Source organism: Schistocerca serialis, chromosome 6 (genome assembly GCF_023864345.2).
Source record: "Schistocerca serialis cubense isolate TAMUIC-IGC-003099 chromosome 6, iqSchSeri2.2, whole genome shotgun sequence".
Lineage (NCBI taxonomy): Eukaryota > Metazoa > Arthropoda > Insecta > Orthoptera > Acrididae > Schistocerca > Schistocerca serialis.
The window spans coordinates 281657499-281729587 of NC_064643.1; positions in this window are offsets into that span (position 1 = coordinate 281657499).

Below are 72089 nucleotides of genomic sequence, written 5' to 3' on the forward strand. Positions count from 1 at the left end.
TCATTTCAATAACTATCCACAAAAATACAAACGCGGATATGTATTGCATAACCACTCTTACTTCATCCGTACGACACAGGTATACACGTGAAGCACTATGACGTCAGATGGCGGCTCTAGCTTAGTATGTCGGTACATCTCAAATACAGTCATCCCAATGGATCGCAATACTTGGTACCTAACTAGGGATTAGACGCCATGAAGTACCATGATGTTGCGAGCACAATCTTCACACACAGTAGTCATATGTGGAAACAATAGAGGATTTAAAGCAAGACGTTCGCTGACATGTTGACGTGACATGCTGTCGAAATATCGTTCGGAATTCGGACAACCGACAGAAGAGCCGATTATTCAACATGTCAACATATCTTCGGGAAGCACTAGGAATTAAGACGTTCACTGACTAATATGTAACTCTGATTCATACATTTTTTAGGTAGCTGGCAAACAGCTACAAACAAAGTGCGTCCGGCAGTAATTCAGTCATTGAAATGAAATCTAAGTGTACTGACAACGACACTAGGAACATGTGGTAACAGATGCAGAACTTACTCCAGAAGTAAGGGGACAGCCACCAGTTTCATGCTTTCAGAGCTGCTGGAAATGTGTCTGTCAGTGACAGAGTAAATGTTAATGCTTACGTGTGAAGAAAGAAATTTCTTAATTATTACACGTCAGCACCGTATTTAATTTGTGCGATAATAAGGCGGAAATAAGTTTTCCCAGTCTGAGCAGGGAAACCAAATTATGAGCAAGTCTTCTGCATTCACATTAACTGTTAATCAAGCAAATCTGCGTCAAAAATTTTGCCCTCGTAAATTGGGCCCTTTCATTTCTTTATACATACATCTGTAGCATACAATAGGAAATGGCTCTTTCAGAATGTAAATATAATTAAAAGGAGTGAAGCATGAAAGTAAAGAATTATTTCGGACGGAAAATAAATTTGACAAAGTTTAGACTTTTACGTGTAGTTAAATTCTAAAGTGTCTGATTACTGAACCTGCGAAAAAGAGAATTGCGGAGCAACCAATGCTAAACATATGGATGTCTAAAGAATGGGTTTACGGCCAATGAACTTTATATTCTACGCATTCAAAGCTGAAAAATTCAAATCGTATATTTTTGATTTATCTTGTTAAAATTCATGTAGTAGAATACCTATCAATAATTTTTAGAGTAGTCACAATCCAAGTTACTCTGCATTATGAACATGCGTATTTCACTGCTACATTAACATTTTTCATTCTACCTCCATCTCAAACCACTTTAAAATCTCTAATTTGACAAACATAGTTTGAAGTTGTCTATTATTTGATACTTCCATCGTTCTTTGACATTCTGTCCTTTCAGAGTTTCTTCTAAAATAGTCAATGACCGGTCGGTGTTAATTCGCGTTGACTGAGTTCTGTGCTAACTGTCGTGTGTTATACTAAGGGCTGAAATTTAAAACCGCCCTTCTTCAAGACTACAGAGGGCACTATATCGGTCTGGGTCAGTTGACATATACTTGCGTGATTATGATAACTTGCGTCTGCAACTCAGTCTAGTGAACGCACAATAGTATAGAAGCAAAAATAAAAAAATGAACCAAAAGAGTGCTTGTATCAGTAATATATTTTAATTTTGAAAGTTATTTTTCTTGCAAGTAATGGAAGAACTAAATCCTTTAAATTTCGATTACACTAAAAATCACACATTTCAAAGGGCTGTCACTTCGACGAATTACGATTACAAGCAACTTAAATTCGAACGATCACATATATGACGTTCTGGGTGAAGCCAATCAGAGACTTCGATTTATTGGCAGTACAGTTAGAAAATGCAACACGTCTACTGAAGAGACTACCTACACTATGCTTGTTGGTCGTCTGGTAGATTATTGCTGTGCCGTGTAGCATCATTACCTGATAGCATTGACGGAGGACATGGAAAACATTCAAAGGAAGGCAGTTCGTTTGGTATTATAGCGAAATGTGACAGAGAGTGTCACGGATACGAAAATAGAGTTTGGAGGGAAATCATTAAAACAAGTATGTATTTCGTTCCTGCGAAACTTTAATCACCAGATTTCTCCTCTGAATGTGAGAATGTTTTAATGTCACCAACCTACACAGGCAGAAATGACCGTAATAATAAAATATAGGGAACCAGAGCTCCAATGGAAGGAATTAAGTGTTAATTTTCCCCACGCAATGTTACAGAGTGGAACTGAGGAGAAATAGTCTGCAAGTTGTTCGAAGTACACTCTGCCAGGCGCTTAAGAGTGAATTGCAGAACAGTCATGTAGATATAGATGAAGACATGAAAAATAAGTATTTTACTTGCTTCCAAAGTATTCGGTTCTGACTGCCCATACGTATTCTAATTGCTACAGTAATTAATTTTTCGTATTGTATTCTATTACAGATCCGATGTAATTCTTCGAAATCACAACAACTCTCTTCTAGATCTAATAAAAATTCGGAGATTTGAATAAAACTGAACACTGTACAATCCGATGGTTCAATTCGCGGGAGAAAATTATCGTGCACTGAGAAAGGATATGAGTTATTGTGTACTTAAAGGCGCAAGATGCGAAATATGTCACACTCTTTTGACTGGATGCTAGCAGGCGAAGAATACCTCCTCAGTTTCTGTTAAAATAGAAAATTACTTACTAAGCAAAAGCAGCAGCAGTTTAGACATCGTGGTGTTTGCGTCTGGAAGGCGACTGTCACTGTACTGTTGACACGCAGATCTGCGGTCCGCGCTGCCTATCACCAAATATGTTTACATAGTGGACATCAGAGCGACGCATTATCTGTGTTCGATAAACTTTCGCTCTGACCGGTGATCCTCATTGAACCTGACATCTATATAAGATGCCCTTTCTGCACGACTGAAGCTTTTCTCCGAAGCTGGGGCGCTCTGACAAACAACTCGTTTAGAAATATAACGATCACGTCCATAGTATTCTGACAAAACACTTCCAAAAGCATTATCTCCATGTTCTTTTTCTTCTCTAAGGTCAATCGCGTCTTGCCAGCTTCGATCAATCTGACATCAAACAAGGGTAAGATATATGAGTTTACGTAATTTCTACTTCGGACTACAAAATTTTTAAGCGTCAGAATTTGTAGATGTGCCCTTCTGGGTACCAGCAATTTAACTGAAAAAAATGTAACTGTTGCGCAGTCTCTTAAAGAGAAGTTAATCAAAGAATGCTTGCGATATTTATCATTTCTGACTTAACTGGGAAGCAACAACGATTGCAAAAGCCCTCTGACGTTTCTGAAATGACCCTTCTTTTATCTCTAGAAGACTACTTCTACGTCTGATTGCAGCTAATGAAGAATTTTTGTTACATAGCCATAGTCGATCCTTCAGTGTTTTTAGCATTAACCTTAACTAGGAATCAGCCAGATATTATCCGGCCACTGATACAACACTAAAAAATAATTATATTTTTGCATAATATCGCATAATTATGAATAAACTGTATACAAATATGATTTTTTGTAAATTGAAAGTAACGGGATCTTTACAAACGCTTCTTAAACAGTCGGAGACACAGAAATAAGTTCTTCCTCGACTGACAGTATCCAAATCAGAATGCAACGGGCTGGAAGGTAGTAAGTTTAACGGTGTAAAGTTATGTATCTATGGAGATATTGGAGCAAGAGTCCTTTGGTGTAATGAATAGAGTTGTATTTTGAAAGTACTTCCAGTTCTCTTGAAGATAAAGACAATTCATGCGACCAATACTGCTTTGAATGACATTATGAAAATATTGGCGAGGTATCAAATAAACGATATCACCAAGATTATTTGAACAGTTTAGGTTTCACTAATTTACCCGGCGTTCAAAGTTGACAGAGCTTGCACTGAGCTAACAATCTTCGTTTTCAGCATTTCAGTCTTGGGTAATTGCTGCGTAATTAAGCATGGAAACATTTTCATGATGGTAAGGGAAGACTGTAAGACATTAGCAACGACTACTAACCTTGGAAACACAATGTAGATACTATTTCGGAAAAGAAAACCAAGTTAGTCAAAAGTTAAATAAGCGCTGAAAAATCTGCCGTTGAGATATCAGAAATATTCAAGCATATGGCTTCTTGCTAGAGATGAACCTTTCTTTCTGTTTGTTTGGATCATTAATGTCAGAAGCACTATGATCAGAAAATTGGAGGTAATCTACTTGTATCACTATTGATATAAGCCCTCCATATATGCTGCTGCTAATTGTATTTTTTGTGTAACTGTCCATGGTTTACATAGCACACCACGAAAACTTTGCATAAAAGCAACCGTGTGTGGACCCTTCTTTTTGGGTTCTAAAACTTGGAACAGGCGGAGCTTAACGGGTTTTCTTGAATTAGAACTGAGGACCAAGCATCCTTCACCCCCCATCTCGAGCTGCGGGTGGTTTACACAGCGGCTAACATTGTCATTTTCATCATGGTAAAACGTATTGGGCTGCGACGAAATAAGACGTTTATTTTTGACGCTGTTTACTGCAGCCAAAACCTCGCTGCCATTATTAAGCACGGCGGATAACTCCCGTTGCAGTGAGCGAACTGCATTACTGTAGTCCATGTGTAAGCACAGCCTTTAACTGATCCGATCCTGTTTTTATTCCTTCACTACCCTCACCGCGATCAGCTAAAATCCCTACTCTGAAATTGTATGCTACATTTCGTAATTCTTTCCTTATCGATTTGTTCGGCTATCGAATTCGTTATTAATTTTATTGCTTTGACAGTTTAGACACTCAGTAATTGGCTCGTGGTTATCATTTAGCCAGCTAACTAATTTACTATTCATTTGACTGCTCTGATTAGTTAACTGCTGCTGAATACTTCCTAATTTGGATTGAAGGTCGTTTAATAACTTAACATCGTATTTTAATTGTGTTACCGCTTCCGGTAAATCCTTCCATACGACTATTAGATCCATCATTTCGGTCGTAGCTGTTTCTAAGCTTGTGTTCAATCTAGCGAGGTCAGTAGACATTCCGTTGTATAAACGTTCGAAGTTCTCGTTCAACTCTACTCCTTGCTCAAATGAAAAACGCTCAAAAGTTTTCGCTCATTTCTGTTACACTCCTGGAAATTGAAATAAGAACACCGTGAATTCATTGTCCCAGGAAGGGGAAACTTTATTGACACATTCCTGGGGTCAGATACATCACATGATCACACTGACAGAACCACAGGCACATAGACACAGGCAACAGAGCATGCACAATGTCGGCACTAGTACAGTGTATATCCACCTTTCGCAGCAATGCAGGCTGCTATTCTCCCATGGAGACGATCGTAGAGATGCTGGATGTAGTCCTGTGGAACGGCTTGCCATGCCATTTCCACCTGGCGCCTCAGTTGGACCAGCGTTCGTGCTGGACGTGCAGACCGCGTGAGACGACGCTTCATCCAGTCCCAAACATGCTCAATGGGGGACAGATCCGGAGATCTTGCTGGCCAGGGTAGTTGACTTACACCTTCTAGAGCACGTTGGGTGGCACGGGATACATGCGGACGTGCATTGTCCTGTTGGAACAGCAAGTTCCCTTGCCGGTCTAGGAATGGTAGAACGATGGGTTCGATGACGGTTTGGATGTACCGTGCACTATTCAGTGTCCCCTCGACGATCACCAGTGGTGTACGGCCAGTGTAGGATATCGCTCCCCACACCATGATGCCGGGTGTTGGCCCTGTGTGCCTCGGTCGTATGCAGTCCTGATTGTGGCGCTCACCTGCACGGCGCCAAACACGCATACGACCATCATTGGCACCAAGGCAGAAGCGACTCTCATCGCTGAAGACGACACGTCTCCATTCGTCCCTCCATTCACGCCTGTCGCGACACCACTGGAGGCGGGCTGCACGATGTTGGGGCGTGAGCGGAAGACGGCCTAACGGTGTGCGGGACCGTAGCCCAGCTTCATGGGGACGGTTGCGAATGGTCCTCGCCGATACCCCAGGAGCAACAGTGTCCCTAATTTGCTGGGAAGTGGCGGTGCGGTCCTCTACGGCACTGCGTAGGATCCTACGGTCTTGGCGTGCATCCGTGCGTCGCTGCGGTCCGGTCCCAGGTCGACGGGCACGTGCACCTTCCGCCGACCACTGGCGACAACATAGATGTACTGTGGAGACCTCACGCCCCACGTGTTGAGCAATTCGGCGGTACGTCCACCCGGCCTCCCGCATGCCCACTATACGCCCTCGCTCAAAGTCCGTCAACTGCACATACGGTTCACGTCCACGCTGTCGCGGCATGCTACCACTGTTAAAGACTGCGATGGAGCTCCGTATGCCACGGCAAACTGGCTGACACTGACGGCGGCGGTGCACAAATGCTGCGCAGCTAGCGCCATTCGACGGCCAACACCACGGTTCCTGGTGTGTCCGCTGTGCCGTGCGTGTGATCATTGCTTGTACAGCCCTCTCGCAGTGTCAGGAGCAAGTATGGTGGGTCTGACACACCGGTGTCAATGTGTTCTTTTTTCCATTTCCAGGAGTGTATTTGTTCTTTCGCAAGGTGGACAAAATGGCTCTGAGCACTATGGGACCTAACATCTTAGGTCATCAGTTCCCTAGAACTTAGAACTACTTAAACCTAACTAACCTGAGGACATCACACAACACCCAGTCATCACGAGGCAGAGAAGGTGGACAACATTTTCAAGCCTTTATACCTATTGTTCATTTGAAGTTATTTTAATAATGATGCTAAACCTTTTTATAATTCAGCATAGGGACCTGATAAGCGGCACCGTAATTCCACTTTCTCGCTCCCGATCGAACTCGTCCTCTCTGTTGCTCGATCTAGAGTTGCTGCTCTCCGGCATCCAATTCCCAATTGCTTGTGTTCATTTCTTCTGAAACTGTTTGGATTTTCCCCACTTTTCCCATTTCCGTTGTTTATTCTTCCTCTGAGACCTATCACTAACTTCAAATAGTATTTATTCTGTTAGTAAAATTTTTAAAAAACTCAGTCTAACAATGAATCGACGTGATTTCATAGACTACAATGAATTCCGCGATCCTGTGGTACATAAAAGTAATCGATAATTTCTAATAAATAAAAATTACACTCACTTCGACGAAATTTGCTGTAAACGAAGGGTCACGTTCATCCACATTTAGCTTCCTAACAATGGAGCACCAAGATCTTAATTCGAACAGAGGACTCCTGACCTGAAAATTTGCGATCTGTAATCGCACGTATTTTGACTCATATATTGATAAATTTTTTGATTTCTAGGTAAAAATTATTTTTTCTTTTCTTCTGTTACTTATATTTATTCTTTTTTTTCTCTCATTCGTTAGTACGTACATGCGAAAGGGAATACATGACAAATTATAGAACATTTGCTTTTACAATCGTAATACAATCAAGATGTTTTCTTCTTTTTTAACAGTCCTATCTGAGATTTCTTTTTATAACACAGCTGCCTTCGATTTGAAGTACAACTTTGTTTCAGTTATCACATGTAACAACTGTAAATTTTCAAGTTATATAAGTCACTTACTGAATATTCTATTTCTGGCGGCACCATTATAAGAAGTAGTGGGGCGAAAAATGAAATTATCTCTTTTTCGTTTATCGTAATTAATTTGCATGACAGTCAAGAATGAATAACAATGCTATCACTTCCCTTTTCAAAAATTGTGAAAGTAGCTACAGCCCATACTTTGCTTGGAGAACGATTTGTTTTGCAGTTTCTTTATTTGACTGCAAACAGAAATAACGTTTTCCCCTCGGGAAACATTATCCAGGAAAATTAGCGGACTTCATGAAATAAACATGATTTCAGGTTCTAAAGCACGTAAAACTTTAATTTGAAACACACAGAGAATGGGGCTTAAAAAGATCATGATCTAAATTAAAAATCTCCATATTTTCATATTTGGCTTTTACTCACGTGAATCTGTATACACTTTTCATTGAAACGGTGTTTATATAACACAATATATATGTTGTGTTAGCAGAAGAGCCAACACCGTGTTACGAGTGGAGGCCGAAATGCACGAATTTTAGCTCACGTAGGCTGGCGTGAGGAGGGAAGAACTTTACTGGTTCAAATGGCTCTGAGCACTATGGGACTTAACATCTATGGTCATCAGTCCCCTGGAACTTAGAACTACTTAAACCTAACTAACCTAAGGACAGCACACAACACCCAGTCATCACATGGCAGAGAAAATCCCTGACCCCGCCGGGAATCGAACCCGGGAACCCGGGCGTGAAGAACTATACTGACGTGAGGTATGGAACATGACAAGGAATGAGAATTCAGAAAGCGGACGTAATTAGTTTGATACTTAACTTTAATCCATTAATGATGAACGTCGCTCTTGACGGTACATGATTCACAGTATTATCTGTTCAGAATACATTCTTGAAGATAGTAATTGTAGTAACTGAATACGGCGCCTTGCTAGGTCGTAGCAAATGACGTAGCTGAAGGCTATGCAAATCTGTCGTCTCTGCAAATGAGAGCGTAAGTAGTCAGTGAACCATCGCTAGCAAAGTCGGCTGTACAACTGGGGCGAGTGCTAGGGAGTCTCTCCAGACTAGACCTGCCTTGTGGCGGCTCTCGGTCTGCAATCACTGATAGTGGAGACACGCGGGTCCGACGTATACTAATGGACCGCGGCCGATTTAAAGGCTACCATCTGGCAAGTGTACTGTCTGGCGGTGACACCACAATATAGGCATACAACATTTTTTTTAGATTTTTTTAAGGTGAACCAGCTTTCGCGACAATTACAGTTAAAACACCACAGCAATCTCATATCGGCAGTGATAACAGAAACAATAACGTAAGAGAGAGAATGTGAACAGGAACTTAAGAGAACAGTAGAGCAGGATCAAGAGATTTTCCCGCACCAGTACATGGCTTCTTATAGTACTTTAACATTATTATCTTTGTGTGTATTTTATCTCGATAGTAGTTACAAAGTTCATGCATCACTGCATTACGTACATGCTGGTAAAAAATAAAATCAAATATGATTTCACTCAAGCGTACTAGACACTGTCACTTAATAAGTATTACACTTGATGTGAAGGACAAATTCTTTTAAGTCTGGCTGTGACGCCACAAAACTCCATATAAATTTGAGCTCTGTACGCACACCTGCATTTCAGAATGCATGTAGGTAACTGTTATGAGTTTTTCGTTACTAGATACATTATTGTTCGTTTAAATTGCACATCAGCTTATCATCATGACCACTGAATACAAGATCTACAAGATGCACTTTACATAATCGTCAGTTTTTGATTTTTATTCTTCCACGGTAGCGAAATATTCTTGGTGTGCTGGTGCCATCGAAAATTCCGCGCAATTTTGTTGCAGGATTGTATTTTTCAAATATTGCAAAATATATGCAGCACTTACATGTTTTGCACATCACTATATTGTACAAAGCGGCACACAAACACACACACACACACACACACACACCAAAAAGTATTTGCTGCATGTGAAGTTGGCACAAAGACTGCAGTCTTTGAAAATGAAGAGTCTGTAGCCAAACAAAAATCTTTGTTCATGCCTCGGTGGTGAGAGATTTTTGAATTAACCAGAGCCAGTTTCATCTTATCGACTGACTGACATTCATTTTTCCAGTGCAATGGTGTTTAGTAGTGGCACACTATTAAGTAGCTGATTGCAGTCTAACATGTTGTTTCACAAAATGGTAAAGGTACAGAGATTCAAGTTTGTATTGAGGCTAGCCGACAGTCGTTCATCCAGCACTCCGTTCGCGAGTAGAAGTAAAAGGAGGCAGAGAGAGAGGCACTGTGAACACGATTTACATTATCATCAGGATTACGATATTTAATGTCTTCTGTGGTCCACTACTCTTCCTCGGTGTCTCCTGCTGGTAGGTCGATATCTTAAAGCGCTTGAAAAGACCTGTACAATGATATAAATCTTTTTATTTTGTTCAAGTTCTTCGTAAAATAATCGGAGTAATATTCAAAAACTGTAGGGCAAGTTGGCCGGATTCGGCTATTACGTTGTTAACACGCTTATGCCAGGCTATGTCGTTTAGCCTTTCGACTGTTTACGTGTCTGCACTGCAGAGCTGGCAGGAAATGTGTCGTCTATCGGCAAGTCATTTCTATGCCAACGTTCTTTGCATTCAGACATGCTCAAATGGCTCCAAGCACTATGGGATTTAACATCTGAGGTCATCAGTCCCCTAGACATAGAACTACTAAAACCTAACCAAACTAAGGACGTCACACACATGCATGCCCGAGGCAGGATGCGAACCTGCGACCGTAGCAGCAGCGCGGTTGCGGACTGAAGCGCCTAGAACCGCTCGGCCACAACGGCCGGCTTCAGACATGTACACCAGCTAGAAGTTAAGACATATGAATGTATGTGTTAAACCTGGGATCTAAAAAGGACGGAGATGCTTCGACCAGCCGTAGCCCTAAGTGGTTCACAACCTCACAACAGTCCACAGCAGTCCAGCAACCCATCGCCGCCCCACACCGAACCCAGGGTTATTGTGCGGTTCGGCCCCCAGTGGACACCCGCCGGTGTGGCCGAGCGGTTCTAGGCGCTTCAGTCTGGAACCGCAAGACCGGTACGGCCGCAGGTTCGAATCCTGCCTCGGGTATAAATGTGTGTGGTGTCCTTAGGTTTAGATAGGTTTAAGTAGTTCTACGTTCTAGGGGACTTGATGACCTCAGCTGTTAAGTCCCATAGTGCTCAGAGCCATTTGAACCATTTTTATTCTACCTGTTCTTCTAGGAGACCTATCACTGGATAAGTAACAGTGTATGTAGTTCCAACAAGATGGCTGCCCAGCTCACTCTTCCCGAGTTCTAACGCAAATACTGAATGAAAATGTTTCCTGACCGTTAGTAAGGATGCAACGTCCTCGATTTGGCTCCTCTTGATTTTATTTCCATGGGGAGCACTAAAAGATGCAATCTATGCACAAATTATGCCAAATGATATGCGCTGCCGTATCATTACAATATGCAAAGGCGTATCATTGAATGAACTTTTATCTGTCCATCCATCTCTCGAACAGTGATTTCAAATATGGCTTACAGTCAATGGTAAACAATTTGAGCACATGCCTAAGTAAAGTGTAAATCTACGTTTCGTTCAAAAAACTTTTTTTTTTTTTTTTGGTGACACGTAGTCATTCACTGTGAATAAAATTTTAAGTTTATTTAAAGTTTATTCTGTGAAACAGAGTAAACAAGGAGATAGGAATTTACTACACTTTGAACAGCATAGTGAACGCATTATCGTAGCTAAGATAGACACGAAGCCCATGCCTACTACAGTAGTATAATTTTACATTGTGGTGTCACCACCACACACCACACATGCTAGGTGGTAGCTTACATCGGCCGCGGTCCATTTAGTACATGTCGGACCCGCGTGTCGCCACTGTGTGATCGCAGACCGAGCGCCACCACAAGGCAGGTCTCGAGATACGGAATAGCACTCGCCCCCGTTGTACGGACGACATTGCTAGCGACTATACTGACGAAGCCTTTCTCTCAATTGCCGTGAGACAGTTAGAATAGCCTTCAGCTAAGTCCATGGCTACGACCTAGCAAGGCGCCATTAGCCTTACACAGTTTGATAGTTATCGTATGAAATGTCTCATCAAGAACGATGTATACAACAAGGATTAAAAGTTAAGTAATAGCAGCTACGTACTTTTCTTTATAACATTAATAAGTATCCTGCTTCAGACCTCTATCTAGCCTACTTGAGATTAAGCGTGCCTTTTGGCTACTTCAGTGTGGCATAGCTGTCTTGTTACGCCACAACAGATGGCGACGAGGCAACGGAAAGGGTCTTGTTCTTTCTAATTGCTTACATTTACTTGTGTCATGGCTTCGCCAGATGTACTGTCCGAATTTTATCACTTGCAGAATCAGCAGACGCAGGCGTTATTGGATGCCCTTGGGCAGCTCGTCCAGGGTCAACGTGCACTGCAACACGATGCGGCAGCCGCCGCTTCACCGCTACCGCAGCCACAACTCACAGTTGCACCGCCTTTTAGAGCCTGCGACCCTGATCAGGAGACATGGACTGAGTGGTCACGCCAGTTTGGATTTCATCTCGCCGCCTACAGAATTCAAGGTAACGAGCGGCAGCCTCATTTATTGTCGTGTGTAGGGGTGCAAACGTACCGTGTGATAGTGAAATTATTTCCCCGATGCGACGTAGCAACTCTGTCCTACGAAGAAATTTTGTCAGCATTGGACGCCTATTTCAAAGAAACAGTTAATGTAGTTGCAAAAAGGTATACTTTCTTTCGTACAAAACGTACGGCCGGTCAAACTAATAGGGAGTCCGTTGCAACATTGCAAGGCCTTACAAGGGATTGTGCTTTTGAGTGTGAATGTGGACTCCCTTATTCAGATACAATGGTACGTGATGCAATAGCACAGAACGTTTCTGATGTTCGCATACGGGAACAGATTTTGAAACTAGTTAATCCCTCCCTTCAGCAAGTGATAGACATATTAGATAAACAAGACACGCTTGACTGTGCTCAGGACTCATTTGAAACTTCGCCAGCCATGTGTCACATTAACCGGCCCGCCGTGCGCGCTGCGCGGCCCGGTAAACTGCCCTCGCGCACGTCCACGCAGCTGCCGCCACGCTCTAAACCAGGTGTGCCGCGCCAGCACCCAAATGCAGTGAAATCATGCCCGCGGTGTGCAACTAGACATTCGCGTGAAAATTGCCCGTCATGCCAAGCTATTTGCTTTTTCTGTAATATGAAAGGATATGTTCGAAGTGTTTGCCAGAAAAAGCTCAGATCAGACAATCACAACCATTCCCGGCCCTTTGCATCGCGCCGGAATCAAACCAAGAATACTCAGGCTCGTGAACCTTCGCCCATGGACATTCATGTAGTTAATTCCTCCTCGTCCAGTGCCACTGTCTCTAAGAGTGACTGTGTTCGTCCCACAACAAGTGTGCCTCGACGTCGCCGGAAATTACGTCAAATAGCTAGTGATGCTGAACTTGTATCAGTTCAAATTGCACGAGACAGTCGCTCTTGTCGTCAGCAGGACAATAAACTTTTTGTAGATTTGGACTTTAATGGCAAGGTCATACCATTCCAGCTCGATACCGGAGCTGCAGTTTCATTGCTCAATCACGACACGTACAAACAACTGGGCAAACCTCCGTTGCGTGCCGCAAATGTTCAGTTAAAAAGTTATTCAGGACAGCAGATCCCTGTGTTAGGACAGTTCACTCTTCTTGCAACATACAAGGGACAAACAAAACTTGTGTCATTTTACGTTCTTCGTTCTTCTACTGCAGTGAACTTGTTTGGTTTCGATTTATTTCAGTTGTTTAACTTGTCTATTGTAAATCAGGTCCTATAAGTGAATCAGACTGTGCCTTCAGACAGTGTTTCTCGGCTATGTGAAGAATTTGCAGACATTTTTGCACCGGGCCTTGGTTGCGCTAAGAACTATGAAGCACATTTGGAACTGAAAGTAAACGCGCAACCGAAATTTTTCCGAGCGCGCAATGTTCCCCACGCATTGCGTGATGAGGTCGCAAGAACATTAAACGATTTAGAATCACGAGGTGTAATTGAACGTGTGCAAGCTTCTCTCTGGGCCTCACCCTTAGTAATTTTGCCAAAACCTTCCGGAAAACTGTGTGGACTTCAAGGCAACAGTGAATCCACAACTCGTGACTGCAACTTTTCCCTTACCACGCCCGGAAGATCTTTTTGATAAACTGTGCTCGGGTAAATACTTTTCGAAGTAGAACCTAGCAGATGCGTACTTGCAGATCCCAGTGGACGCCGAATCCCAGCGCGTCTTGGTGGTTAACACGCATCTTGGTTTGTACCAATTCAAAAGACTGCCATTCGGGTGTGCATCCGCCCCTGCATTGTTTCAGCAATATTTACAAACTATTTGTGCGTCGGTCCCTACTGCTGCGAACTATCTGGACGATATTGTGATCTCCGGAAAGACAGCCGACGAGCATTTAGCAAACCTACGAACATTATTTCAGGTTTTGCGACAAAATGGTCTTCGCTTGCGGAAGGACAAATGTGTGTTTTTTGCTCGTGACTTACCATACCTGGGACATGTCATCAATGCCCAAGGCATACATCCGAGTCCAGAGCACCTCCGTGCCATACAGGATTTACCTTCGCCACAGAATGTGAAGCAGCTACAGAGTGTGTTGGGTAAAGTTAACTATTATCATCGTTTTCTGCGCAATGCCTCTTCCATTTCAGCTCTGCTTCATCGCTTACGCCGTACAGGTGTTCCGTTCATCTGGACGACAGAATGCGAACGCGCCTTTCGCCAGTTGAAATCGGCGTTGCTTTCTAATACTTGCCTTACGCCATTCGATCCCCGGATACCCGTTTTGTTGATGGTCGATGCATCGGATTTCGGGATCGGTGCTGTGCTTGCGCACAAAGTTGGCTCGCATGATCGCCCTATTGCCTTTGCGTCCAAATTGCTCTCATCTGCTCAAAGAAATTATTCCCAGATAGAGAAAGAAGCTTTAGCTCTCGTGTTTGGTGTTACTAAGTTCCATGATTTCTTGTATGGTCGTCACTTTACCATCATCGCAGACCACAAACCTTTGACATCGCTTTTTCATCCGAACAAGCCTGTACCTCCACGTACAGCGCAGAAATTCATTCGCTGGTCTATTTTCCACTCGCAGTACCGCTACGATATCTTGTATCGGTCTACTACTAAGCACGGAAACGCCAATGCCTTGTCCCGTTTGCCTGTTGCTGAGGACAGAGCATTCGATTCTTCCGAACTTGCTTGCATGTTCATTGATTCGGAAACCGATGACGTGGTCGACTCGTTTCCGATTGATTTTCGTCGTGTAGCTACAGCCACAGCTGCTGACCCTGTCCTTGCTACCGTTTTGCGTTTTGTTGCTACGCAATGGCCTTTGTCAAAGTCTCGGATCAAGGATCCGCTGGTTCGCCGATTTTTTGCTCACAAGGATAGACTTTTTGTTCGACGTGGTGTTTTTTTGTTGCGTTCTGATAATGATCAGTCCAGAGTCGTGGTCCCACGTTCGTTACAGTCCTCTGTCTTACGGCTTCTTCACCAAGACCATTGGGGTATAGTGCGAACGAAACAACTTGCTCGTCAGCACTGTACTTGGTTCGGAATCGATGCTGCGATTACGAATATGTGCTCTTCTTGCATGGCGTGTGCCGAACACCAATCCGCACCGCCGCGGAAAGTCTTTGCATGGCCAAAAGCCACTTCCCCTTGGCAACGCTTGCACGTCGATTTTGCTGGTCCATTCTGGAACGCTCGATGGTTGGTTCTGGTAGATGCCTTCAGTAATTTTCCTTTTGTTGTCCGGATGTCTTCCACGACGTCCTCTGCCACCATCCACGCGTTGTCTGCTATCGTTTGCACTGAAGGTCTTCTGCAGACTATTGTTTCCGACAATGGCCCACAATTCATGTCCGCAGAATTTCAGACATTCTGCCAGGCCAATTGTATTCAACATCTGACATCCGCGCCGTTTTCGCCTCAGTCAAACGGTGCCGCTGAACGATTAGTCCGGACTTTCAAGTCACAGATGTTGAAGTTGAAAGAGTCGCATTCTCGGGAGGACGCGTTGTTGCCCTTTTTGTCATCGTATCGCTCTCAGCCCCGAGATGGTCGCTCGCCAGCTGAGTTGCTCCACGGTCGTCCTCATCGGACCTTGATGTCTTTGCTGCATCCGCCGCATCAGGTTCCTGTGCAGCGGCAGACTTCTGCTTTTGCTCCAGGCGACGTTGTATTTTATCGCAACTATCGAGGTTCACGGCGTTGGCTCGCAGGGCGCATTCTTCGCTGCCTCGGCCGCGCGATGTATTTGGTTTTGGGGGCCTCTGGTGAGGTGCGTCGGCATCTCAATCAGCTGCGCCTCTGTCGTCGCACGGGTTCTGCCGCTCCCTGTCTGCTTTCAGCGACGGTGCCGTCCGGTCAGCGCCCTGGGGACCCATCTACTGGCTCGCCTCATCCCCAGGTGTTACCGACGATGCCTTCCATTTTGCCCCATGGCGACGCGCCACCGCAGCTGCCGCCGCCGCCGCATGTTCTCCCGCCGGCGCCGCCCGCATTCGACGCTTCGCTGCAGCCGCCAAGCGCCTCCCTGGGTCACGCGCCGCCGATCGCTTCCCGTGACCAGTTGTCCTCCGCGATGGAACTCTTGCCCGCTCCGGACCACATGGCGTCTTCGCGCGTCGGGTACCCCGACGCAAAGGTGGTCGACCCTTCGGCCCCTCCTGTCTCTTTACGGGCGCATACACCGCATGTTGACGTGCACCCTGGACTAGGTTTTCAGGCGTTTCCTAGCTCCCCTCGGACCGAATGGCCGGGTGCGGGTGGCACAGCCTCGCCTGTTGTAGGCTCCCCACCTCATCACATACGTCAACATGGGGTCCTCCCCACGGCGGGCGGAAGCCTTATAACACGACCGTTCGCCGATTTGCGTGGGAGGAATGTGGTGTCACCGCCAGACACCACACTTGCTAGGTGGTAGCTTACATCGGCCGCGGACCATTTAGTACATGTCGGACCCGCGTGTCGCCACTGTGTGATCGCAGACCGAGCGCCACCACAAGGCAGGTCTCGAGATACGGAATAGCACTCGCCCCCGTTGTACGGACGACATTGCTAGCGACTATACTGACGAAGCCTTTCTCTCAATTGCCGAGAGACAGTTAGAATAGCCTTCAGCTAAGTCCATGGCTACGACCTAGCAAGGCGCCATTAGCCTTACATAGTTTGATAGTTATCGTATGAAATGTCTCATCAAGAACGATGTATACAACAAGGATTAAAAGTTAAGTAATAGCAGCTACGTACTTTTCTTTATAACATTAATACGTATCCTGTTTCAGACCTCTATCTAGCCTACTTGAGATTACGCGTGCCTTTTGGCAACTTCAGTGTGGCGTAGCTGTCTTGTTACGCCACAACATACATGCCAACTAGCTCCTAAGATTGTGAAATTGAAGAAATGTATGATGAGATAATAGCAATTATTCAGATAGTTAAAGCATATGAAAATTTAAATGTGATGGCAGACTGGAATTCGATAATAGGAAAACGCAGAGAAAGAAAAGCAGCGGATGAATATGGACTGGGGGAATGAATGAAAGGGGAAGCCACCTAGTGGAATTCTGCACACAGCGTAATTCAGTCATCACTAAAACTTGGTGCAAGAATCATAAAAGAATGTTGTGCTCGTGGAGACGACCTGGACACACCGGAATGTTTCACACTCATTATATAATGGTTGGACAGAGATTTAGGATTGGTTGCCGGCCGGGGTGGTCTAGCGGTTCTAGGCGCTCAGTCAGGAACCGCGCGACTGCTACCGTCGCAGGTTCGAATCCTGCCTCGGGCATGGATGTGTGTGATGTCCTTAGGTTAGTTAGGTTTAAGTAGTTCTAAGTTCTAGGGGACTGATGACCACAGATGTTAAGTCCCATAGTGCTCAGAGCCATTTGAACAATTTTTTTTAGGATTGGTTCAAATGGCTCTGAGCACTATTGGATTTCCAGTGCTAGATGTGGACTCTGACCACAATTTATTAGCTATGAACTGTAGATTAAGAGTGAAGAGAGTGGAGAGATACTGGAAATTAAGGAGATGGGACCTGGAAAAGTTAAGGGAACAATAGGTTGTTGAGAGTTTCAGAGGGTGCAATAAGCAATGGTTGACTAGAACAAGGGGAAAAGAAAGAGTGGAAGACGAATGGGTAGCTTTGAGAGATGAAATAGTGAAGGCAGCAGAAGATCAAATACAGTAGTTAAAGAGTCATGGCCAGGGGGGGGGGGGGGGGGGGACGATAATCCGTCACAACTACTGATAGCCTTGGGAGAGCCAGCCATGACAAAACTCTTCCATCTGCTGTACAAGATGTATGAGACAGGAGAAGTATCCTCGGACTTCAAAAGGAATGTAGTAATTCCAGTCCCAAAGAAAGCAGGTGTTGACAGGTGTGAAAATTGCCGAAATATCAGTTTAATAAGTTACGGCTGCAAACTACTGACATGAATTCTATACAGACGAATGGAAAAACTGTTAGAAGCCGACCTTGTGGAAGATCAGTAGTATCTACAGACGCTTTGCCCAGCAGCAGCTGTTTTATGAAGCACTTAGCGGCTCCTGTTAAAGAGAGGTCAGGCATTATTATTACTGTTATTATTATTATTTTAAATGTAAGGAAGTTAATAAATTAGTTTATTTTTTTCCGTGAATAGTCCGTAAAACAACCTTGGGGTGTAAGGAGATGTAGCTATTTGCTGTTTCATGTAGAAAGCGAGAGGTATCACGCCACTATTGTAAACGATGTGATGTAAGAATGTATGTGGCGCCTTGTTTCAAAATATACGACACAAAAATCTTTCTGAAATGTGCTGCTTTGTAATGTTATCTGCGGTTTCAGCCACTATCCCATCGGCTGCAGTTTCAAATACTCTCTCCGCCAGTTTCGCCGCAGCGTTCCCTACAGCCGCTACCAAGGTAAAAGGGCGCTGCCAGGAACGTCTACGGAGCTGCCAATGAGAAGCAAGCATCCCGTCTCCGGTGCTCCACCGGCTGGTATATTTAAAGTTTGCACTGGACCCATTTTTATGCGTTTGCCAGCCCAATGACATTAACAGATTTTCAGAGTGGCCAGGACTCAGTATCTTCTCAATAGACACTATATTGAAACGTTACAGATTTATAGATCTTCTGTCTCTGTCATATATTTCTACATTCAGATCTACAGCTAGAGACTGACGTCGCAAATACAGCAGCAATGGTATGTATTATTTCTACTATTTGCTATTACATGTAGAATAAATTATGCAATATTTCAATTCTCTGTTCATGAACAGCATTTGTTCTTCGCTTCTGTACTCGCTAAAGAACAACACATCGTGCAAAGGAAGACATAATATTATCTAATTTTAGGAGCTTCAGTAATAAAGGATCCTCAAAGTACACGTAACTTAAATAACTTATTAGTGGTAATAAATACAGAAGGGCCAATGAGAATAATGACGAAGCACAGCAGGTGCTCATCACCACAACGTGGCCAGCACGGCCGGAAATGCCGCGTGGAACATCCTGACCGCGTACGGACGAGCCTTGGACCTCTGATAAGCACACTGTTGTGGCGTACTGAGCAGTGACAGGGTCTATCGTTTCTTTAGTGGAGCGCCGCTTTACAGCTGAAAGGAAGCTCGTTGAAGTGGACAGCTTTATCGGTGATTCCCCTTTTCTAAATCTCCACGCTTTGTTTCTGTGTGTTGGGGCCATAAATGGCAATGTATTGTTTTTTTTTAATTTGATCTTTGTTTCTTTTCTTGTCTTGTCCCTTAGGAAATTTTTTTATGTACTATACATTTCTCTGCAGTTAATCGTCTTACCAATTGCGTCAGCATCTCTAATAATCCTGTTAAGGGGCCTCTATTATAAATACGAAACTTTGTGTGTGTAAGTATACGTGTTACTCCTTTACGCTAAAACGGCGAGACAGATTTGGAAGAAATTTTGACTGGAATTAGCTTATACACTGAAATAACATATAGGTTACATTTAATAGTGTAAGGCACCAGATGTTTATTGAATTGAAGAATATAACGCGAAGTGTGAAACAATAATTACCGAAACTTCCTGGCAGATTAAAACTACCTAACAAACTTTACAGAAGCTCTCCTATATCAGCGCACACTCCGCTGCAGGGTGAAAATCTCATTCCGGAAACAATAATTACTCTTCGAAAAACCTATTTACTCTTTGACTTTTGAAGTGTATCGTATTCGTGAAAATGCCTTTATTGCTTATATGTCCTACATAACACGATTCAACGTTATGAATACTTTTGCATCCCGCCTGGAAGGCGGCGTTTGTGTCTGCTCCTGTGATCTGCAAAATAGGCGGAATAAAGGAAGCCAGTAGGAGCAGGAGAGGTAAAGCACTTCGGTACTGCGTGTAAAATTAAAGATGTTTACTATAAGCAAAATCAAGTTAATAAATTGTTACATAACTTTACGATGATGAGCACGTAGGTGCGAAGCCGTATTCCCGTCGTAAGTAGTACAAAGTCCCAATAGCCAGCCTACACACTCTGCAGTTAAAGTAATGTTTCCAGGCCGTCTGCTCTTGATGAAATGGGGCAGAAAGTAGTGTGGCGCTCGTTGGGCTCCACGGCGTCGGCTAGATGGCGCTGTGGTTGGCGTAGTCCGTCCACTCTCGTAGTGACAACGTACGAGCGTGCACCTACGCTGTGGCATCGGAACTATCGGTACCACAAATATAATGATTACATAATCCTCAAAGTTGCATTTTATCCGCTAAGGGCCGGCCGTATCTAAGGCTTCTGAGACGCTTAAAGAGTCACAAGGACGGTGACATTTAAATGCTGTACGTCAGTAATACGTCTTGCCTTTACATGTAGAACGTGGTACGCTGTTCTTACTGACGCTGGATTTGACTGTGATATGCGATCGTATCCGCTAGTAAAGGGCAAACAAGTGAGGGCAGATGGTTTTTATGCACGTACAAATATTCAACAATTTGCACTGCATCTAACTATTTCTTCGTCGAGTTAATACGTTTGTTAGTCCTTCTCACTGAAGGGCTGCACGGGTTTGGTTGAACTCTGGAATGGAAACAGCATATATCTTAATTAACACACGGGCTACCGTTCATTACGAAAAAAATACCAGTGTTTCCTTTGGTTAGTCAAAGTCACTACTGTTCCCGTGGGGAGGATAACGTGACAAAAAAGTCGTCCATGAAAGTTAACTCTCAAGTGAATGCATTAAGTATAGCGGAGAGATTAGTTTTTAACTGTTTTGACAAATTAAATAAATACCTATATAAATTTAGGACATCAAGACTATTCCTGTAGGATAATATCATCAGTGGGCTCCGTGATATGTAACGAATGCTCATAACGATACTGCGCAGCGTCATGACGCACCAAGATAATGCTGTACAGTGGCACCAGGTTACTGTCACGGAGCTGAGAAGCCATGGCGTGCGTGCCATGATTATCATCGGTGGAGCCACCAGGAGAGAGGGTACTAATACCACGAAATCCTCCCATTCCAAAAAACTTGCCTGTTTAGTTCAAACGCTTGCCGTTACCATGAAAGTGGCCTTCTCGATCACTATAAGGGCAGATGTTAAAAGTGGCAAGTATTCATTTGGGGACACCACGTTTTTCGCATGGACAGCTCTACGTTGGCTGTCCGCTGGTATCGAGAGCCAGAAATCTCTACATATACGCAGAGAACAAGAGCTCTTCGAACGTTGTACGCAGAGAGGTACTACAGTAGACCTCTGGCTGTCCTGACACACCAAGACAATTATGATATTTTCTGTGCTAGACATGTCGCAAATGGTCGGGAAATTAGGTACTCCCTTTCCTGACTCACGTTTTCTAATTCGCTACTCGGTTGCGTAGGGACTTTTGCCCTAAGTAAACAAGTGTGTTGCGAGCGTCCTTTGCTCTGTCAGCTTCTCCCATTGCTCGCTTTCCGTTGTCGTGCAGTTTGCTGGGCCGCAAGTGGCTCGCACCTCAACACCTGTAAGAGGTAACTTTGCAAGGGCGCATTCTCTTGGATAGTGCGTTTCGGCATTATCATTTCTTTACAAATAACTGTTTAACCGCGAGGAACGCCGCGGGTCGCAGGTACCTGTTACAATAAATACACAATATTTGAACTTTTATACCTGTTCTAGCGCGTGGTTTCGATTCTAGTGAGTCTTTATCTGAATAACGCAAAAGCCGCAACAAACTAAAATCTTCAGAGCCTAAAACCTTAGGCCTGAGTGCATACAAGTCACAAAATTTTTAATGTTTCACCGCTCTTCTCTCGTCATCAGGTAAAATAGAGGACAGATCCCGACATTAATTTGCTCTTGCCCGCTCGTAACAAAATAAAATTCACTCAGTTAAGATGCGGCGCTCAATGATTAGCACGCCACAGGTCTCGCAGGAAGAAGGGGGGGGGGGGGGGGGGGGGGACTGCCACAGAGTAAAATGCTACGTGCTAGAGGCCAGTGCCTAATTTTGGAGGGGGGGGGGCGGGATCAGCGTCACTTCATCCCGACGAAGTGACCGGCATGAGGTACGCCACGGCCAAATAGTTCACTCCTCCTACAACTGTATGGATCTGTGACTCAACAACGAGATGACAGTCTGCATGGTAATGGCACACTGTGTAACGTCATGTTCACTGCAGGGCTCCTTAGAGGCTTTCTTTGGCTGCCCGTTTATTTCACCAAATCCATGTACTCTGATGAGCAGCAGAATGACACTTCCTACTCCTGCTGCTGTAGGTCTTACGGTTGGTCATGTATAAAACATTTTCTATGATCGGTACATGAGTTACGGTGATTTTAGGGAACTAAAGGTATCGGAGGAGTTGAGAAACTGACGGCCCTGAAGACGCCCCATCTCCGCCAGTGCCTTCAAGTTTGCATGGAGCTCTGCAGAAATTGTATTATACTGATGGGGTGGACGAATCCTGATCGAGGAAGGCTACTGAACTCCCAAGGGAATCCTCTTGTTGCCAGTCATCAGTGTACACAATTTTAAAAAGTACACTATTTTAAAACGTTAAAGAAAGAGATCGGAACATAAAGTCTGGATGGCAATCTTTCTTACAATTTGTAGCGTCAAAAATATCGTCCTCTGCAGGAGCCAAGGTGGAGACCTGCTCCAACGTTAGCATAAAACCTTAAAACCTGCCACACACATATCCAAAAGACGCGAACCCCATAAGGCCTCGTCGCTCAGCGTGGAGTATGAACTGGTCTTCCTATTGGTGGCCGAACGACACTGTGGTATGAGAGTTATCATGGCATGAACAGTGCTTTGTAGCACTGTCGCCCTATGAGGAGTCGTCGGGTAACTGGTTTCAGCGCAATGGCTTTGTATGGGGCTGTTTCGAACAGGGCTATACCGAGGGCTCATACGGAAGAAGACTTTACTTCAGCTGGCAGCCGTAAACACACGCTATGATCACTACGTCGTTTATAAAATGTCGTCTCGTCTAAGCAGTAAGATGAAGAAACGACTGCTACCCAGCAGATGTCTATCGGTGACGTGGTTTGTGTGGGGACAGTGCCCTTGGTGCACATAGCTGCCCCCTACATAGCTAGCTCATGTTCAACAATGGAGGTTTAGCTGCAACTTTGCTACGGTATTGTAGGTACTCAACTATCGGCTAGCAGGCGCTAAAGCAAATACGTCATTTGACTCAAAGTGTCCGATTTTTGTCGACTGATGAGATCGTTTGTGGAAGACTGCTTTAAAGTATTTAACAGAATAAGAAGTGCAATGTAAAACAGATCTCACAATTTCAAAACATTTCACCTGTCATTAATTTCCTGGCAGGAAACACTTTAAATGAAAGCTCTGTCTTATCTTGATAAATATGCATCTGATTTCGGTAACAAATATAGCAAAAATATTGATACAGCGAAGCTAGTTGAAGTGAAGCTGGTTTGGAGTTCCTGGTGAAAGAGCAGGTTAAGAGCGTTAAAACGGATTCCCATTGGGATATTTTGAAGGTTGAGTATGGGTTAAGATGTGTTTATCCAAACGTCGACATGGTATTGACAACGACTGTAATATTTTAGTTGAAAGTAGACTCCTTAACATTTTGTCATCAGGATACAACACAGCTGTTAATCACGGCTTCAGTGAGACAAAATCGTCTGCGAAACCTACTTAATGTCATCTTTGTTCGTCGAAGCAGAAAAGGATTCCCGGAGATTCTGATTTTTTAAACCTTTTCCCATTCCTTAAGTAATGTAAGATGATGGTGAAGATGTGTGGTGAAAGCTGTCTTGGCGAACACCTGTTTTAATTTCAAGGGGTCCCGAAATTTCCCACGAAAATTTACTTTGTACGTTGTGTCTGTCGGTGTTTGGTTAATGAAGCTCACTGCCTCTGAGTCTAGTTCCTGTTCTTCTGGGATATCAAACACGGACTATCCGCCCGGCGTATTTATGTCGAGGTCCGCTGAACCGGCCAGTCTGTGGATGGTTTTTAGGCGGTTTTTCTTCTGCCTCGGCGAATGCGGACTGGTTCCTCTTATTCCGCCTCAGTTACACTATGTCGGCGATTGCTGAGCAAACAAGTTCTCCACGTACACGTACACCACCATTATCTACCACGCAAACATAGGGGCTACACTCGTCTGATGTGAGACGTTCCCTGGGGGGGTCCACCGGGGGCCGAACCGCACAATAACCCTGGGTTCGGTGTGGGGCGGCGAAGGAGTGAAGTAGTCGTCGGGGACCACTGTGGCTGTGGAAGGGACGGAGCCTCTCCGTCGTTTCTAGGTCCCCGGTTAACGTACAATACAATACAATAGAATACAATACATGTCTTTTTGTAGTCGATGCAAGTGCATATGACGGAGCTGTTTCGGGTTGCCTTAGATTTCAGTATTCGTTTTACCTAGAAGGTCTGCCCTACATAAGGAAAGCTGGCTTGGTATTCGCCTGTCTTATGTTCATGCTGTGCTTATGTTCTTTGAAGTAAACATGCTGCTAGTAACTTGCATGCGACTCGAAGAAGAGAGATACCTCAGCAATTATTTAAGTCTGTCCTGTCTCCTCTTATGTGGCTTTTAATTTTTTCACGGTTTTTGTTTGTGCCAAATACGTGTAAGTTCCTCAAGTACTTCAATAACTCTGCAAAGATACCATCTTCCCCAAATGTTCTGTTGCTTTTTAGAATAAAGATATGTTTGTAGATTTCATCTTCTGTTCGTGGCTGAGGTTTGTGTGTATGTGTGTGTGTGTGTGTGTGTGTGTGTGTGTGTGTGTGTGTGTGTGTGTGCGTGTAGGAGCCTTCCTGGGAAATTATGAAGCTGAGCTGCGTAGCTCAGAGGAATATCGAAATTGATCCCTACAGTTGTGATTTATTAGAACAAGGTTATCGCCTTGCTTTCTAAAGAACAGATTCACTGGTGTATATCAGCGGACCTTCCTAATGAACGTCCGTAAAAGTCACGCGTGCTATGTTTCCTAAAGCTTTTTACTATAATTTGAAATTGTTGTGTCCTCATTGCCTGTCTGACTGATGTTGCCGCCTGCTTCCTGATCTCTAGAAAGTGATGTTTAGACTTGGGTGAGCTTTTACTGTTATATTTCTGGTAGGTTCTCTTTCGTTTTACCAAAGTACCTTCACATACTTAGTCCCATCAAGGCTGTCTCGTGGTCTTCTTCTCCTGGGTTAGGTTATTTGCTTCCATGCGAACTTTGTTTGGAACTGTTCCCAGGTGAATGATCTTCCTTCCTCCTGTTGCTCTTGTATAGTAGTTTTTTCGGTGCTGTTTGTGTCAATTTTCCGAAGGTATGTAACATTGCGGTGTGCTCTTTTAGAAAAAACTTAACTTTGATGCGAAGAAGACAGTGATCAGAGTCGACGTTTGCACCTTCTGTGAACAGTGTGGCAACGTGATGGATTTGATAGCATCAAGCAGCATATGGATTATCTCCAGGCCTTTTGCTTTCGAAAATGTGTCCCCAGGGAGATCGACTGGATTATCCAATTCTTTCGTTGACACAATGCAATCAATCTGGCTCATTTTTGTTGATGAATTTATGTGCTGGGATAATGCTAACGTTTTTTTTTTGTGTACTTTTTCTCCTCCAAGTAGCGCGATGAAACTGTCTGGTAGGAGTCTTATGTCGGTTCTTTATTATGCATACTAAAACCAATGTACAGCAACTCCATACAGAATACAGTATCGTTATAATTTTCCTTACGAATTACTTACTACACTCATACATTTAATTTGTTGTGTCAATTTTGTACAGGGTGAAAAGTATTTAAACCGACAAATTCTGGGAGGTTGCACGGGACATCAAAACAAATATTTTTCCTTAATGTCTTTTTTTCCTATGAGGAGTATTTAAACGGATAGAGGAAGATTTCTCTGGTGGCAAATTAATTAAACCGACAAACACTTTTCCATTTTTTATGACCGAGAGACAACACATTAACACAACAAAATTTCAGTTACAGTAGATTTTCAGAAATGCCTCTATTTACACGAAAAGAAAGGTTACACCGTCGGATCATGTTCTGTCTGACACGGGCAAAACCCCAGGAGTGTCCTGAATTGTTCCTGTTGCTGCCACTATCCGGGCGACCAGATCCTCTTTTGATGCAACAGGAGTTGCATAAACAAGGTTGCGCATCTCTCCCCACACAAAAAAGTCCAGAGGGGACATATCAGGGGATCGAGCAGGCCATGGTACAGGACCACCTCTGCCAATCCATGTTTCTGGGAACCGTCGGTCCAGGAATCGACGCACACAACGACTGAAATGTGCCGGCGTCCTGTCATGTTGGAATCACATGCGTTGTCTTGTAGGGAGCGGAACGTCTTCCAGTAATTCTGTCAATACTCTGGCGAGAAAATTGTAATAGTGCCTGCCATTTAATGGCCTAGGTGGCAGATACTGCCCAATTAAACAGTCCCCAACAACACCGACCCACACATTAATAAAGAACCGCACTTGATGAGCGCTAGTAACTGTGGCATGTGGGTTATCCTCACTCCAAACATGAAAATTGTGCATGTTGAAGACTCCGTCACGCCCAAAGATCGCTTCATCGGTAAACAACACAGAGGATGGAAATGTAGGATGCATTTCACACTGTTACAGGTACCAGCGCGAAACCTGTGCTCTGGGTGGATAATCAACTGGTTTCAGGTTGTAGACACGCTGTAAGTGAAATGGACGTAACAATTGCTCTCGAAGGACTGCTCTTACATTCGTCTGATTGGTCCCCATGTTACGTGCTGTTGCACGAGTGCTGATTGAAGGATCCCGCTCCACATGCTGCAAGACAGCTTCCTCAAATTGCAGCGTTCGTACCGTGCGACGGCGTCCCTGTCGAGGTAATCTGCTAAATGACCCGGTCGCACGCAGACGTTGGTACGCAGCAGCAAAGGTCGTATGATGCGGGATACGGCGATTAGGATATTGTTGCTGATAAACACGCTGTGCAGTTCATCCCTTGTGGTGCGCTGCATAGTACGCACCAACCATATCACTGTACTCTCACCAGGTGTATCGCTCCATTAGTAAACAGAGACAGTGCAGTACTACACTGATGGACAGCAGCCTACAACTGAAGAGCGTAATACGCCCTCTAACAATTGAAGATCGTAATACGGCCTCTAACAACTAAATAGCGTAATACGGACTCCACCGGTTTAAATAATCACAGGAAAAATGACATTAGGGAAAAATATTTGTTTTGATGTCCCCTACAAGCTCCCAGAGTTTGTCGGTCTAAATAATTTTCACCCTATATATAAATGTATTTCAGTAAACAAATATCTTCCAGGAATGCTTCATTTTCATTAAACCTATCAAAAATCATAATATTACGTAAACTTACGCAGAAAAAGTGCATAATTGTAGTTTTACGCAGGAAAGTACGTGGGTGCAATTTTGGCAGTACTGCCAAGTGCACAGAATCACCTAGGCACGGATATGGGTTCGAAAGGCCCCAGTAACCAACCGAATTTCTTCATCGTGCACCACGTTCAACACTCTTAAATGAGAGTTCTGCACATCGCACAAGAGTGGGTCGCACGAAGGCCCTGTGAAACAGGAGCACACAGTTCAGCCTGCTCCCTATGAATTTTAAAGTTCTGAGTGTTTTTAGAGAATTTCCTTTCAGAAGCCTAAGGTTTGGCAACCATATCATTTTCGATTCAAATCTGAGGCCCAGAAATCTCACCGTGTCTTTAAAATTAAGAACAGTGCCCTTCATCCTCAAACCAGGAAAGTGTAGAACAGAACGTAATGGTTAAAAAAAAGTGCAAACAGGCTACATATTCTTCCAACCATTGACGAGTCTGTTGTAACTCACATGAAGTTCTTGCAAGGCACGAAGAGGAACAAAAGTCGGACAAGTCTTTAACAAACAAACAACCGGAAAGACTGTTTAATAACGGACGTGATACTGTTAATAGGTATGCCCAAGACTGTCACTCTTAAAACACTATCTGGAGGGACAGTATTCTTCTGCTCAAAGCGATCAGAGCAGGGTGACAGCGGGGTGAGCGGAATAACGTATAGAGACGGGAAGACATACTCGAAAATCCCAGTCATGAAGCTACCTGAAGATAGCACCGCTCAATATGGTAACGAAGGCTTTCTTGAAGTCAAAAAATATGCCCAGGAAGTGATGCTGGCTCTGGAGAGCCTGATGTGTGCCCGCTTTCTGGAGGACCGTGGTATCAAGGATAGAGCGATATCTGCTGAACCCAAACTGTTAGTGACTAAGGATCTGCCTGGATTCTCAATGCCAGACAAGGTGCCGGAGGATCTTCCGCCGCCAAGAAATTCGTTATGCAGCTAGTGAGGGCAACACTGCGATAAGTACTAGTGTAATGTTCGGACCTTCCCGAGTTTTAAAAGTGGAATTAAAACAGCCTCTCACGAGAGAGTATCCTGTAGATCAAATGAGGTTAAAAAGGCCGAGGAGAGTTTCTTTGCCCCGCCCTGTGACGTACCTTAACATACTACACTGGATCCGATCATGACCAGGAGACATGCCTAAAGCTGCAAACAACAAAATTTTAGAAGTAGTCACAATCAAGCTACAGTAGCTGCGAGTTAATGAGCACTTCGCTCTCATTTAAGTATATGGCCGAAAGAATCGGCCTTCAGGAATTGTGAAACGAACCCTGTCTTCCAGGACCGTGAGCCACAAAGGCCGCAGATTCACCACGAGATGGGGAAACTCACAGGCGTCTATTGTCTCTTGAGGCCTGCAGTGTGCAAGTGAGACAGACGAGAACCTACATTATAGGGAAACCCAATAGAAGGCGTTTGTGGCCAGGGAGATGTAGCAGTGTTAAATATGGCGGACATAAGGTTAGCCATAAAAGGAAACATTTATGGAAGCTATTCAAGGATGTAGTAATTCAGGGAATGAAGCCACAGTAATTTTAATCTGCCATCCTCCATAAATTTTCATGGCGATCCCAATAAAACTTGAGTATTGATCATATCTATAATAGTTTAGCGTTTAGTGTTAACGTGAAATTAACAAGTTTTGTAAGAAAGACCTGATGCTAAAATCTGAACGCTTTGGTCTATCTTAACGATCGACATTTCATACAGAAACGCATCATTAAAATGACTAATTCTGTGAGTATCAACTATGTAACTTGTTTGTTTAAAGGATATAGTAAATTTAAATTATCAGTATTTTCAGTTAAGTATCAGATCATCATTTCCTCCACACAAAACACAATGAACGATGACAGCATGACACCTTATTGAACCACTAGGTAACAGAATATTTGTTGTAAAGTTAGTGCATAATAGTTATTTTTGTTCTTTATTTATTTATCAGAAAGCACATGGATCCAAGGCTACTGGCCATGGCATTCAAAACTGAGAAGGAAATTGTATTGGCATTATGTAAAAGAATTTAACGTTTATTGTGTAATAGATATTATTATTATTTAATAAACTGCACCCAAATAGCCATATACAGCTACTTTTCTTAACATTTTACATTTACATCTTACATTTTTGCATATTCATATATAGATTTCACTCTTTTACTGCAAAGTTCTATTTGATATCGTTCACAGGCTTTGTTACACAGTTCACACACACATGTTGTGGTTGGGTCATGATAATTTTTGTTTTTGCATATTAGGTGATGAAAGCCGTAAATAGATAATCTAGTTACGACATGTCGCAGTTCGAACTTTGGTGCTGTCCGTGAGCGGTTCGTCATTGCTTCAGTTCCATAGAACTCTGGCCATACTTATCTCGTTCATCCTCCATGACCTTCAGCTGATTTCTGGAAGCCTTTGTGTGTGGCCTCATATATCGAATTTTGATGTCTTTGATTAAAAATGTCTCTCTCGCTAGCAGGTACACTAGTCTAGATCTTGCTGTCTTTGAGAGGCCTAGTGCTCCTTTTAGATAAGTCGATTTTACCTTTTCTAGTGTTTCTAGATCTTGTTCTATCAGGTGGCCCCATATAACCTCCATCCCACAGGCCAGAATTGGCAAGATTTTTGCGTTGAATAAGTTCATGGTCGTTTCTAGACTGAGTAGGTCGATGTTTTTGATGTCCTGTATTGCAATTTTTGCTTGGGCTGCACGCTCAGCTGTATGTTTTGTGAAGCATTTGGCTGTTGGTTGTAATTTCACCCCTAGGTAATTAATGTCTGATAAGATTTTAATTTTCTGTCCTCTGATGTTGATTTCTGCATTCTTGGGCGTTTTTCATCCTTTTCTGAAAATCACCATGTCGGTCTTTGTTATGTTTACGTGTAGTTTTTGTTCACTGAACCATTTATCTATTTTCTCAATGACTTTCTGCAGCTATCTGTATATCTGTTCATCCTACAGCTATGACGTCAGCGTATGCATATTTGTATACACTTTCTTCATTTTTTCCTATTCGCAGTACTTCTTCAGTGGCAAGAATGTACATCAAAGGGCTCATTGTATCGCTCTGCAAGACTCCGTTCGATTGCAAAGTGAGGTTCGAAAAGGAGAGGTTGTCTGATATTGTGATTAGGTTGTATTCAAGGATTGACTTGATTATTCTTGTCCATACGCTATCTTCTCCCATTGTGTTTTCCAGTTTTCGGACTATGAGATCTCTTTCCAGTAGGTCAAAGGCTTTGGTAAAGTCTATGAACACTGTGTAGAACACTTTCTCTCTCTCTCTCTCCTTTTTTTTAGCGCTTCGTCGATGTTGTTTAGAAGAATCGTGACTGCCAAAAGTGTTGATCTTCCAGATCTGAAGCCCATTTGTGGTTCTGGGAATTTACTGTCCATACAGGCTTTGATTTTTTGTGAAATTATCATTGAAAACTTCTTGAACGGAGTGTCCTTTGGGTATCTTCTACCTTTGAAGAGAACTTTTACCATCGAGTGTCTCCATTGGGTCGGAATTCTTCCAGGTCCCAGGCATTTGTTGAATAGTTTGAACCATGCGTGTTGGAGAGCCTCTTTCGCATCTTCTATATGTTCACTGTATATGTTATCGGGTCTTGCTGCTTTCTTGTTCTTCAGTGTTTTTACTACATCTTTTACATCTTCTTCATTTAGAGGTTCCCATACATTGTCTTTTTCCTTTGTTTGGTGTTGTTTCTCTTTCTTTTGGGGGTCTTTGGATTTCTCGTTCGTTCAGTATGTTACTGAAATGTTCTTCCCATTTCTTCATGTCTATATTTGGTGTATGAGCCAGTTTTCTTGGTCTTGCTGCTATGTTTGGGTCTTTCGCTGCTTCATCCGTTTCTCTTTTTGCCTCTCCTCCAATGTATTCTTTTTCCTTCTATTCTATTATTTTTTTGTAGATTTTCCTCTCTTCTGCATATAGTTTGCATGTTTCTTCGTCGTGCTTGATTTTTAATCTGTGGAGCGTTCTTAGAACAGTGTTCCTTTTGCTATAGCATTTAGCATCGAACCATATTTTTTTCCGTTCTTATTTTTGGGTTTGTTTGTATCACTGAATTTTTAACTCTTCCATTTTGTCTGTTGCTTTTACAAGGTCTCCTTCCTCTATTAAAGTTTCTATTTGTGTTATTTGTTCTTGTTTGTTTGTTATTTTATCTTTATCTATTTTTCTTTGAGTGATTTTGTGGGTCTTTCTTGCTGGTGGTGAGGTAACGTTATTTATTTTTATCTTCATTGGAATGTGCTTTTGTATAGGAGTGATGGAGTCATGCCATATTTGTTGAATACTTCCTTTTATTTCTCCTCTTGTTAATGCGATATCAATGGTGATTTTCCCATTGTGGCATATATATATATATAGGTATTTGTCTGTCGTTCAGTAGGGTGAAACCATCTTCTTCTAGGGTTTCAGTGACTAGCCTTGTTTTATAGTTCTCCGTCTCTATGCTGCAGTTGAGATCGCCTGCAATAATGGTGGGCCTGCAGTCGCATTGTATGATGAGTGTGACTATTTCGTCAATTATTTCTACTGCATTTGTGTGCGGTTGGAAATAGGCTGCAATTATATTTATGTTTGATGCTTCTACTAGCACACTATTTTCTTGTTTTATGATTTTTTTGGTGGGGGCCATCGAAGGTTTCAGCAGGATAGATACTCCTCCCACGGGTCGTCCTCTTTCTCCCTTCTTCGTCACTAGGTGAACATTGTAGAAATCTTTATGTTGCTAGTTGTCTGTCAGGAAGGTTTCTGTTAGAACTGCAAGAACTGAGTTTTGTAGAATATCTGTTGGTGTTAGATTAAGAGCACTTTTTATTCCCCCTACATTTCACAAGACTGCTTTTATTTCTTGTTCTTCTGGTTTTCTTCTTAGTTTAGTTAGGCTCTGCTCCTTCTTCCATTGAACTGCCTGGGAAACGAAATCGACGTACTTTTATGTTTTCAGGCCATAATTCTCGTTCTTGTGGGGTTTGTAGATCTTCAAACGGAATGCCTACTTTGAAAGCTCTTATGTTGCCCAGTTCTTCACATTCAACTGCGGTTGTCCCAGTATTTCGTTCTTGTTCGGGGTATTTCACTACTGTATCAGTTGTGGTGGTTCTCTTTAAGTTGCCGATGTATAGCCACGCTGCTGTTTCTGCTGATTGCATTTCTTCGTCTTTTTTTGAGCCCATTATGGTTTTATTACTATGCAGGAAACAGCACATAGCAGACAGAGGCAGACGGAAGAGACACCTACAGGATCTGAGAAGAACTTCAGCGGAGACACCTTCGGAGTGTGTCGCTCACTGAAAAAAGCAAAACAAGATGAAAACAAAATGAAAATGGGTGAACTGAGGCATAAAATGGAGTAGATAACCGATTTCCTAAAAAATCAGTCAAGGATATTAATACAGGAGCAAATAAAGAAAACTCTAGAAAATGGAAGTCACATACAACCAGAGAAAACAAAAAATGATGGAAACAACATGCGAACTAAGTATAACAAGAAAGTTGAACCAGGAGGAACTACAATATACAGAAATCCTCTGTTCAAGCAAAATAATCAGCCACACGTTCAAATCAATGCACATGCGCAACATAATAAAACCCGAAATCAAATTAATGAACTAGATGAAGCATCTTGGAGTACTGTGGTACGGAGGAGCTGATACAGAAGAAGAAACCAGAGTAGTAGTAATAAATGTTATTGTTACTTTCCTTAGAACGTGAAAGTGGTCAAGTTTTGATTATTTAAATATTTTAAAATATAAAATAATGTAGAATAAGCTGTAGCCAAGCAGATGGACGGCTTCAGGAAAGGGAACTGCCCTAGTCAGTTGAGCGATATTCGGCGCGCGGGACGGGCAGAGGGACAGTTCTGGTCTAGACACCAAAGGGACAGTTCGGATTTAGACGCGAAAGCGGACAGACGGTATTTAGGCAGCTAGGAAATGAAACGACTTAGAAAATTTTGCGTTGTGTGGTATTGCGGGACTTTGTCTCTGAGCGGTGAGCAGCCTCGCGCATTATATGAACTCTTAACTTTCCGTGTAAATATCGAGGTGGAGTATTGGACTTGCGTTTCGCAATGAGATTGTGAATGATCCAACTGTGCCAAATGGATTTGAGCCCGAGTGTAACAGTAACTCTAAATACGACTACTTTCGCTATTAGTTTTCATAAACATTACTCTAACCAAATCGCAACTGTGTGGCCTACATCATTTATGGGTCGTTAATTTAATTCCCGCTATTGTTATTATTGATATTATATGTTATATTAACTTTGTATTTCGCATACTTGCCATCAGCCAGACAATTTAACCAAATGGTCACAAGTGTCCAATTTAGGGCGTGTAATGCCGTAGACGAGTTTGAGCCAAGACATTTCGACGAAGAGGAATCGCATGTGAGCCCGAACATCTCTTGGATCTTAGCTCACATAGGCCATTACAAACAGTATTTTAAGGTGCTCAAAATGTTATTACGAAGGCAAAGAATATGAAGAATATGTGGTATGCAAATAGAATAGCTAATTTCCAGGATAAAATTAAAACCATATTGTCAGTTGTGAAGGAAGTGTCTGGTCAGCAGCACAAGGTCGACGATATAAAGTTAGTTTGGAGTAAAAACATTTCTGTTACTGTTAGATCAGATATATGTACAGAATTTAACAATCATTTTCTGAGCATGGATGGTGAATTATATTAAAATATAGTTTCTACATGCCGTTCCGACATTCATGTATGGAATACTCCTCTGTGATACAAACAACGGGGAGATTGAATCAATAATTAAATCACTGAAGACTATGGACTCTCATGGTTACGATGGAGTGCCTAGCAGAATATTTAAGTACAGTGCTGTACATATTAGTCCTGTGTTTAGCTATATTTGTATTTTTTTTTCTTTAGAAGTGATCTGTTTCCTGGGCGATTAAAGTACTCAGTAGTAAAGCCGATTTATAAAAAGGGAGAAAGAGATAATGCAGACAATTTTGGACCTATTTCTATGCCATCAGTGTTTGCTAAAGTTATTGAAAAGGTTGTGTATGAAAGGACAATTGTTCATTTTATATCACACGATTTGCTATCAAATGTACAATTCGGCTTTAGAAGTCGTTTAACAAATGAAAATGCTATCTTTTCTTTTCTCTGTGAGGCACTAGATGTGTTAAAAAAAAGGTTTCGAACGCTTGGCATATTTTTTTATTTAACTAAGGCGTTTGACTGCGTTGATTACAACATTTTGCGCCAGATGTTGGATCATTACGGAATATGGGGAGTAGCTCGCAACTGGTTCACCTCTTACTTTAGTGACAGACAGCAAAAGGTTGAGAGTTGGCAATACTCTCTTAGGATTTAAAGGTTGGCTACAGCGCGCATACAAAAGCTCTGGAATCTAAGATATTGTTGTCGCGCTTCGCAGCGCACGGATTAATTAGTGGCAGTTTGGAAGCCGGTGTAGGAGCCCGTCTGCTGTGGTGCGCACATGTGTTTGGCGAGAGGTCGTCGCCGAGCTGCCGTACTGCCGTGTCCGCCAGCAGCGACGCAGGATTTGGTACTGAGTTGATATGTTTTATAATTTGCAGCACGCTTATTAATTTAAAGAAATGGGTTTGTGTATGTGCGTAGCAGCAGACGGTAATTTTGATAATGATAGGAGTTGAATTCTTAACGGAAACCGCTGTTAGGCGAATAGATTAAGTATTGATTTTTGTCATTGATTTCTTTTGTAATTGTCAGGGAATTGTTTCACTATGTATTTAGTTGAGAAGTATTTCAGTCTGTCTCAAGAGTTTGATTAATTTGTAATATTGCTTTAATGCCACTGGAGGCAGATTTGTTTATATAAATGATATGCCCTGTAGTACTACAGTTAACTCTAAAATATTTCTGTTTGCTGCTGATACTAGTTTCATAATAAAGGATGTTGTGTGCAACACTGACTCGGTTTCAAATAGTGCACATCATGTCCTAAGTTCCTAGCCTGTAAAAAATGAACTAACGCTAAATTACAGTAAGGCCCAGTTTTTACAGTTTCTAACACACAGTTAAAAAATCTGACGTTTTAATTTCACAGAATGGGCATATGATTAGTGAAACAGAACAGTTCGAATTTCTAGGTGTTCAGATAAATACTAAACTGTCGTGGAAAGCCCACGTTCAGGATCTTGATCAGAGACTTAATACTGCCATTTTTACTGTTCGAACAGTATCTGAAGTAAGTGATCGTTCGACACGAAAATTAGTCTACTTAACTTATTTTCATTTGCGTATGTCGTATGGTATCATATTATGGGATAATTCTTCCCATTCCAAAAGGATATTTTTGGCTCAGAAACGGCCGGTCCGGATAGTAAGTGGTGTAAGTTCACGAACCTCTTGTCGACCCCTGTTCACGATCTGGGTATTTTGACATTGGCCTCTCAATATACAGGGTGAGTCACCTAACGTTACTGCTCGATATATTTCGTGAACCACATCAGATACTGACGAACCGATTCCACAGACCGAACGTGAGGAGAGGGGCTAGTGTAATTGGTTAATACAAACCATAAAAAAATGCACGGAAGTATGTTTCTTAACACAAACCTACGTTTTTTTAAATGGAACCCCGTTAGTTTTGTTAGCACATCTGAACATATAAACAAATACGTAATCAGTGCCGTTTGTTGCATTGTAAAATGTTAATTACATCCGGAGATATTGCAACCTAAATTTGACGCTTGAGTACCACTCCTCCGCTGTTCGATCGTGTGTATCGGAGAGCACAGAGGGATCCAAAGGGAACGGTGATGGACCTTAGGTACAGAAGAGACTGGAACAGCACATTACGTCCACATGCTAACACCTTTTTATTGGTCTTTTTCACTGACGCACATGTACATTACCATGAGGGGTGAGGTACACGTACACACGTGGTTTCGGTTTTCAATTACGGATTGGAATAGAGTGTGTCCCGACATGTCAGGCCAATAGATGTTCTATGTGGTGGCCATCATTTGCTGCACACAATTGCAATCTCTGGCTTAATGAATGTCGTACACGCCGCAGTACATCTGTTGTAATGTCGCCGCAGGCTGCCACAATACATTGTTTCATACCCTCTGGGGTTTTAGGCACATCACGGTACACATTCTCCTTTAACGTACCTCACAGAAAGAAGTCCAGAGGTGTAAGATCAGGAGAAAGGACTGGCCAATTTGTGCGTCCTCCACGTCCTATGAAACGCCCGTCGAACGTGTACCTCACCCCTCATGGCAATGTACATGTGCGTCAGTGAAAAAGACCAATAAAAAGGTGTTAGCATGTGGACGTAATGTGCTGTTCCAGTCTCTTCTGTACCTAAGGTCCATCACCGTTCCCTTTGGATCCCTCTGTGCTCTCCGATACACACGATCGAACAGCGGAGGAGTGGTACTCAAGCGTCAAATTTAGGTTGCAATATCTCCGGATGTAATTAACATTTTACAATGCAACAAACGGCACTGATTACGTATTTGTTTATATGTTCAGATGTGCTAACAAAACTAACGGGGTTCCATTTAAAAAAACGTAGGTTTGTGTTAAGAAACATATTTCCGTGCATTTTTTAATGGTTTGTATTAACCAATTACACTAGCCCCTCTCCTCACGTTCGGTCTGTGGAATCGATTCGTCAGTATTTGATTTGGTTTACGAAATATATCCAGCGGTAATGTTAGGTGACTCACCCTGTATATATATTCCTTACTCTCATTTCTTTTTAACAAAATTAGCTTGTTCCCAAGAAAAAGCAGCTTTCACTCAGATAATACGCGGCAGAAGTCAAACCAGCATTTGAATCGGAATTCCTTAACTCTTGTGCAGAAAGGTGTGATGTGTACAGCTGCACCCATTTTCAATAAGCTACCACGCGAATTAAAAAATCTTAACAGTAATCTACGTGCTTGCAAATCGAAACTGAAGAGTTTCCTCATGGGTCACTCCTTCTATTCAGTCGAGGAGTTCCTTGAAAAATTTAACTGATTCTTTTATTGTTGATTGCGTTTACTTAAACTTATGTATTTACTGTTTACGGGTTCATAAACATTTTACTTTTATCTGTTATTAATTTTATGTCGTAATTTCATGTACTGACACGTTCCATGACCTTGGAGATTTCCTCCTCATTTTGGTCCTACGTAAATAAAATAACACAGAATCCAGTTCCCACATGGAGAATGCGTGGTAGTATTCTTCGTCTGTGACGCCCCTCTCAGTAGGCACTCCGCTGGGCCGGGAAGCTGAGTCTCGACTGGCATTGGCAGTAATTGTGGAAAAATGGAGGTCCACAATCTGGGAATCGTCTCGTCCCTCTCAGCAGCCACTCAGTGTAGGGCCTGGAAGCTGAATCCTGATCGGCAATGGCTGTAATTGCGGAAAATTCGAGGACTATAGTCTTGGTTCATCTCGCATGTTGATCTGGACACTGCCATTCCCCATTACTGTAGCCTCAGGGCACTTCCCTCCCCTCGCATACGACGGTACTCTTAATGGAACGGGTTATGGTGGTCTGCAACAGTTGCCACAGTCTCTTTTTGCTTTCCTTAACAATTCAGGGACATTTAGTTCTCACTACCCGAAAGGCCAGGACTTAAGAGCCTGGTGCTGATTGCGGAGCTGCATTCGCCGCTCCAACAGAGGACAGGCTGCCTTTTCAGCTGGCCTGGAGACTGCGAAATAGATACTTCAGCTGCGGGGTGGATGATTTGGGTAATGCGGTCCAATCCTTTCCCGGACACTCTCACAGTTTTCAAATACAGCAGTTTAGCTGTAAAGCGTCAATTCTGCGGTATTGAACACCCATCGCTTAGGCTTTCTTTTGGGCAACAGTCTGGTGGGTGAACGCAGATTGTTAAGTGATCGATTGGGAATAAGTTTGAGCAGTGTATGCAAGAGCTGGAGATCATTCGAGAGGTAGAGAACGACACTGCTGCAGTGCTGAAGTGATTACTCTCCCCTCTCCTCAACAAAAACGCACACAAAGACATGAGAAGACTCTCAGTTGCTGCACTCCTGCCGAAGGTGGCGGTATAACCCCGAAGCACGTTGTGTGCATTAAAATGTCCGCAAAGGATGAAGTGGTGGGGAAGTTGAGTAAAGAAGTCATGGAGAGCCTCTTCCTCCACCATCTCGTGTGGGGGCAAGCAATGTGAATAGTCTTTCAACCGATGTAACACATGCACTGTTATAGCCACTGTTTGTACACTGGTCGTGAGGGAGAGAAGCGAGGAGTGGTAGACGTTCTTTACGAAAACAGTCATTAATTCTTTAGCTACCGTTACACTAATGCCGTCTTTCCTGTGGAGTATGTAGCCGTGTAGTTCAGGGAAATCAGAGAGTTCAAACTGTGCCTCCAGAAGAAATACACATATTGGTCTACCCAGAGTTAATGGACACAGCTCGTCCGCATGTGGCCTGAACCCATTAAGGATCCACTAAAGTATGGAAACCATCTTAAAAGTGAGGTTTTCATTGCCTTTTCCCCATTCGTTCATCCACAGTGGGAGACTGCAGCAGTGGGGCGGGGGTGTTATTTGACGTGACGGACTCATTGGCTGCCGAAGGCAGACGCCGACGTCCATACCACTGATACTATGGTCATGGTCTGATCGCTCAGACAGGACCAATGTTGCATGGTCTGATGGCTTGGGAGCGGATCGTTCTTGTCCATTTTCTTACCCAACTTGGTTTGTGGGACATGATAAGCCCGATTTAACAAAAATGCTGATGCATGAGGACATGTGATAACTGTGACGCACCGTTGTGCCGTCACATTTCCGTCAATCCCTACCAGCTATGACGTGGATTCACAGCCAACGGCTTCTCACACCATGATTCCAGGGAAAATACCACTGTGCAACTCCAAAACATTGGATGAAATGCACCTATCTCCTGTCACTGCCATATTCACCGAAGATGCTAATTGGGACTAGAGCAGAGCCGTAATTCATCGCTGAACATAATACAGTGCCATTCAACAGCTATCTATGCTTCCCATTCACGGCGTCACTTCAAAAGCAACCGTTCGTTTGGTGATGTTAACTGGAGCCTAGGCTGCTGCTCGTCTCCGACTAATGATGCTGGATGACACAAAATGTTGCAAGGAGTCGATTACTTGTCTTCACATAGCAGGCGCTGAGGTGATGGTGTTAGAAAATGCTTGGTACGCATTATGGTCACTCTCCCTTGTGATGGTCACGCATGGTCGACCGAAATCTTGAAAATGAGTGTGCTTGCCCTCAACTTCCCTTGCAGTCCAACAATGGGCCACTGGCACATCCGAGTGCCCCATAAGTCTACATATCGCAAAACGCGACCAGCGGGCCAAACGGATACGCAAAATGAGGCAACTTTCAAACATCGTCTGGTGCTGATAGCGCTGTCTCACACGAGTCCGCGACATCTCCGTGTCCTTCACAGTGATTATTAAACATCTGGCGATGTTCAAGTCCCTTATACACCAGACCTGGTAACAAAACTAAGCACTTGCAGCACTAATGCACTCTAGCGACCGTTGTACATGTCACAGGCTATTCCCACTCTAAACATTTCGTATCAGCCGATGGTGTGAATGTCTACGAAGTTTTATTGACATCCGACCGTGTATTCCGTGTACTTCACATTTTTGTCAGGCAGTGTATATCTTCTGAATCCATTTTGATCAATAAAGGATAAGGGACGTAGCCCCCGCGGTTTCCTAAATGACTTTTGATCAATAAGGGATAAGTGATCTAGCGCTCGCGTTTTCCTGAATGACTTGAATGAGGAACATTTATTTCGAGCTGGCATGTGGCCTTTTCGTTCCACTAGAAGTGGTGATTAATTAAGTCAGATTCGATTATTTGAATCGTGCCCCAGTAACTACACCAAACTATACTTCATATTGTGTCTGGTAAGTTTAGATAATCATTTGGCACCTTATTTTCATTTATATATGTTTTCTTAAGTTCCATTAGGAAAGATACATTTCCCTTCTACGTTTCCGTACCCTCAATCGGTAAAAACAAAAGCCTTAAAGTATCACTTTGCTGTCTGTCTTTCTGTCCGACTTTTTAAACCCTTTTACTTAGGAACGGATTGACGGATCAAGTTGAAATTTATGTCACGTACTCGAGTATATGGTGAAACGCGTATGTATTTAGTACAGCGATGGCGAGGCATGACAGAATCTCTGACCAGAGAGTTATTTATCGTTGCTAGTCTGCGCTTGACCGCGCGAGAGTTCAGTTGCATGTAAGGAGTCGGCAGTAGCAGTTGCGGTCGAGTTGCGAGAGAGTTCAGTTGTACGTAGCGAGTCGCGAGAGCATGTAGTAGCTCGCGAGAGACAGTCGGAGTTGTGTGTGAGGAGTCGGCGGGCGTCGACATGGGCCTCTGGTCAAGATTCAGGACGAGGTATATTTTTTAAATAAGGTAATGAAGCAGCATTGCGCTCATCTGATAATGTAATGCATCTTAAGTGTAATTAATTTGTTCAAGAATCGCCCCAATAATAATTTTGTTTTCAAACCAAGCATTTCAACAAAACAAACATTTTATTGAAAGAAAATTTCCCATGCATTTCCTTAAAAAAAATTTACTTAAATTCAAAGAATTTTTACGATGCATTTCCTCCAAGCCATGGCGAAAAATAAGAGCAGATGCAATTTTACTGAGGTAAGAACAGGGCCTAAGATCGACATTTCGGTCTATTTGCGTTTTCATTGTCACTGAGATTTCATTTTTATTGAATTGACTTTCATTTTTGTGGGGAGCTTACACATGGCTCAGATTGCTAGTTCTCATTTAATTGTCATTGTCAATAAATTATTTTATTTGCTGGGAGGTTACACTAGGTTCTATTCTCGTTAACATTTAAATATTGTCCTTCAAATTTCTGTGGGGAGGTTACACTTAGCACGATGTCTATTCACATTTAAAATAATTTCTTTTTCATTTTTGCGGGGAGGTTACACTTGGTTCTATTCCTCATTCATTAAAACCATAAGGGAACTTCCCGTTGGCCTAGAATTGTGAAATCTGGCAAGAAGCAATGTTTCACAATACAAATAAACCAAAAAAAAAATCAGAAAATTCTTACTTTGTAACTGTATCACACGAAAATATATTTCTTTTGTCATTTGTTTTCCAAAATCACATTTAAAATTAAAACATTTTCGAAAGTCTTGGAATTCCCGGGGCCGATATGTTGCTAGTACCAATGTAGATGATTGGCAAAAAGCGTCGAGATTCTTGAATAGGAGGATGTATGATCGGTCTATGGTACATACATGACACTTTTACGGACCTTAAGTGCGCGAGTCCTACTCGAAACTGGCAAGTTTTTTTTAATTTTTTAATTGCGCTATATAAGGAGTCAACGTCTCGACTGAGAAGATGGATTAACCAGATGTGCCCTACGAGTCAGTGAACTGTTCAGCGCTAGAGCTGTGCCTAGTTCGCAAGTACCACGACGCTACCCGGTGTTCGCCCCGAGTCAACGTTCTCCGTCGCTGTCGTTCACCTCGGTGTCTTCATCTTACTTGTTACCGGGTACCGGCCGCGCCACTGGCATTTTACGTCAGTCAGGAAGTGCAGCGGCGACAACATGGCAATTAAGCTGCTTCAAAGGTGATTTCCCGATAACGGGATTAGACCGTAATCCATTTACAAATATTTAACGGAAATGAAATTAGGTTACGTTTGCGAGACAAAGTAACGCGATTACACAGTTTGGCTACATAGTTACTACGCAACACAGAGTAAGTGTTCAAGCGACACTTAACGGTAGCGGCAGGCTCTGCTCCCTCGATTCACACACGCTGAGGTACCGTTACTTTAGACACCTACTAATGAAAATTATTTTTACTTCTCTTCACAGCTCACAGAAGTTGTTGCCAGTGAACTATTGCTATTATATTTCCGAAGTACAGAGCGGAATAGTCATTGGAATTGCCATTGTTGTACAATTTCTAATGAATCCTACGCGCATACAGAGTTTACAAAACAAAACAAAAAAAATGTCAGAAACTTTATGGATTTATTCTCGACGTCAAAACAATACAATCAGTTCATATGAAAATGGGTCCGAATATTCTTCTTTATGAGGGAATGAAAGGCTGGGCTCTGAGCACTATGCGACTTAACTTCTGAGGTCATCAGTCGCCTAGAACCTAGAACTGATTAAAACTAACTAACCTAAGGACATCACACACTTCTATGCCCGAGGCAGGATTCGAACCTGCGACCTTAGCGGTCGCTCGGCTCCAGACTGTAGCGCCTAGAACCACACGGCCACTCCGGCCGGCGAGAATGAAACGACTGATTATTAATGGTATAAAAACGATACAGTTATAAAGCACATTTACATATATGAAAGGATTTATTTATCATGGCACAAAAATGTTACACTTACCAAACACACTTAAATTCACAAAAATTGCTCGAAGTGACTACGTCGGTTTCATGCTATCCCCTGAGACAGTATTCCATACTTTGCCTTACGCTGTGGAAAACTAGCGGTTTGTTCCGTATTCGGCCAAGACAGTTTCGAATACGCTTCCTCAGATCAACAATGAGTACGGGAGTTGAATACACCAAGAGTTCTAAATATCCTCAACGGAAAACATCCATTGTATTCAAATCTGGCGATCGGACAAGCCATGAAATGGACCGCCCTTGTCAAATACGCCAGGTCAGAAAATGGTTACGGAGATCCTTTCGAATTATCCGTTCATTAAACGACATTCGTTGGATGACGACTGGAGGTACGTCTTCACGTAAATAAAGCAACTCATTCCTAACAAACCGTAGATAAGTTTGTTCGTTTCGGAAAGAGGTAGGGACCAACGAGATTATCATGAATTACCTCATCTCACATGTTGAAGTTGAACCTCTGTCGACGTCTGTCTTGTCGCATTTCATGAGGGTGTTCATAAGCCAAGACGTGATTAATATAATTGAATATTCCATCACGTGAAAAAGCAGCCTCATCGTTGAATAACATGTGTGCTAAGAACTGCGGAAACATAGCACTGTGCCCTAACATTCGTCGACAGAAAGTTATTTTGGGCTGAAAGTCTGTCTCATTTAATCATTCCACCCATAGAAAGTGATACGGGTACAGAAAATTTGTGTGCAGAATGTTCCTTACCGATATACGATGAACGCCTTCCCTTCTTGTAATTCTCCTTGTAGTAGTTGATGAGTTTCATCCACATACGAACAACACATTCTTCAAGCTGAAGCCTTCGTCTGTCTCATGGTCTCCAATGAGCCCGTCTCTTGGAAGCGTTGATATTGTACAACTGTTTTTGCACAACTACCACTCCGGGTAACTTTCAGCATAAACTGCTAGGCCGTTCAAACTGTGCATATGCGTCATTTCAGACAATGAATGCACTGTCATTATGTAATGTAGCGGGAGATCCTGTAAAACAGAATAAACTACAGTAAGACAAAAAAGCAAATGCCATGACCAACCGCCAACATGAAAATGAGTAAAAATGCACATTTGAGGTCAAGACGCAGCCAGGAACCGTCATAAAAAGCAATTGCTTTCACATCGGCCTTACGAAGTATTTTTGGATCCACGTTCATATCAAAATTTTTCAGTGTTTTAAAGTGAAGAATAAAACTCTAAAGTTTATAACACTTGTTTATTACATCCTGTATTTCACTAAATTCCTCATTTACTTGTCACGACCGTCTGTCGATTAACTCTTGCAATGCTGTCAGAACATCTAAAACTACGCTCACCTGATTCGAAACACTTGTTTACTGACAACCATGATTCTATGGAGTTAGCTCCATCGCCAGAAGCATAAACAGCTGCAATCCACAAATGTAGCCAGCAACTTTTCTTAAGCCTTTCCGTTGAGAAAAAGGAATAATTTACAAATTTCATCTAAACTGTTCATCACATGAGAACATGTAGCACTGATTATAATGTATAATGCAAATAACAAAGTCATTTTCTGAAAGTCAACATATTCTGTTTTGGGGAATATTCCTTTTCTGAAATTGTCGCATTTGACAGTTGACAAAATAAAACGTTCTTCAATTTTTTGTATGTCGTAAACATATATATTGAAAGGAGAGACAGCATTGGTCGTATATTTTTGTTTATTATCGCAAAATCGATTTTCGGTCACTTAGTGACCATCTTCTGTGCTGTAAAATATAACTTAAATTAGTAAGCACTGGTGTCAATAAGCTTACGGCGATCACATAGATAGTCTATGTGATCGCCGTAAGCTTATTGACACCAGTGCTTACTAATTTAAGTTATATATTACAGCACTGAAGATGGTCACTAAGTGACCGAAAATCGATTTTGCGATAATAAACAAAAATATACGACCAATGCTCTCTCTCCTTTCAAGTATACCCATTATCTGGTCGTAGTGCACAGGACACTATGGAGTCGCCAATCAATATATATTGTTGCTATGAATGTACGTTCAGTGTATTTTCTCTTGTATCTAGCGCAGAAAGACGTGAACTTTATTAAAATAGCACAACAATGTGTAAATAGAATGAATAACTTTTGTAAAGTTTGTGGTGAACTAACATTATCATCACAGAAAGGGAATCTTCACCTTCTGAGAAGACTGCCTATTGTCATTATTTTGGCATGAAGGTAGGGGACCGTGATAATTCATGGGCTCCACATTTATGTTGCAAGTTTTGTTCTGTTATACCAAGAGACTGGCTGAAAAATATAAAACGATCTATGGCTTTTGTTGTACCTATGGTTTGGCGAGGGTCTTCAAGCCATACGGATGACTGCTCTCTCTGCTTAACTCCACCTATAAGGGCAGTATTGCCAGTGAAAGCAGAAAGAACAATTCAGTACCTGAATATTCTATCTGCTGTTCGATCTATTTGACAGTCAGAGAATTTGTCAGTTCCTATTCCACCCACAAACTTTGAGGTAGAAAGAGAAGATGAAGATAGTGTGGAAGAAGAACCCAAGACGCTTTACGCATTTCATGACCCTGATTTTGAGGAAAGAGATGATAAACCACACCGACTGAGTCAACTGGTATTGATTTATCTCATTTGATATCTTTTTTTGTCAAAGGAGGAAGTAGAACTTTCAGGCTCAAAACCATAGCAATTAAATCTTCTCTAACACAATGTAAGGTTTTCACATTACAGACAACGTCAGAGGAATCTGACGTTGTTGTTTGCTGCTTTATTAATGATTTGATTAACTCTTTGAACTATGGTCCTGTAGAATGAAATGCTGTTCATATACTCCTCCAAGCTAAGCTTGTAAGCAGTATTACATCACAACGGCAACCGTCGTCCTTCTGTTCCTATTGGTCACGCAGTTCACATGAAGAAGACTTATGCAAACATGAAAGTCCTCCCTCAACCTTTGAAATATGTTGAACGCAAAAATATGTAGCGATCCAAGAGTCATCGCTATTCTCCTGGGAATACAATAAGGCTCACTAAGTACTGGTACTTTTTATGTACGAGGATTAGTAGGGATAGAAAATCGCATTATATTCACTCTAGCAGCCAAGAAATCTTAACCCTAGAGACGAAAATGACATTGCTGAGCCCCTCGCGGACTCAAAACATGTTATTCTTCCACCCCTAAATTGGAGATTGATGAAAAATTTTGTTAAAGCAGTGAACGAAGGACAGGCATTTTTAGTAATTTTTTTAAGTATCAGCCTTCTGACAGGTTTGTTGCGATTCGTCACCTGTGCCAACCTTTTCATCTCGGAGTAGCACTTGCAACCTATAACCTCAATTATTTCCTGGCTATATTCCCATCTCAGGCTTCCTCTACAGTTTTTGCTCTTTTCAGCTCCCTCTAGAGCCACGGAAGAAACATACGTCCTATCATCCTGTCCCTTCTTCTTGTCAGTGCTTTCCACATAAGTGCTGTCTCTTTCAGCATCGATTCTGCAGAGAACCACAATCCTTACCTTATCATTCCACTTAATTTTCAACATTCCTCTGTAGCTCCACATCTCAAATGCTTTTATTTCCTTCTGAACCGGTTTTCTCACAGTCCATATCCCACTGTCATACAATGCTGAGCACCAAACGCAAATTCTCAGAAATTTCTTCCTAATATTTGGCCCTGTATTTGATACTAGTACACTTGTCTTGGACTGAACTACTTTTGCCAGTACTAGTCTGCTTTTTATGTCTCACTTGCTCAGTCAGTCATGGGTTACTTTGCTGCCTTAACTTCGTCTACTTCGTGATCACGAATTTTGATGTTAACCCTCCGTCACAAAGATGGGTCCTATACCACCAACACAAAGGTGAGGTGCAGTACACCCAAATGCCTCCAACTATCCTGCCCATTGATTTTCTGCGTAAGTCCTCTACTACTTTGTTGTTTTCCGTTTTCTTTCTCTTTCCCATTTTATCATAGCCTTATAACATTTTGCAATGAACAAATTGCATACTTTGATACATTTTACAATTAACAACTTATTTTTCTTTATAAATTTTGACAAAGAACGCATTAGTGCGAAAATACGTGTGAAATCTTATGGGACGTAACTGCTAAGGTCATCAGTCCCCAGAACGCATTAGTGGTTGCATAATAAGTCCAACAAATAATAAAGTTGACCTCGAAGAATGGCGAGGGCGAGGGTTTTGAGGAATTGTGGACTTGTAAGGATTGCAGAAGTGGATCACTTGCGCATCACAGTGACGTTGAGTAGCGAGAAGACGATCTTGATCGGCCATCTTCTGCACGTTCGGCTCACGTCGTAAGTTCCGCACAGCTGATCGACGGTGTCGATACCATCTTTGGTCTTGCGGTAGTAGGTAATCACCTCAAGCTTCTTCTCGTCCCCAGTCGATTCATCTGTATGATAATCGTAGTGAAAGGTAAACAGAAGAGTGACAGCATTCTTCTTTTTTGGAACGTAGGACGCCAAGATGATCTGGTTTCTAAATCCGAACATGCTGCTGCATATTGGGTGGCCAGTGGTCTCAATGAATGCCTTTAGGGATTTCATTTTTGTTTTCCCTAACCGTTCCAACTATTCTCATCACGTGCTTGCGTAGGAGTGTAGTGGCCAGTGGAAGGCTCGTGTACCAGTTGTCCGTCGTTAGGTTTCTTCCTGATCCAGATACCTTGGCTATGAGACGTTCGGTCCCAGCAGATGAGGAGTTGCTCTTGCGGAGTTGCTCCATACAGGAGATTTAGAACACCCCGGAGTCGCACGTGGCGAAGATCTGTACTAGGCCGGCTTTGTCGGATTGCACTGAATGAAAGAGCATCGGCCACGGGAATTCTCCAGTTTCTCGTCGATCGTAGCGTTGCTACCGATGATGTAACTGTCCTGTCAGTTCTTGCTGAACTACTCGAAGAATTCATGAACTGGTACTGAGATCGTTAAACTTGAGACAACGCAGGAAGAATCCGACTCGGGTCACAGTCGTCGTCGTCAACATGAAGGTCCTAGCATAGTTCCCATCGATAGCCCAGAAACTTGCGAGTGTCGTTCGTCCAGCTTTGAGTCCCCACCACCACCCAATTAGACAGAGAAGCCCGAGGAGAACCATGACCTCAGGTTTGTCCGTCTCCTCATACGGGATGTCTGTCATGGTCTTGTAATTCTCGGTTCACGCCTCTCTCTTCGATGATCTGGACAATCTCCACTGTAATAAAAAGACTAGGGGCTTCCTCGGGAGTCTTTGCATTCCTTGCTTTTGTCGTCAGGCTAGGAGCTACTTTGGTGATGTTCAAAGATCTGGTCCTAAGCTTCTGCGAACCTGGGGGATTCTATATTCACTTGGTGACAGCATCCTTTCCGAGGTAGAGTGGCCACATTTGATGGCCGTCCATTCCATCGGCGCTGGAGTCCTCGTTTGAGTTAGTGTCGTTTTCACTCTCTGCAATTTGGCCGTCAGATTCCTCCACCACGTCAGCGGTTAGAGCAGTTGGCGATAATCCACATTCTCAGCTTCCTCCTCCTTTTCATCCACGTTTTGCAGTAGTTCCTTCAGCCTTCCACTTTTCCGTCCTAATTGGTGCTCTAGAGCACGAATAAGGAAAACGTGTGGGGTGCATTCGGGCAACTGCCATTGGCAGCTAATCAGAAGTTCAGCAGTTTCCGTGCACCCATCTCGGTGGTACACACGAAATTACGGCCAATGGGGTCTACTGTAGCCCAGATTTCTAAAGCAGGGTTAAGGTTCTCTCTGATATTATTACTACTACTTCTCATTACTTTCATCTTTCTCCGATTTACTCCCAATCCATATTCTAAACACATGTTCATTGCATTCAACAGTTCCTGTAATTCTTCCTTACTTTCATTGACGACAGCTATGCCTTCAGCTAACATTGATATGCTTTCACTTTGAATTTTAACTCCACTTTTGAATCTTTCTTTTACTTCCGTCATTGCTACTTCGACGTATAGATTGAACAGCATGGATGAAAGACTACATCCCCGTCTTACACCCTTCTAATCCGTGCACTTCGCTCTTGGTCTTCCACTCTTATTGTTCCCTGTTGGTTCTTGTACATAGTGTAAGTTACCCATGTTTTCCTGCAGCTTAATCCTAGCAACATTTTACGTTGTCGAATTTTTTTTCCGGTCGACAAATCGCATGAACGTGTGTTGACTTTTCTTCACTCTTATTCCCATTATCAACCACAACGTCAGAACTGCCTCTCTCTTGCCTTCACCTTTCCTAAAGCCAAACTGATAGTTATCTAGTAAATGCCAAATTTTCTCAGGATCTATGCACACAAATTGCGTGAAAATGTAATCACATGTCAGTTCTAGTATAATATATTTGTCCAATGAATATCCGTTTATAATCTTCATTTCTTTTTGGTGTAGCAATTTTAATGGCCAGTAGTGTATATCACCAGTTTCATACATTCTACACATGAACGTAATAATCTCTTTTTGGCCACAATGACTTTAGAAATAGTTCTTATGCAATTTTGGGAACGTTATCTGTTGCTTCTGCCTTATCTCCTTTTACGTTTTCCAAAGCTCTTCTAAATTCTGATTTTAATGCTGTTTCCCCTGTCGGCGAATCCTGTTTCTTCTTCTATTATGTCATCAGATAAGTCCACCACAACATATCGTTCCTCAGTGTACTCTTTCCATCTATCCGTTCTATCTGCAGGTAACAGCACTCTTAGAGTTACCGCTCTTGCTATTAATTTCAGCGACGGTGGTTTTGACTTTTCTGTATACTGAGTCATTTCTTTTTAGACTTCCTCGACGTTTTCTGTTAGCCTTTTAGACTTAGCTTCACTGCACTTCCTACTTACTTCAGTCATAAGTGACTTTCATTGCTGTGTCACTGAGTTTCCCTAACATTTTTGTACTTCCGTCTATCAATTGAAATTTTTCTTCTGTTGCCCATGGTTTCTTCGCAATTACCTTCCTTGCACCTAGGTTTTTCTCTCTAAGTTCTGTGACTGCCCTTTTTACAGATGTCTGTTCTTTTTCAATTGCACTACCTGTTGAGCTGTTTATTGCCTGAAACCTGCCTCTTCATTTCTTAATAAATCCTTATCCCACTTTTACTAGCACTGATTCCTCCTGACTATTCTCTTAAACTTCAGGCTACTCTTCATCATTACAAAATTGTGATCTGAGTCTATATCTGTCCCTGGGCACGCCTTACAATCCTGATTTCGGAATCTCTGCCTGACCGTGATGTAATCTAAATGAAATCTTCCGGCTTTTTTCCGAGTATACTTCCTCCAGTTGTGATTCTTTAACTGAGTATTCGCTATTACCATTTGAAATTTATTGCAGGACTCAATCTTTCACCTCTCTCATTCCTATTACCATGACGGATTAAACCCACACCGTGACATAGATTTCGTTAAGCACTCCGCTACAAGAAATAACACAAGTCCCATTTCCCTCATCTTCGTTTTCTCAGTATTTTCCAGTATTACGGATAACACATGTACCTCGAATATACCATTGCTGCTATGAAACTGGATCTTCCAGTTTCTTTCACCAATATTACAGGTACCAATATTACCTCAGCAGTACTGACCACTTTAACATAGACTGCAAAATGTCCTCACCGAGCCCTCTTTGTAAATCATTCAGTTTCTTAAAGCACCCACCTGTAAATGCATATGCAACAGATGTAATCAATCTGTTCGACTCTTTATTGTCTTTACAATTGAAAACAAATTCATTATACATAAAATCTCAACTGAATCACTCTGGCCCATCTGAGAAGCTTTCTGCAATCAACTGCCACAACTGAAATCACCATTGTCTTCGGAAACATTCACTCATTCCATTTTCCCAACTCTACAGTAACTCACCTGTCAAGTCACTCATTGATAATGCTTCATATATCCATTACCACTCCGAGATGTAGGGAAGACTACCTCCACGCCAACTCAGCTCGGACGCCTGCCGGGACTCATTAGATTCACAAGACGGAAACAAATCACTAACCTTCTAACATACCGTCTCCTATTTTCACCAAAGTACAATTGACCTTCCATGGAAGTTCAATGGGAAAAGCTGGGATAAAAGCGTAGTCGATATCTTGAAGCACTGTCAGATAAAATTAAACAACTGACTGTCGAGGAAGACTGCGCAACTGTTCTACACCACCCACAGTACAGTATCTCTCGAACAGGGAATATGAGAATAAGTTACACATTTTCCGTCACTCGAAACAAGAATTCAATGAGGCAGAAAAACGCTGATTTTGGTAGTAACTTACCGTAGTTGTTTCTGGAGAACATCAGCAGATGTAGATCGAATGTAGAAACTTTTACGGAGGGCACGTTCCTCGACATACCGATGAAGCCCATACATTTTATCCCTCCCACTTCCCCACTGCTCCTTTTTCGTAATCCGAGCGAGGTGGCGCAGTGGTTAGCACACTGGACTCGCATTCGGGGGTACGACGGTTCAATCCCGTCTCCAACCATCCTGATTTAGGTTTTCCGCGATTTGCCTAAATCGTTTCAGGCAAATGCCTGGATGGTTCCTTTGAAAGGGCACGGCCGATTTCCTTCCCAATCCTTCCCTAACCCGAGCTTGCGCTCCGTCTCTAATGACCTCGTTGTCGACGGGACGTTAAACACTAACCCCCTACCTACCCTTTTTCGTAAGTCCTTGCATTTTACTGCTGACACATGACCACGAAACTCCCACACACCACCGGAGAATTCAAAAATTGATTAATACAGTGCACAGAACTGCGGACACTGATGCCAAGGATAAATCGCCCTCAACCACACTCTACTCATAAACTCTCCTATATACTGCGGAGCTTTCACCACTTCGCCGCTACCAGCCACTCTCCATTCAAGACATTTTTGCATGATAATCCTGCTTTGTTTTAAAACTTTAACGCAGATAATGACTTAATATTTTACATCCGAATGTTTCACAATTCACTGAAGGCCCGCTTTGCTCCATATTACCCATAGTATGTGAACGTACATTTACAATATAGCTACGTTATATCTCTTCATAATTACCAGTGCTTAGAAAACACATTGCAAATAAAGCTTGACGAAACCAAGACAGCCGGCCGTGGTGGTCTCGCGGTTCTAGGCGCGCAGTCCGGAACCGTGAGACTGCTACGGTCGCAGGTTCGAATCCTGCCTCGGGCATGGATGTGTGTGATGTCCTTAGGTTAGTTAGGTTTAAGTAGTTCTAAGTTCTAGGGGACTGATAACCACAGCAGTTGAGTCCCATAGCGCTCAGAGCCAATTTTTTTTAAACCAAGACAGTGTCCGAAATTCAGAGTGTTCAGATTCAAATTTCATTGTTGCCAAAATAAATTTTCTTCTAAGTTGATTTAGTCAAATTATCATTGCAGAAATATAACCGCGGTCGAACGGCGCATATTTATTGCAACGCTATTCTAATCGATTCTCTTATCAATACCATTTACTCAGCCATTGGCGCCTTTGTGAAATATTACAATGGATTGCTTCTGATTATGTCCTTTGTCTGCATATATTCAGTTGTTCTCTCGCAGGCTTTGTGGTAGACTGACTCACTACTTTATTCAGGCACATTCTTGAAACCAAAATAATGAACTGTTAGCATAACTTTACTTATTGGTGGCAAACATCAAGGGAATCTTTCTCTTGTTTATGGTCATCGTCTCAAGAGAAAAAAATTTTTTTTTCATCACGCTTCTATCAAGCCAGTACTGGTGAATCATATTTTGATCTGACTGATATGGTTTCACTACAGCCCCAGGACAGAAGATTAGTTGCTTAAATGTTCTAATCCTTTCTGGTTGCAACCCAGTGTGTATTTCAAAATTAGTCAGGTAAAATACCTGGGAATCAAAAGATACAATTTCTTAACGCAATATTTGTTTGGTTTGTCTGGTATATACTGACGAAAGCGGCAACTTCTGCGGATACAGTTTCTCGTTTACTGCAACATTTTCTCTAAGAGTATAGGACTTCTATTAGCTCTGCATACTCATAAAAAATATGTTCCCAATCGCTATTATCGTGTATAACTGTCCCCTTTCATCGCAAGTTGCACGATTATCAAATTCATGTCACCGAATAATAAATTTTAAATATTACATATTCAGTAAGGGGTGAAATTTTTGAATATAGAATCCATTAGTTCCCCACAAATCCTCCAAGCCTGTTTATCAACAGCAGCTGCAGATAAGAGACCAATCTACTGGTTTTGTCTCATTTTGCGTTGACCTTTTAACGCTTTCAGTATACCGATCTATATATAGATCTATAACGGACCAAAAGTCGTCACCTATGAGGCAGCTCTAGCAGCCCAAAGGCGTTCTTGCCGCTTTCGCCGTTTCTATAGGTCCAGGTAAATTGTAGGCCCCGAAATGTACTCTACCTGCTCGTGGAACTTTATTGTCCTTATTTTCTTGTCTCTTTGCTCTAACCAATAAAGTAATTGTCACTTTTTTGAAGTAATTCCTAATCACTTTAACAGTAGACTTTCTAGGTTTCTGCACCTAGCAGCCGGACTTGGCCATCACAATCTGTATGTTCACTTCGTCTTCAAAATTCTCTTCATTGTAATTATCTTCAAACTTCTTCTTTTGCTTTTCTTCAAGATAATCTGAGCTGAGGAAATTATACGTATTTCTTCAGCAATGATGAATTTGATCTCACCTAATACAACGAAATTCTTGTAAAACAACGCAGCCACACGGGCTATATCAACTTGATATTCAGGAAGCTGCAACAAACGATTCAACGGACCAGAAGGAAATTAATGCATTTTGCTTCCTAAAGTAGTTTCGCTATACTTACGACGTATTGATAACAAAATAAATATATTCTGGAAACGGGAACGGACGCCGCATACCGAATTGAGAAGTCAATGCCATCTCGAGAATAAATCAGTAGCACCGATACTAAAGTATGCGACAGTGAAAAGGTTTCAATAAAGAGAAGATATTTACGAGAAGGCGTCATTCTGGACGATTGTTGACAAATAACTAACAGAAAACTTTGACGTGTATCAATTTCATCAGCCGCACCCACAGAAGGTTTAGCCAAAAGAAAATATCATAATTAGTATATCTCTGAAGTATCCATTCCAATAAATAATAAATAAAACGAACCACACTGCATAATGAAAAACAAAGTATATAATTAGGAGCAGTGGAATTTAGCACTACGTCACTGTGGGAAACGGGTTAAATCTAAACCAGGTTCTTATAGTACAAACAGAACAACCACCTCTGAAGTCAACAACTGCTTCTGTTCTTGGGAAGACAGACATGCATTTGCTTGCCAGATCGTAGTAAATGAATAAAACCATAACAATTCGTAGGAACCAGCTGTTTCTGCGTGTAATTGCTCCCTTAGTAATCATTTTTATGCATATGGTTCGTTTTAGTATAATTACGTGCAGTTTCTATTTCATTTTGTTTAATTTGCCCAGCCCGAAACCTAGCACAGATATCAAAAATTTTCTAGCTTTCCTGAAATATAACTACGTTGTTCCTTTAAATCTATCAGAATTTACTGACATATCGGTTATGTGCGCCTGTAAACAGTGTAAATGCTGAGACTACATTCCTTCAGAAAAATCAAGACACGCCTACATGCTAATCACTGGGGATTATATCACGTAGCTTACAAGGGTCCGTAAGAGCATACCATGTTACTGTTGACATCATAAATGACATGCTGCTGTATGACGCGAAACGTCCATTACCTTAATTGACAGCAGTGGTTCCAGTGACTAATGCAGACACTGTGGTACATGGCCGCCAGTGGAATGGTGTGGAAGAATATAGGCAAATGCGTAAATACTACAAGCGGACGAAAACACATACGTTCTCTTCTCGGAAAAAAACAAAACCCCATTTGATGCTACAGGAGAAAAAAGAAAACGATTGCAAAAAAATATTGCCCATTATTATCTTTGTAGCAGCCGCTTTTGACAGTGGTATAAAGTATTAAACTTCTATCTGGTAGGCATAAACAACGGAATCCCTCTTGGATGCAGTGTGGCACATTTCGTTATTTCGAATACTCACCAGAATTAACAGTTTCTTCGGTTCTCACAGAATTGATGTCGTAACTTTCCCAATGGCAATATTGTCTGGTAAACGTACTACGCTGACAACATTATTTTCCCTTTGAATATGAGTTAATATCGTAAAAGAACTGTTATTTCATTGAAGTGTATCATCTCCATCAAATATTATTTCTCAAAAGGCATAGTTATTGATAACCCTTCCTTACTAACAGCCGGATGGATTGCGCTTTGAAATGTCTAAACTTAAAAGGGGCTGTTTTTATTTTCATAACTAGGTTTAACTGATAGACTTTAATAGATAGATTTTAACAGATACACTATTTGTCATATCCACACATGATTTTACGTGGACGCGAAGCTAGGTAGAATCCCCTGTGGCTCATCAGAGATAAAAGACGTACTTCAGCGACACAAGATGGAATTCAGGAAATGGAATCGCCAACATCGACATCTACATCTACGTAGACACTCTGCAAGTCACCGTACCACTTCTTGTCATTCCCCTCCTGTTCCTCTCGCAAACAGAGCGAGGGAAAAACGACTGTCTGTACCCCTCCGCATGAACCATGATTTCTCGTGTATCTTCGTGGCTGTTACGAGCGATGTATGTTGGCCGGAGTAGAAAATCCACTGCCGTGTTAGAGAACGACGTCAGTAGATAACAACAGCTACTGAATTTATTTTCGGACGAAAGATGAAATGGCTGCTGACTGTAAAAGTTGAATAACGTGGTAGTTATTCCTCGTACCTTGCCGAGTACGCCTAACAGTCCAGCACCTGATTTCGGGATCTCTTGTCTGGCCACGGTGTAATCCACCTGGAATCTTCCAGATTGGAGTGGCAATCATTAAAACAAAGGCGTTTTTCGTTGCGACGGGATCTTCTCATGAAATTTCAATCACCAATTTTCTCCTCCGATTGCGGAAACATTCTGTTTGTACCCACCTACATAGGGAGAAATGATCATCACGATAAAATTAGAGAAATCAGGGCTCGCACAGAAAAATTTAACTGCTCGTTTTTCCCTCGTGCCGTTCGAGAGTGGACGGTAGAGAGACAACTTGAAAGTGGTTCATTGAACCCTCTGTCAGGCACTTTATTGTGAGCAGCAGAATAATCACGTAGACGTAGATGTTTACAGGCTTTTCCTAAATACATCTCCTCCCGTTATTTTTGAATCGCCGACTGCCAGGTGGAAGCCCCTATTTCCATTCCCAGTACAGGCAAGGAGTTTTCTTTGATCGGTTCGAAGATGAAGAAACCCGAAAACAGCAGGAAGAGCGCTGTGCTGAACCCTTGCGTTTTCACACCGTATCCAGTGACACATTGGTTAGCTGCGTCCGACTGGCCCGTCTAGTACAATAACGCGGAACTGGCTCCTATTCCTTTTGCTATTAAAACGTTCCAATAACCCATAATTATTACATTTTTACCTCCCTTTACGTAGAATACTATACGTTCAGTATCCTTGTACACTTTGTTTCTTGACAGAATTTTCTGACCTGGAAGAACCGTTCGAGTATGTAAAATGCTGGTATATTTTCGAAATTCTAAGAAAAATAGGAGTAAGTTATTGATAAAGACGAGTAATGTACCGGGTGATTATAATTTAAGCGCAGTTACAGAGATCCACTGTGGGTGATAATTGACTTATTGCAGCAGAACTCAACAGATGTTTTAATGCGTTAATGCGGACCGATTTGCACTTGACAAAAAACCTGTTCCAGTTTTAGCCGACAGGTGAGAATCTGGCGCTGTCAATACAAGAAAGAGGGATAGATATGTTACCATACGTAGTGGATTATCAATGTGACATGGACAGAGTAGGTCAAACAAGTGAGAAAAGCATAATGTTCATTTTATTATTAACCGGAACTTGCAAAATTTCTTCAGTATGTGTACCGGAGACCTCGTCAAGATGCTATAGAACGCCAGATTTGCACCTGGTAGCCGAAATTCGAACTAATTTTTTCCAGCGTAAATCAGTTTCGCATTAACGCATTAGAATATCTACCACGTTTTGCTGCCATCCGCTAATTACAGCCCACACTGGATCTCTGTGGGTAGCACTTTAATTATAATAAACCCGTTTAATATGTACAAGAATCAAATGGGAATAGACGACTGCTCGGACTGAAAAGCTCATAAGACCTCCCGTTCAAACTGTACATAAAAAAACAATGATGGTAATGAAAGGCGTAAGTGTGAAAATCAACTATAATGTTCGCTGATGACATTGCTATCCCCACTGAAATTAAGGGGAATAACCGTATGTGTTGAATGGAATGGACAGTTTAATGTGTACATAATATGGACTGGGAGCAAACCGAAAAAGACGAGGGTGCCAGAGATGAGATTTATGTATCAAAGTACGCGAGCTAAAAGATTTCTGCTACTTTAGCGGCAAAATAACAGCGGAAGCAGGAAGCAAGGATGACTTAAAATTAATACCAAGACGGGTAAAGAGGGTATTAATGGCCAAAAGAAGGCTACTAGTATTTAATATAGGCCCTACTTTGAGGAATAAATTTTTGAGAGCATACGTTTGAGAGCATAGCACTGCCTGATCATGTATCATGGACTGTGGCAAAATTGGAAAAGAAGAGTACCGAAGAGTTTGAGATGTGAAGCTGCAAAAGAATATCTAAAATTACGTGGACTGATAAGTAATGAAGTGGTTTCCGACAGCATCAGCTGAGAAAAGAACATATGGAAAACACTGTATAGAAGAACGGACAAGTGGACTGAACATTTGTGCAGACATCAGGGTGTAACTTCCATGGATTCCACAGGTTGGAAAACATCCAAGTAATGTAACTACGGTGCCAGCGCTAGTCTGAGATGAAGAGCTCGTCGCAAGAGACGAGTTCGAAAAAAAAAAAAAAAAAAAAAAGTCTGAGTTTACACAATAGTATCGGTCGCTGTAAAATCATTGGACAGGTGAGATGATCCATCAGAGAAATTTATCATTGTGGTTGTCGGTAAGACAAAATTACACTATCAAGCAAAGAAATTATTTTCCTGTCCTACAAATTATGACAGCCATCTTCGTTATTCATGCCCATTATTTGAAATTTCTTATGCATATTATTGTTATTGCTATCATAATGAAACTGATAGAAATCAAAGTATCATTGTAATATTTCCTTGCCTCTAATAATTATTCGCATTTCAACAGCATTTTCATCGCCAGCCGTATTGTAGCAGATCCAGATTTCGTCTTGTAACTGGTCATTAGGAATGCTAAGAGTACAAGAAGTACACAGTCAGAGCATAGTATACAAAAACTGCAACTCATGACATAGCTTGCACTGCTTCTATATTAAACTACATACCAGTATTTCCGAAATAAAGGATGCCACGGAGAGATGTCTGCTCATTTACTTACAACAAAACATGGGTTGCCGACTTTGATGCCTGATATGAAGCTGTTCCATAAGGGTGAGAATGGTAGATCATGGCCCTCCTAGAAGAGCTGAGGGTCTTTTTCCCTTAGAAAAATGATAGCTATAGCTTGATAAATGGTCAGGTCACTATGAAAAATGACCTATCCTGAGAATTATTTGAAACTTGCTTGGTTAGAAGCAGTGAAAAATACGACCAATGGGGTACGAAACAGGTCCTGACGTCTTATCAATATGTAGCAGCCACCTACGTAGTACTTTATCAGTACGATGGTTATAATATTCACCCTACGTGCCGGCCGGAGTGGCCGTGCGTTTCTAGGCGCTACAGTCTGGAGCCGAACGACCACTACGGTCGCAGGTTCGAATCCTGCCTCGGGCATGGATGTGTGTGATGTCCTTAGCTTAGTTAGGTTTAATTAGTTCTAAGTTCTAGGCGACTGATGACCTCAGAAGTTAAGTCGCATAGTGCTCAGAGCCATTTGAACCATTTCACCCTACGTAACTTTTTCTGTTGCATTCACCTAGATTCATCTAAGTTGCTAATAAGAGCAATTCAGTAACTTATTTTTACTGTACTTAAAATTAAAAATCTGTATGAAGTGGCACAATGATTAGTACTCTCTGCGTCCATGACGAACTGGCACAACATACGATATATCTTGGTGATATTTGGCACCATTTATGAACTATTCAGTAAGTAAAATGAGCCACGTGCCTAGTCACGATGATTAAAATAAATAAAAAAGAAAATAATATTCAAATCAACTGCGATATCACTGCACATATCACTTGCCTCCTAGCTGTTTGTAAATTTTATGGCTCTGATGATACCTATGCTGTTAAAGATTAACAAAATAAATGTCTCACAAGGAATGAATCTGACGTTTTTATATCTGCTAATGCTGATTGTTAAATGTGGCAGTAAGTCAGTACAGCAACGTTCATAATATTAATCGTATTTTATTTCATTTTATTTTATTGCTATGCATCTTTCAAATTTCAGCAGAGACCCAAGTGTCTGTCCCCGGTAGCTGAGTGGTCAGCGCTAAACAATGTCACTCCTAAGGGCCCGGGTTCGATTCCCAGCTGGGTGGGAGATTTTCTCAGCTCAGGGACTGGGTGTTGTGTTGTCCTAATCATCATCGTTTTATCCCCATCGACGCGCAAGTCGCCGAGGTAGCGTCCAATCGAAAGACTTGCACCCGGCGAACGGTCTACCCACGGGAGGCCCTAGTGACACGACATTTTTTTTTAGAGACCATAATTACTGTATTATGAAGGTTAGGTATTACATAGTTCATATGAAGGGTGCCACACAACCAACCTCTGTGTTCTCTGCAAAGCTTACCTTCATTACACGCTAGTCTTTAATTAACAGTGAGAATAGCGTGAACAATAGGTGTAGACATTCTGGGGCATGTATAACAACCCCGACATAGTGGTATGTAACTCAATTAAAAGTGATACAAGCTACGTTATGAGTAGTAATTTTGTTACACCTTGCTCTGACAGTGTACTTGTATTCTTAGCATTCATAATGGCTAGTTACAAGACGAAATCTGGATCTTTTATAATAAAAGAGTGGAAAAGACGATTGATTGCTGCTTTTTACCATTTCGTAAGTTGTGTTACAGTCGTGGAGTGCATTTCACTTTCCTAATAGAATGTAATTTGGTTCCCATTATTTTCCTACATCACTTAAAATGAATGACAGGATAGGTCATTCAGGAAAGTCATAGGGTTATGTTCACGAATTATTCGTCTAACGAGTTTGGCGTCACACGTAATGATCGCACTGTGTAGACTTTGACTTAAAGCCCAATATTTTATATCCACTCCTTCTATCACTTCTTATTCAGTTTTTCACAAACTCCAAAGTCTTCACTCAAGCAAAACCTTGCATTCGAGGTGGAACAAAATAAGAAGAGAAAACGGCTGGCGACAGGGTTGCCGCAAGATGGCGCCGCAGACTGGCGGCCGACAAAGGCTTTTGCTGGAGAACAAAGAAAACAATCGAGCGCCTGGTCTGTAATTAATGCTCTGCAGGAGCTAGCTGCCTGCCGGTGGCTGCAAAATAAAGTGATCCCTGGCCCCGTCTTGTCGCCTGCTTGGCGCCACATCGCTGTTGCATCGAAATCCTTCAACATGCTGGGCTGCTAAGAATAGACCTCTCATCGTTTGTCTGTTGAATGATAGAGCGTTCTTCCGTAACAAGGAGCTGCAAGTCATTTGAGCTGTGTACCACTGAATTTTTAAGTTATAATATCAGCGAGAGGTGAGCAAATAAGAGAATTGCCTGGAGTTGTTAGGAGACGCTGTCGAGTAAATTAACAAAATTTCTCAGATGAAGAGATGATACTTACGACAAATGTCACGCTCATAGTGAAGGAGATGTGTAGAAGAGGATTACTTCCGCCGCATTTGAATAAATGGAAGAAAACCAGCACTGTATTGAGGTTAAAGGTGAACTGAACGGAAATCATACAAAATACACAGCTTTCTCAGCACAGAAAATATTGTTCCACTTTTTTCTGTATACAAATGGGCTAGCGGAGATTAAATTTTCGCATTTAGGATCAAAAACTTTTTATTCTGTTAGTTCTAGACTTTTTTTACTCCAAGAGTGTTTTATCCCTCCCCCCCCCCCCCCCCCCCCCCCCATGAACCATGGACCTTGCCGTTGGTGGGGAGGCTTGCGTGCCTCAGCGATACAGATAGCCGTACCGTAGGTGCAACCACAACGGAGGGGTATCTGTTGAGAGGCCAGACAAACGTGTGGTTCCTGAAGAGGGGCAGCAGCCTTTTCAGTAGTTGCAACGGCAACAGTCTGGATGATTGACTGATCTGGCCTTGTAACAATAACCAAAACGGCCTTGCTGTGCTGGTACTGCGAACGGCTGAAAGCAAGGGGAAACTACAGCCGTAATTTTTCCCGAGGGCATGCAGCTTTACTGTATGATTCAATGATGATGGCGTCCTCTTGGGTAAAATATTCCGGAGGTAAAATAGTCCCACATTCGGATCTCCGGGCGGGGACTACTCAAGAGGATGTCGTTAGCAGGAGAAAGAAAACTGGCGTTCTACGGATCGGAGCGTGGAATGTCAGATCCCTTAATCGGGCAGGTAGGTTAGAAAATTTAAAAAGGGAAATGGATAGGTTGAAGTTAGATATAGTGGGAATTAGTGAAGTTCGGTGGCAGGAGGAACAAGACTTCTGGTCAGGTGACTACAGGGTTATAAACACAAAATCAAATAGTGGTAATGCAGGAGTAGGTTTAATAATGAATAGGAAAATAGGAATGCGGGTAAGCTACTACAAACAACATAGTGAACGCATTATTGTGGCCAAGATAGATACGAAGCCCACGCCTACTACAGTAGTACAAGTGTATATGCCAACTAGCTCTGCAGATGACGAAGAAATTGAAGAAATGTATGATGAAATAAAAGAAGTTATTCAGATTGTGAAGGGAGACGAAAATTTAATAGTCATGGGTGACTGGAATTCGAGTGTAGGAAAAGGGAGAGAAGGAAACATAGCAGGTGAATATGGATTGGGGCTAAGAAATGAAAGAGGAAGCCGCCTCGTAGAATTTTGCACAGAGCACAACATAATCATAGTTAACACTTGGTTTAAGAATCATGAAAGAAGGTTGTATACATGGAAGAACCCTGGAGATACTAAAAGGTATCAGATAGATTATATAATGGTAAGACAGAGATTTAGGAACCAGGTTTAAAATTGTAAGACATTTCCAGGGGCAGATGTGGACTCTGACCACAATCTATTGGTGATGAACTGTAGATTAAAACTGAAGAAACTGCAAAAAGGAGGGAATTTAAGGAGATGGGACCTGGATAAACTGAAAGAGCCAGAGGTTGTACAGAGTGTCAGGGAGAGCATAAGGGAACACCTGACAGGAATGGGGGAAAGAAATACAGTAGAAGAAGAATGGGTAGCTTTGAGGGATGAAGTAGCGAAGGCAGCAGAGGATCAAGTAGGTAAAAAGACGAGGGCTAGCAGAAATCCTTGGGTAACAGAAGAAATATTGAATTTAATTGATGAAAGGAGAAAATATAAAAATGCAGTAAATGAAACAGGCAAAAAGGAATACAAACGTCTCAAAAATAAGATCGATAGGAAGTGCAAAATGGCTAAGCAGGGATGGCTAGAGGACAAATGTAAGGATGTAGAGGCCTATCTCACTAGGGGTAAGATAGATACTGCCTACAGGAAAATTAGAGAGACCTTTGGAGATAAGAGAACGACTTGTATGAATATCAAGAGCTCAGATGGAAACCCAGTTCTAAGCAAAGAAGGGATAGCAGAAAGGTGGAAGGAGTATATAGAGGGTCTATACAAGGGCGATGTACTTGAGGACAATATTATGGAAATGGAAGAGGATGTAGATGAAAATGAAATGGGAGTTATGATACTACGTGAAGAGTTTGACAGAGCACTGAAAGACCTGAGTCGAAACAAGGCCCCCGGAGTAGACAACATTCCACTGGAACTACTGACGGTCTTGGGAGAGCCAGTCCTGACAAAACTCTGCCATCTGGTGAGCAAGATGTATCAGACAGGCGAAATACCCTCAGACTTCAAGAAGAATATGATAATTCCAATCCCAAAGAAAGCAGGTGTTGACAGATGTGAAAATTACCGAACTGTCAGTTTAATAAGTCACAGCTGCAAAATACTAACACGAATTCTTTACAGACGAATGGAAAAACTAGTAGAAGCGGACCTCGGGGAAGATCAGTTTGGATTCCGTAGAAACACTGTAACACGTGAGGCAATACTCACCTTACGACTTATCTTAGAAGAAAGATTAAGGAAAGGCAAACCTACGTTTCTAGTATTTGTAGACTTAGAGAAAGCTTTTGACAATGTTGACTGGAATACTCTCTTTCAAATTCTAAAGGTGGCAGGGGTAAAATACAGGGAGCGAAAGGCTATTTACAATTTGTACAGAAACCAGATGGCAGTTATAAGAGTCGAGGGACATGAAAGGGAAGCAGTGGTTGGGAAGGGAGTAAGACAGGGTTGTAGCCTCTCCCCGATGTTATTCAATCTGTATATTGAGCAAGCAGTAAAGGAAACAAAAGAATAATTTGGAGTAGGTATTAAAATTCATGGAGAAGAAATAAAAACTTTGAGGTTCGCCGATGACATTTTAATTCTGTCAGAGACAGCAAAGGACTTGGAAGAGCAGTTGAATGGAATGGACAGTGTCTTGAAAGGAGGATATAAGATGAACATCAACAAAAGCACAACAAGGATAATGGAATGTAATCTAATTAAGTCAGGTGATGCTGAGGGAATTAGATTAGGAAAGGAGACAAAGTAGTAAAGGAGTTTTGCTATTTGGGGAGCAAAATAACTGATGATGGTCGAAGTAGAGAGGATATAAAATGTAGGCTGGCAATGGCAAGGAAAGCGTTTCTGAAGAAGAGAAATTTGTTAACATCCAGTATTGATTTAAGTGTCAGGAAGTCATTTCTGAAAGTATTCGTATGGAGTGTAGCCATGTATGGAAGTGAAACATGGACGATAAATAGTTTGGACAAGAAGAGAATAGAAGCTTTCGAAATGTGGTGCTACAGAAGAATGCTGAAGATTAGATGGGTAGATCACATAACTAATGGGGAAGTACTGAATAGGATTGGGGAGAAGACAAGTTTGTGGCACAACTTGACCAGAAGTAGGGATCGGTTGGTAGGACATGTTCTGAGGCATCAAGGGATCACCAATTTAGTATTGGAGGGCAGCGTGGAGGGTAAAAATCGTAGAGGGAGACCAAGAGATGAATACACTAAGCAGATTCAGAAGGATGTAGGTTGCAGTAGGTACTGGGAGATGAAAAAGCTTGCACAGGATAGAGCAGCATGGAGAGCTGCATCAAACCAGTCTCAGGACTGAAGACCACAACGAGTGTTTTATTCCGCTATATTCTGAAGACAGGCTACACTGTCAATAGAAGTTATTGGCGGCAACATAACAGATGTTGCAGTGCTTGTACCCAATGTTCTATGGGGGCTTTTGAGGAGAGTCATGAAGTCAGCACTCCCTTAACAAACAAAAATTTGGTGATATGTCAACGATATGCACTGCAGTTCCTTCTCTAGATCTTCTGACATCGAAATAAGTGTCCAAGGAATAGAAGAGCATCTGAAATCACTCAACAGAGAAGAGTCCACTGGACCTGACGGGATACCAATTCGATTCTACACAGAGTACGCGAAAGAACTTGCCCCGCTTCTAACAGCCGTGTACCGCAAGTCTCTAGAGGAACGGAAGGTTCCAAATGATTGAAAAAGAGCACAGGAAGTGCCAGTTTTCAAGAAGGGTCGTCGAGCAGATGTTCAAAACTATAGGCCTATATCTCTGGCACCGATATGTTGTAGAATTTTAGAACGTGTTTTATGCTGGCATATCATGTCAGTTCTGAAAACTCAGAATCTACTCTGTAGGAATCAACATGTATTCCGGGAACAGCGATCGTGTGACACCCAACTCGCTTTATTTGTTCATGAGACCCAGAAAATATTAGATACAGGCTCCCAGGTAGATTTCATTTTCATTGACTTCCGGAAGGCCTTCGATACAGTTCCACACTGTCGCCTGATAAACAAAGTAAGAGCCTACGGGATATCATACAATCTGTGTGGCTGGAATGAAGAGTTTTTAGCAAACAGAACACAGCATGTTGTTCTCAATGGAGAGACGTCTACAGACGTTAAAGAAATCTCTGGCGTGGCACAGGGGAGTGTTATGGGACCATTGCTTTTCACAATATATATAAATGACCTTGTAGATAGTGTCGGAAGTTCCATGCGGCTTTTCGCGGATGATGCTGTAGTATACAGAGAAGTTGCAGCATTAGAAAATTGCAGCGAAATGCAGGAAGATCTGCGGCGGATAGGCACTTGGGGAAGGGAGTGGCAACTGACCCTTAACATAGACAAATGTGATGTATTCCGAATACATAGAAAGTAGGATCCTTTATTGTATGATTATAAGATAGCGGAACGAACACTGGTAGCAGTTACTTCTGTAAAATATCTGGGAATATGCGTACGGAACAATTTGAAGTGGAATGATCATATAAAATTAATTGTTGGTAAGGCGGGTGCCAGGTTGAGATTCAGTGGAAGAGTTCTTAGAAAATGTAGTCCATCAACGAAGGATGTGGCTTACAAAACACTCGTTCGACCTATACTTGAGTATTGATCATCAGTGTAGGATCCGTACCAGGTCGGGTTGACAGAGGAGATGCAGAAGATCCAAAGAAGAGCGGTGCGTTTCGTCACACGGTTATTTGGTAAGCGTGATAGCTTTACGGAGATGTTTAACAAACTCAATTGGCAGACCTTACAAGAGAGGCGCCCTGCATCTCGGTGTAGCTTGCTCGCCAGGTTTCGAGAGGGTGCGTTTCTGGATAAGGTATCGAATATATTGCTTCCCCCTACTTATACCTACCGAGGATCACGAATTTAAAATTAGAGAGATTAGAGCGCGCGCGGAGTCTTTCCGGCAGTCGTTCTTCCCGCGAACCATACGCGACTGGAACAGGAAAGGGAGGTCATGACAGTGCCACTGAAAGTGCCCTCCGCCACACACCGTTTGGTGGCTTGCGGAATATAAATGTAGATGTAGATGCATTCTTCGTGTTGCCCCATGGAGATAATAAATTAATGGAAGCGTCTCAGCTCTATTCATAAATGCATCCTGTTAACCATTGAAAGGTGGCTACACTGAGTCACAGCGCCAGAGATTGCGCCGAAGAGTATTATTCAGCCGCCTCCACTGGCAGTGCTTGTCGAGAAGTCGTGGTGGAGAGTGCTTATTGAGAAGTGGGCAGTAGGAGTTCTGATGTAGCCGTGACTAGTTGTGAGCATGTTGTATGCAGTTTTTCTGATGGGCTAGACAGCCGATGCTGTTCGATTGCGGATGTTGTAAAGATTATAGTGTATTTTTCGTCAATATGTATGAAGGTAAAGAAAATCTTTTATTTTTTATTTCAAACGTGCTAGATAACAATGCCTCTTGGTCACAGGTTCAGTCAACAAAGCATCTGGCTTGTGTTCACGTATTAGAGTGTAATTCTGGTTTCTATGTGCAATTATAGAATTTCTGTTTTTTTAATTACTTCAGTGTAAATGGTGCTTAAACTACCTTGTTTTATTGAGGAAGAACCGTGCCAGATGTGTACGTTGAATCACACTTCCACACACAGAACAGTTACACTTCTGTTTTGTTGTTTCGTAGGTTTTATAGTTGCTGGGGACTTAATTAATTAATTGTGTTAACTGGAGTTTTCTTTCATTCTTTGTTGTTATTCAATGCAGTCAGATTGCGGAGTAATACTAGTCAGGGCCAACCGGTTACGAGACTTTGTAATCGTACATACGGCTACTACAATTAAAAATATTTGCATTCTATATAATTAAGCCCCCGTGCACCATATAAAAGGAAAACTACTCTTGAACGTTCTGATTTGACGCAGTAGTTAGTTTGCTATAGAACTGACAGTAAGCCAGCTGATTTCTATACCTACTGTCTTCGAATCATTACCAATCACAAACCGCGAATGAGCTTCAGCACCAGTAAAAAGGCTTGCACATACTGTTTACGATCCCGAAAGCTTCTCTGAGCAGCTCGGTTAACTAAGAACAGTACTCAGGAGAAATGCACGAGTGCGTGCTGAAAAGTAATGCCTCAGAATTTTATATTTGAATACTTTTAAGACTTTTTAAGCAATACAAACCATATTAAATCCAACGTCTTTATTCTTCGTGCCTGCATACTTGCAACCCTCTGCCGCTAGAGGCCTCCGAATTTTAGCTTTTAACATGGAGATATGTAACGTAACTACACTGGACCGTGATAGTTCGATGAGTTCGTCCACACATGGAGCACCCTCCCTTTCAGCAAGACAATGCCAGATATCACACGAGCGCTGCGACATTTGCAACAGTCCGACTGCTTTGGTTCGCTGTCATCGATTATCCTACGTACAGTCCCGACTTGGCAGCATCCAATTTTCGTCTGTTTCCAAAACTCAAAGAACACCTTGGACCAATTTCATAGTGACGAAGTGGTGCAAGCCGAGGTGAGGTTGTGGCTCCGTCAACAGTCAGACATTCTACAGTGACGGTGTCACCACAGTGGTCTCTCGTTGGCAGAAATGTGCTCGTCGCCAGGGTGACTGTTGAGAAATAAATATGTAGACATCAAAAATCAAGATGTACAATATTAATCATGTTTGTTTATTTTGAAGAGCTTTAACATTTCTCACAGAAAAAATTCGGAGGTATTGTTTATCAGCAAGCCCTTTTGTATTACGCCCGACAAATCGACTGCGCCCTACTAGCTGCAGCGAAAACAAGCAGTCGCATATGTAGACCGGCACGCCATCGTATTCGACAACTTTACTTCTGTGTATCGTCAAAGTCTCATTCAACATAGGCAGGTTTTTTTCGATATTTCCCGATAATCTGGTTTTCCGCTCGCCATCTAACAATGCAGACCGTTTTTAGAATGGTGAACCATGGTGTATTATTGCTGAAGTTTGGCGTCTACAAAATACTTTGACAATGAGATATGGCTCGCATACTGTAGGTATCACCGCATGCCGAAAGGTCTCTACAGTGAAAGACTGACTCAGTAACGGTGTATAATCATATCATATGACTGATGTTAATACCTATGTCTGTTTTCGTAATTGCATACCACGTCGTATGTCTGTTTGGCAACCCCAGCGGAGACGGAGCTTTCCTTTTTTCTTAAAGATTCTTTTTTAATTTCGCTTGTTTATTCAGGCTGTCATGTAGGTGAAAGACACCATAGTAACCGTGAACTAATATGACGAGAAAAGGTAGAACCGAACAAAATCTATGACAACAACAAAAGTGGTTTATCCTGGACTCCACAGGTACTGCGATTATAATCGGAAGTTGCAAACAAAGAATCGTCGAATCACTAGACATACCGTATATTTTTGTGTCCAATTGATGACATATTACGTTATTTTGACCTCTACCCAGGCCATAGTTTAGAAATTACTTAAAAGTGTCATCACTTTACCGAAACATTAAACGTCATTTCTTCCAATTGTATTTTTCACTAGACATTACTTTTTCAGAAATGGCGTATTTGTTTTGTTACATCATAAAATTAAAAAAAAAACAAAGTTGAAAATTAACTGTAACGTTTAGCAGATTTCAAATAACAGATACTGAAAATGTACCCCTTTCAGCAGAGCAGATGTTCCCCATCTCGCAGCTGGAGAAGATGTGCGAGGCAAAGACATCGCAAACTCAGATCACAATACAGTATTGACGAAGAGTGCCGGCCGGTGGGGCCGAACGGTTCTAGGCTCTTCAGTCTGGAACCACGCGACCGCTACGGTCGCAGGTTCGAATCCTGTCTCGGGCATGGATGTGTGTGATGGCCTTAGGTTAGGTAGATTTAAGTAGTTCTAAGTTCTAGGGGATTGATGACCTCAGATGTTAAGTCTCATAGTGCTGAGAGCCATTTGAACCATTTTTTGACGAAGAATAGCTGAAGTAGTCAGAAAGATTAGTCAGGAAGAACCAGCACACAAAGAAGTGGGACATGGAAATGATTAGATACGCTTGAAGTTTCTCTAAGGCTATAGACACATCAGTAAGGAATACCTCAGTAAGCAGTACAGTTGAAGAGGAATGGACGTCTCTAAAAAGGGCAATCACAGATGATGGATAGAAAAACATAGTTACAAAGAATAGAACTGCGAAGAAACGATGGATAACAGACTATATACTTCAGTTTATCCATGACAGAAGGAAGTACAAAAATGTTCATTGGAAATTCAGGAATGGCTGCATGGAACTGTGAAGAAATCTAAAAAGAAATAATTGGAAGGACTGACTCAGCATTTAGGAAAGTCAAAACGACCTTCGGTGAAATTAAAAGCAGGCATGGTAACATTAAGAATGCAACGGGAATCCCACTGTTAAATACAGAGGAGAAAGAGGATACATGGAGAGAGTCCATAGAAGGCCTCTATGAGTGAGAAGATTCGTCTGACGTGATAGAAGAAGAAACAGGAGTCGATTTAGAACAGATAGAGGATCCAGCACTAGAATGAGAATTTAAGGGGACTTTGGAAGACTTAAGATCAAGTAAGGCAGAAGGGCTAGGTAACATTACATCAGAATTTCTAAAATAATTTGGGGAGGTTGCAACCAAACAACTATTCACGTTTGTGTGGAAAAAGTATGAGCCTGGCGACATAACATCTGACTTTCGGAAAAGTACCTTGCACACTGTAAGAACAGACAAGTGCGAGAATTATTGGTCAGCTTAACAGGCCATGCATCCAAGATGCAGACAACAATTCGATACAGAGGAATGGAAAAGAAAAACGGTCAGTTTGGACTTAAGAAAGGTAAAGGCACCAGAGAGGCAATTCTGACATTGCGGTTGATAATGGGAGCTAGACTTAAGAAAATACAAGACTGTTTATAGGACTTATTAATCTGGAAAGAGCGTTCGACAATATAAAATGGTGGAAGATGTTCGAAATTCTGAGACAAATACGGGTAAGTTATAGGGAGAGACGGATAATAAACAATACGTACAACCGCCAAGAGAGAAAAATAAGAGTAAACGACTAAGAACGAAGTGCTCGAATTAGAAGGGGTGTAAGACGGGGATACAGTCTTTCGCCCCTACTGTTCAATCAGTACGTCGAATAGGCAATGGTTGAAATAAACGAAAGGTTCAGGAGTGAAATTAAAATTCAAGATGAAAGGATATTAATGATATGATTCGCTTACGACATTTCTATCCTGAGTGAAAATGAAGAAGAGTTACATGATCTGCTGAAAGAAATGGACAGTCTAATGATTGCAGAATATGGATTGAGAGTAAATCTAAGAAATACGAAAGTCATGAGAAGTAGCAGAAATGAGGACAGTGAGAATCTTAACATCAGGCTAGGTGATCTCGAAGTAGGTGAAGTTAAGGAATTCTATTACGTAGGCAGCAAAATAACCTATCACGGAAGGAGCAAAGAGCACATCAAAAGCAGACTAGCACTGGCAAAAAGGTCATTCCTGGCCAAGAGAAGGCTACTAGTATCAAACACAGACCTTAATTGGAGCACAGCATTGTATGATAGTGAAACATGGACTATGGCAAAACGTGGCAAAAGAGAATCGAAGGATTTGAGATGTGGTGCTACAGACAAATGTTGAAAATTAGGTGGGCTGATAAGGCAAGGAGGAGGTTCTGCGCAGAATCAGAGAGGAAAGGTATTTGTGGAAAATAGACAGGGAGGAGGGACTTGATTATAGGACATCTCTTAAGACATCAGGGAATAACTTCTATGACAAAAACTGTAGAGGGAGACAGACTGGAATACACTCAGCGCATAATTGAGGACGTAGATTGCAAGTGCTACTCTGAGGTGAAGAGGTTGGAACAAGAGAGGAATTCGCAGCGGGCCCCATCAAACCATTCAGAATACTGATGACTCCAAAAAGAAAGTCTGCTCTTGAAGATATTCGACTAAATAAGATAAAACCAGATTAAAATCTTAGCCACATTTTGTCATCTGCTAGAGCGCATTGGGATTCTATTACTTCAGGAGATAATCATAGCCGGAAACATTATTAACCGACTCAGCCCCTAGCAATTGGATAATATGTGAAATCCTTTTGCTCTGCCTGACATAAAATACGATGCACCAGGTAAAGCGTTATCAACAGCTATCGCAGTTTGAAAGGGGTCACAGTGAGGCTTTCCATTCGGTCGCCTGGTCAAAACGGCTATCTGAATTTGTGAGTCGTTCTGATATCCCGATGTTGGACTAACTGGTAAGGTGAGGACTAATTGGGAACGAGAAGACTGGCGTATTCGTCGTCAATATTTCAGTCAACCACGTGTAACCACCACAAGGGGCGGTCGCCACAATGTGCACCAATCACATTTTAACCGCTTCACACATGATCCTGGCATTTGATAACTAGCAGTGGACTTACTCTAACATTGTATACCGTCCCATATGACATTCGGAGACTATTAACAGATGGGCTGAATAGTCAGCTCCCTTGTGCAGGCTGCCGTTAACACCTCAAAACAAACGGCTGAGTATACAGTGAAGCATAGACTGCTATTGAATAGCGTCGCATTATGTTCAGTGATAAATTACTGTTCTGCGCTACCTCGAATGACCATCGTTGGCGAGAATGCCGGCGACCTGATGATGGGCCTCAATCTTCCAAACTTTAGGAGGTGCATAGTAGTTTTACTTCAGGCATCATGGTACTGAGACCCATCTTGCATGGCTTCAGGTCGTGGATGGTAGTGGCTGAGAGGACTCTGAGGTCACAACAGTACGTGACGGGCATCTTGCGTCTGATCTGTCTCGGTTGCGACAGCGTTGTGGTGCTATATTTCAACAGAACGACGATCATTCACACCTGATGTGTGACTTTGTCGTACCCCGGTGGCCGTCGAGATCCCCATATAGTACTCGATACTACATTCTTGCTACCAGCTTAGATGTTATCTCCGTCCCAGTGCCAGTATCTACGATATTAAAGAGGAATATCAGTTATGGGCGAGGTTGTCTCTGGACAGGGTACAATGGCTATATGACACCCAACCTAACCGACACCGAGCATTCATCCAGGCTGGAGAGGGCTGGCTTTTGCTACCACGTACT